The sequence below is a fragment of the Cannabis sativa genome, chromosome 6, assembly GCF_029168945.1.
Source record: "Cannabis sativa cultivar Pink pepper isolate KNU-18-1 chromosome 6, ASM2916894v1, whole genome shotgun sequence".
Lineage (NCBI taxonomy): Eukaryota > Viridiplantae > Streptophyta > Magnoliopsida > Rosales > Cannabaceae > Cannabis > Cannabis sativa.
Window position 1 is genome coordinate 71,878,299 of NC_083606.1, and position 72,089 is coordinate 71,950,387.

Consider the following 72,089-nt stretch of genomic DNA (forward strand, 5'->3'; position numbering starts at 1 on the left):
AACAACAAAAACTTATGAAAATCGAAAACACATCAAAACATACCAGTAACAAACTATTTAAAAACTGAAAAGAAACTAACGAAGAATGATTGAAAACACCAAAAACGAAAACAAAACACATAACCTGTAAGCACAAAAAAACACTAAAAATAAAGAAAACAAAACAAAATTAAATAACAACACCCAGACCAGAATCAAATGGAAAAATAAAAAGCAACAATAAATAACTAAAAAATTTAAAAACATGAAACAAAATGCACAAATGAAACCCTAAAATCACACAAAGCAAAATGATCATGAAACGCCAAAAATCTGGGTAAAGCAGAAATGGAAGAAAAGGGGGAAACGAAAATAAAACTAAAAACCAACCTCAGTCCGATCTGCAGAATGTGTAACAGGTTTCTGAAATTTTTCCCGTAAATTTTCGGGAAGCGAGGACTCCTCCAAGTTCAGCTTCGATTTCTTCGAAGAAGTGGGTTTCACACGCTTCGGCATGGGAGCTTCAAAATCAGAATCAAAATCATCAATGATTGGGCGTTTACCCTTGGATTTGTTGGCCAAAGATTTCTTGCCCATTTTTGATTTCTTTTTGAGAACTGGAGAAGGGGATGAAGATGACCGAGTGATTGCCATGGTATAAATAAGATTGAAAAAAAATGAAACAGAGAGGGAAAAACAGTTGCTAAATCGTGGGCTAAGAGGAAGTTGAAAATTCGTGGATGAACCAAAAATAAGAGGGAAAAACGTGATAAATTGTGAGTGGTTAATGGAGGTTACTTGATTTCAAAATGAACTTAGAGAACAGAAATGAAGAATAGAAAATGAAATCAAAACAAAATGAAAAAAGAGAGGGAAGAGAGTATGATTTGATTGATGATGCATGGGGATAGAACACGTGTATGCATGGTATGATGAGTAAGTGGTAAATGTGTAATAAAAATAAGTTTGTAAGTATAAATGTAGTAATAGGCGTGTGAGGGTAATAATGTAATAAAGAGAGTAAAAAGGATTTTTCATGTAAAAATTTCAACAAATTAAGGCAAATAAGAATATGCATGTATTTTCCCTTTTTTTATTAATAATAATAAAAATTTGGTTGGAAATAACAAGTATTAAATGTTAGTTTTTTTTTAATTTTTCTTTTATAAAAGTATAGAGAAATGAAAAAAAAAAAAGTATTATTATTTTTTTTTTTGAAGATTATTATTATTTTATTTTTTTGAAGATTATTATTATTATTTTTTTTTTTGAAGATTATTATTATTATTATTATTATTATTATTATTATTATTATTATTATTTATGCATATAATAATGTACCAGTACCAGTACCAGTATAATAAATCTGTAGTGTGAAGTGTTTAATTTCTTCTTTAAGCTCTAGTTTTCCTTGAACATATAACATAGGACAGCAGAGCCGAAAGTAATTAAGTACCATATACAAGTAACAAATCACAATAAATAAATTAACAATAATTAATCACAACAAACAATTAATAGAATATAAATGTATACATCTGTTTTTTCATTAATTTTATTTCACAAATTATTATTAATAATATATAATATCACTAGACTCGATCCACTTTGTAATGACACCTCGATCCTATAATAACAATTTATTATTGCAACTACCAAATATTTAATAAGTTTTCTTTTTCTGTTTTATATGTTCACATTCAAAATTGATAATAATATATGTATGTAGTAAATTTCATTCAAGAAAGATTACTCATTGGATTTGAAATCATTCGAAATCGAAATTAATACAATGAAACAAAATTTATTACCACTTAACAAAATACAGATAAAATCCATTCTTTATATATAAAATTTATATGTAATGAATCTAATGATCTATATTTTTTTTATAAAATAATAATGATATAAGGACCTATATATGTAGAATCTTATAGAATATTTTAAAATATTTATATATATTGTTGATTGGTTCATCATGAATTTAAAACCTCATAAATGATTGTTCAGCTTGATTCATGTATAATATAGAGATAACTAGAGAACGGAACCGCGCTTCGCGCGGTTTTTAAACTTATATATATATATGATGATTCATGTTATTATAGAAACCGCTAATTAAAATGATATTTATATTTATTCACTAAATATTTATTATAAATTGATAAATATGTAGCAGTGCGTAAAACTATCAAAAAATTATTCACTAAATATAAGATTAATTATATAGTGCAATATTATAATTTGTTAAAAAAAATAATGTAATATAATATTTATAATATAAATTTATTTTATTTTCTGTTTTTATAATATTCTTTATTGATAATATATGTATCAATTTTATATTTTACATTTTATTATATTATTAAGTTATTATTAATAATTAAAATATATATATACTTAAATAATAATTAATTTTAGGTCAAATTTATATAATCAATAATTATTTTCACTTTGTATAATTTATATAATTAAGAACTATTTATATTATTAGATATACTACATTGATGTGATTAAATTGTATAAAAAATTTCTATAGTTAATTTTTCATTTTCTTTGCTATCAAATTTTTGGTTTTATTTAAATTTTACAAATAATTAATAACAATTTTTAGAATAACACTATATAAACTTTTTTTTACTAAATTTGTTTAGTAAGAAAGAAGATACATATACTTTACATAAAATATATAGAGAGGATATGTGAATGTATCATTATAAAAGTGTATAAGTAAAACTTAAAATTTAATAAATTTTTATAAATACTTAAACTTAAATCAATTTTTGTTGGCCCTTCTTCAACAATGAAAAACAAAATAATATATTATTATTATATTATTTAATAAATAATACGAAATAGAAAAATACAATTAACAAATATGTATACATAAATATAATATTATTAATAATAACAACAACAACAACAATAATGGTATCTATTTCTATTTATTCTCTTATAGCATTGAGTTACTTCTATTATAATTAATTTTTTTAACGGTTGGTTCTTTATATTTTTTTTTTTTTGAAAACAATTTTTTTTTTTCAAAAATGAAAAGTCACTAAATTTCTTCAATTAAATAATACTAAAAATTTCTTTGAATTTTATGAATGATATAAACTTATATATATCATCTATTATAATGAACAATTTTTTTAGATATAACTAATTAATGATTTTTTTAGACGTGATGTATTTTGTAAATTTACTCAAAATCAAAATCATGTGTGTATTAGTATATGTATAGATCACATAATATTAATAATCGCTTTTAATGTGTACAAAAATAAATAAATAAATACACTTAAATAAAAAGAAAACCAATAGTCATATAATAGATCCTTAACAAAGGAAAGTGAGATGTCACATCATCAAGCTTAACAACATAATTATAAAATTATTTATTAATTATAAAATTTTGAATCATTTAGTATATATATAATAACTAATTATTTATAATAATGGATAATATATTAATACTATTATTTATATAAATTTAGTTTAAGATATAACTAATTAGAAATTAAATAAAAGTGGAATAAATATATAAAAATTATTATCTAAAATCGAAACAAAATTTACCTACACTATATAAATATATGGATAGATATGTATATATAAGCGAATAATATTAATATATTTACTATTTAAATTTTTGACACATAAAAATATCACTTTTAATAAACGTATTTATATATAAAATAAAAAAAATAATATATTTTTAACACCCAAATCCATATATGAAAAAAAAAAATACTAAAATAGTACTTTCACATCAAATAAAAAATCCACCAATTCAAAATTCCTTACATATTTTTTTTTTACATATATGATAGTACCTTAGAAAAGTAAATAGATGGAGTTTTCTTCTAATTCATCTATTTAATATTACTCAAAATTATTGTTCCTTATCCATTATCTGTAGCCAAATAATTCACACATATAGGACATTTGAATTAAACTAAGAATATTATATAATTTGGTCGATCTTTAAAATAAAATATTTTAAAACAATATCTATAAAAAAAAAACATACATACATATATATATTTATATAAGAAGTGAAATTGATACCGAAGAGAACAAAATAAAGAGTTATGCATGTATGAGATAGTAGACTGACTTGTTTTAGAGAATGACACTTTAGGGCTTCATGTGATCATGAGGAAATTAAACTAAGAATATTATATAATTTGGTCGATCTTTAAAATAAAATATTTTAAAACAATATCTATATAAAAAAAAACATACATACATATATATATTTATATAAGAAGTAAAATTGATACCGAAGAGAACAAAATAAAGAGTTATGCATGTATGAGATAGTAGACTGACTTGTTTTAGAGAATGACACTTTAGGGCTTCATGTGATCATGAGGAAATTCTTAGTGCATTGTTTTCTTAGTGATGCTTTTCTCATTGTTGGTATTTTCTTTTTCTTCTCATTTTATAATTACTCTAAACTATTTACAAAAAATGAAAGGTCTTTTCTTATATGTCTATATTTTGAGAGTGTAATTATAATTAATTAATACATTAATGGGAGTTGCTATCAATTTAATAAAAATGTTTTTATTTGATTATTAATGCTAACAATTTTGTACCGTGTAAAAATTGAAAAGTCTTTATTTTCTACATATAAATATTTATTGCAACCAAAGATCATTATTATAATATATTAAAACTGAAAAAAAATATTAATAAATACGTAACTCTCCATTTTTGTGAGTTAATTAACACTAAAAAATATAGAATAAAAATTTTAAAAAAAGGAGAAAAAAGATAATATTGAAACTAAGAAGTATAACATGCCATGTCATCACTCCTAACAAAAGGATTATATAAATACTAGGAAACTAAACCGCGCTTTGCGCGGTCTTTTACAATAATTGTAATATTTTTTGTGGCTAAATCTTTATAGTAATCCCATTAAATTCAATTTTTTTTGTACTTCAAATCTAATATTTTAAAAAAATAATCATCTAATCCAATCCATTTAAGTGACAAAATAAAATTAAATTAGTAATTTAATTGCTTTGATTTTTTTTAAAAAATAAACTTTTACTTTAGAACATAAGTTTCACTATTACCTTAAACATATACGATATGTCACATGAAAATTAAACATTACTAATTATTTAAATTTAATATATAATACTACATAAAATTATCAATTTTTACAATTATACAACAAAACTATTAAAGTAGCTAATAAAATATAAAAGAAACAATTAAAATATCTCAAAATATTAAACAAAACAACTAATAAGATGTGTGATGGGAAAAACTACTAAATATCCAATTTTGATTAATAAATAACTAATAACCTGTAAAATATACACCTCATTACCTTAAAACTAAAAATTTACAAAGCTTGTTAACGAAAAGAGCAAATATATATGTATTGGTCGTAAAATAATATAGAAACATAATTGAAGTTATGTAGTAAAATAATATATAGAAATATAATTGAAGTTACATACATTAATAAACTTTTATATTATATAGATGTAGTATTCAACAATCTCTCCCTCAAAAAAAAAAAAGTATTCAACAATCTCTTTTACATTAAAACTATTTATTAACATTGTTGTATCCTTCTTTTCTCCATTCAATTTATTTATTTAATTTATATTTTATTTTAATTATTAATTACTAATAAATAATTTTTATGTTAATTATTTCATTTTCTTAACTGAAAGTTTTCAATAAATAATGAGTAGACCAAGCGGCCAAGTGAGAGACTCTACGTCGTAATTACCTTTTTTTTTTTTCATATAGATAATAATAAGTTGATTAAAATAAAAAACAATCAAAATAATATACTGCAAAACTTTAAAAAGTTGATGTGTAATAATGTTCTTCTAGTCTCTTTTATCTTTCTTTTTAATTTTTTTATTCATTTTTTATAGGTGATGTGTGAATTACCAATTCATTTCTCTTGCTTTGAAAAAAAATATATAATAAAAAATATAAATTTAAAATTTTCATTATTGGCAAAACTATTTTTGAACATTGATAACACAATTTTTTTTATACATTAGGTTTTAGTAATCTATATGTGGTTAGTGCATAATGATTAATAATTTTTATATTCTTATAAAATATTATTATAATTAAATATACAAACATGTATATTTCGATTGTAGTGAGTTACATAATATATATAAATTAAATTAAAATACATAATAATTAAGTAATATTAATAAGAGATACTCTTGAAGACAAAGAAGATATTTTAATTGTTGGATTGGAATATTTCTCCTTGAGTGAAAAGAAAAATAACATATAATTAATTAAAATATGAAATAAAATTAATATATATAAATGAATATTTATATAAAATTCTTAAAGAATGGCAAAATAAATTATGTATACTTAATTTTTTTTGATTGACGTACGACCCTTCTAATTTCATTGACATTGTCGAATTACTATGGCCGATTTTTGTTCATACTCTATGGGTTAGTTTTGAAGTGAATAACTCACTTTCATTTTGCACTCGAAGGCTAAATTTTATCTAATTAGAGGAAAACTTTGTACATCGATAACAAATTATGTAAAATTATATGAAATTAGCATATTTTAGTGTCGAGGAAATTTAAATCATGAGCTATTTGGAATTTTAAAATTATTAATAGTTTCCAAAAAAATTGAGGAATCATATAAGAATGTAAAAGAAGAAAAAGAATAAGAATAAGAAGAAGGAGAAGAAGAAAGCTTACAATAGTCTTTGGATCTAATTGCAACCAAAATAAAAAATAAAAAAATTGTAAGACATTTTATACCTTTTTAAAGTTTTATAGGAGGCCAACTCTTTAGAAACTCCAAGAGCAAATGTGTCTTACTTTCAACTTTGTTGTTTGTTGGAATAGATAGAAAATCTATTTTCATATGCTATTTTGATTGAGAGAAATGATAGTATTAGGAAATATTTATAGAAAATATACTCTACCAAATGTTACACAAATAATATTTATAGAAACCCCTTAAACTTTTCAAATACCGTAACTTATTAATTAATTGTTTAAAAATTACAACTTTATGAGTGTATGTTTTAATGATTGGAAAAACGTTTTCATGTACACAAAACAAAAAGACAAAAAGATAGTTTAATGATTTTAACATTGTAATTTTCATTATATAAGATATTTAAAAATTTATAGAATGTACATCAACAACTTATTTTAATGGTGAGGGATGAAAAATAAAAGTTGCAGCAAAGCAATATTATTATTATTGTTGTTATTATTAAATAAAAATAATTAAAAACAAATAAATGTAAAATGTAAAAAGTTTAAGAAAGCAATGAATGAGATTGAAAAAGTCATAGAAGCATTTATTTTCCTTTCTTGATGCTTTCTTTTGACTGTTACAAATTTGTTTCATTTAATATAATAATAATAAAATAAAACTATTATTATTAGATTATTATAAGTTAATGTTTGTATTGAATATAAAAAAATATTAACAAAAGTTTAAAAATTAAGAAAAATGAGAAATCAAAGAATAGAGAAAGAAGATTATTGGTGCTGCCACATCACCATCCCTAACAACAGGATTATATATATATATAGATTGTTAAATGGTATTATTGGTGCCTAGTTAGTATTTTTTTTTTTAGTGTCATACTATTATTGGTGTAATTAAATAGCAGGTCTTATATAACTTAAGAAAATAAATTTTAGGGAATATCGCTAACCAATCATAGGGTGACACCTATAGAAAGGTTTTGGACACTACTACTGACTAATAGCAATATTCTAAATATATATATATATATATATCATTTATTTATGAGTATTGCTATTGGACACCAGTAGTTTCCAGCACCTTTTGCCCCACGATTGGTTGACAATATTGCTAAAAACTATTTTCTTAAATTATATGGGGACCAGATACTTAATTACACCAATAGCGATATGATTCCAAAAAATGTACTTGACACATAGACACTATTAATACTTTTTAGCCATTATCTTTATGTATATATATGAGTTTTGTAAATATTAATTGGATGGTTGATGAAGTGGATCAGATAGATGATTCCCCTGATTTCATGCCATACTAGTTTGTTGGGAACTTCCCTCACCACACCTTTATATCTATATGTGTATAGATGTAACCAATAATTATACCTACATAATATATATAATTTTAGAAAAATAATTTACGTGTTTGTTTTTTATACCTATATTTGAATTTTAAGGAAAAATATGAAATATATATTAAAATTACAATGTAAATCATTAGGTAAATAATTAGAATTATAACTATATTTAGGTGTAAAACAAAAAGAATGTACCAATAATGTTATGTCTAGAGTGATACCAAAAACATTAATTCCCAAATTATATAGTATCATGGACATTTCAAAGTTGACAAAAATGATCTTAATTCAGAATAATTTTTTTTGTTGGTCATTATGTATATATATATGTATATCTAAGTATGTTTTTAGTTTTTGTTCATTTGATCTTGAGATAATATTGGTTATATATTATTACTTAATTAGTATTAAAAATTGTTTATCTAAATTTTTGGAAACCGATTAAAAAACTAAAGAAAATAGATTAGATGTAAGGGTTGAGACGAGAATTTTTACGCGGTTCGAGTATTAACAAATTCTAGTCCACGAATCAACATTATTTAGCTTGAAAAGCCTTCAAATATTACATAAGTGTTCTTGTCTATTTTATGAACCCTAACTCTTAGCCTTTGCTCTCCAAGGATGAATCTCAAACCCTTTAGAGGGTTATGGTTATATTTATAGGCTAAAGTCGAGTATGATTATACCCGGACTAGGGTTAGCATATAAGCATGGCCCACAAATAAGGTAAATGTAAATAATATATATTGACATTGGGTTGATTTGATGAGGCCGAGCCCGTGAAGCAACAGTCGTCCATATATGAGACCACATGATAGTGACAGGTGACATGTGTGCACCGCCTTGGTGTACATAAACATCAGTAGAGTAGCGGTTGGACAAATGGCATGTCTCCTTGGGTGGTCTACACATTCTCATGTATGACACAAAGGATATATAAGGTCTTGAAATTGTGAGATTTGGTGTCATGAGAGGAGCGCCACGCCAGTCTTAGCTTCAAGTCGCCTCTTGAACTGTCCATCCAAAAGTACCCTTTGAGGACATTCAGATACATCCCGTATAGTCTTCCTTCTTATGGATTCGCTAAAAAAATTTCTTTTCATTTGCTAAAATTTCAATAAAACTGTTGAGAATTATATGGTTTCATCTCAAAATCAATTGGCAATGAGCGGAGTAGCTCATGTTCTTATATATGGCTCAATTCTCTACCATTTATTCTATGTGGGACAATGTCCACAACATTCCCCCTCAAGATGATGGCTACTTTTTGCTCATCAATCTTTAACTGTATCAGAGTGGACATGGTCACTATCTGTATAGGTACGGATCGGATATGATCGCTTGCCCGCAAGGGATATGGCTCTGATACCATGTTGAGAATCATGAGGTTCCATCTCAAAACCAATTGGCAATGAGTGGAGTAACCCATGTTCTTATATATGGCACAATTCTCTACCATTTATTCTATGTGGGACAATGTCCACAACATTGGTGAACATTGTCCCACATAGATTAAATGTAAAAGTATTGAGCTATATATAAGAACATGGACTACTCCACTCATTGCCAATTGGTTTTGAGATGGAACTCCATGATTCTCAACATCAATAAAATTAATAATAAGTGTTGGGTGTATAATTAAAAATTCACATTGGTTAGAAATGAGAAAGATCTTGGGTATATAAAGATAAATACTATCTCTATTGGAATGAGACCTTTTGGAAATATGTCCAAAAATAAATTTGTGAGGATTTAGGTCTAAAGTAGACAATATCATACCAATGTGGAGATAGATGATATTCGACAGTCCTAACAATATTCTTTTAGCATTTTACCTTATAAATACTGATGCCAGCCCTCACGAGGAACTTCTCGAACTTTGTAGCCCTATAACATTGGTTAAGCCACGTGGCTCAAGATCGATCACTACTTTCAAGGTATAATATTTTTTTTTATCTTTCTTATATTAAATTTTTGTATTTTGTAACTAATTCTTTTTTATATATTTACGTTGCAATTAGGCACTACTATTATGAGGTACTACTTTAAGAATGTTTAGCGATATTTCTTACAAATGTCAATAATTAATTATACTAAGAGCGATATAACACAAATGTTGTTTGGTTTATCATTATTTCTCCTAAAAAAATAAGCTAGGTAGTTTCCATCCATGATGTACACCGTGTTTGGTTAAAATATAAATTATTTTAAAGTGACCCAATAATAAATGGGTATACCTTCCAACTACTTTTGTTGTCCCACTAAATTGATTATATCACAACCAAATATCCCAACTCACTATTCAATACCACCGAATTGATTATAACCAATTTCACATATTCCATCATCATCTTATAAATTCATCAACATTAAAGATATATATGCTTTATTTCATTACTATACTATAGATCATTAATATTTATTTATTTTCAATAAATAAATTGACAACTAATCATCATGATATAATGAATTAATCATATTTTCACACATATAATATTATTTATACATATCACTCTCAATTCTATCTCATCAACCAAAAAAATCTATATAAACAACTTCTACCCTCTACAACAAGTAAACCTAGCTATATATATACTATTTTTTTTTCTCTTTCAATTATTCTTTCTTTCTCATACTCATTATATTATAAAAATGAGTCCAAATTATTACAACTACATATTTTTATATGTAGTGGTAGTAGTTTTGTGTTTGGTAGGGTTCGGAAGCTCGGATTTCGAGCAAGACAAGGCGGAATGTGGTGACAAATTGGTAGGGTTAGCAACCTGTCTCCCGTTCGTTGGTGGTGAATCGAAAAACCCGACACCGGATTGTTGTGTAGGGTTCAAGGATGTAATAAATAAGTACTCAAAATGCATGTGTGTTCTCATAAGGAATAAGGATAACCCTAACCTTGGGCTCAAGATCAATACCACTCTTGCCTTGAGACTCCCTTCGGATTGTCATGCACCCTTTAATGTCTCTAAATGTATTGGTAAGTAATAGTATAGTAATATATGTGATCTATTATTGTTAATATGATAAATTTATTTATTTATTTATTATATCAATTGTAAAGAAAAAAAAATTGTTAAAACAAAATTGAACGTATATATACACTAAAAAAACTACTTTTTATAATATATATATATATAATATCCTTTTAGTATGTAATATAATTTTTTTATAATTAAATGTAATTTTTTTTTTTATAAAATCACATTAAACATAATATTTATTACTAATTAAATATTACTTTATTAATCCTAAAAAAGAGTTATTTATTACTAAAAAGTAGTATTTGTATAGATACAGTTGTAATAGTGTGAAATAGTTAATTATTATTAAAAAAATAATTAAATACAAATTCTCACTAATTTAATTATCGTATAACTAATTATTTGTCATATATAATATACATAGATAAACGATGTTAATTTGGTATACGTACAACGTTTTTATTTATTTATTTTAATTTTAAATAATTACTTCATATTTTTGCTTTTCCTGTGATCAGTTCTTATTTTAGATCCATATTTTAATACTTTATATGAAAATAATAATGTGATATAAGGGCATATGCACCAAACAATTAAATGTTAGTAGTCAATTTCAAGTTTAATTAGGTGTAACATTATGTGGGTGAGTCATTGAAAATCCATATTAATTGTATTCATTGATTTGGGTAGCCTAGCTGTGTTTATCACACTGTTCCCATCCAAGATTTTTTATTATGTGAGAATTGTGCTTCTCATTTTACTTTTATTTATGGGTACTATTATTCGGTATCACTGATATTTAATATTTTTTATAAGTGGCGCTCAAGAATTAGTTAGTTATATTCTTTAGAAGCTATTTTCTTAAATTATATAAAATCTGATACTTAATTACACCAATAACAATATGACAACGAAAATAATATTAGAGACTTTATTTATATGTACCATATATTAAAAAAAAGGTGATAATATTTTGTGCAAGAATTTTTTAATTTTTAATCATATTTTATTAATTATTTTTTTTCTTAAAAGAAAATAAAAATTGATACTTATATAATTTTCTTTTAAATAACAATAATTTTATTATAATTCTTGATTTTTTTTTTCAAAAAAACTGTAACTTTATCCGGAAAAATGTTGATTACATTACATTAGGCCGATCAATTGGGGGTAAGTTAAAAAATATCATTTTTTTAATCAATTAATCTAATTTACCTCTAATTTTGTATTTAATTGAAATATACCTCTTTTTATATGTATTGTACCTAAAATACCCTGACATAAGAGAGTTACATAGAGAGTATCTTGAAGTGACAGGGGCAAAATTGGTATAATATTTAAAAAAACAGGTAAAAATAATAGACTTTAAAAAAGAGGATAAAAATAAAAAAGGACAATATAAAAAGGGTATAGAGTGTAATTTTCTCGATTATAATTGGGTGGGCCTTAAAAGAAATAAATTATTGGGCCATTTATTTATAAAATATATAGTATTTTTGAAATCTACTAAAATATTTGTATAATTTTAAATGAAAAATATTTTTTTGGCTCCTGGACTCGGTGGGCTCTAGATGCGGGCCTAATCCGCTTTAGCCAAGCCCAACCCATAATTGCAACATTAATTGGTCGAAATATTACCATTTCATACCATCTCTTTATCAAGCTCCTAATGCTATTTTAGCCACATGTGCTTTTTGATTAGCACTTCATATTACATTTTGTATAAAAACATTAGGAAATAAGAATAAAGATCTTCTAATTCCATCAATAACATAATGTTCAAAAGTTTTCTAATTGTATAATTATAAAAAAAAAAAAAATGTGATAATTAGTTTTCTTAATTGCTATTTGTTAATGTTATAAAAAAGTAAGTTTAAAGAGAGATTTAAGATCAAAGTAAATTTAGTTAAGTTCCAACAATATAAGAATGATTATAGTAAATCTAATAAGGGAAGAAATTAATTAAGCTCACAACAAATGACAAATCACTAAAAAAAGAAACTACCTATTTAGTAATAATTTTTTAAGTATAATATAAAAATTTTGTGAATAAATGTAATTTAGTCACAATAAAAAATAATTTATAACTAAAATATAGTATTTAAATACAAGTTGTAACTAATTTAATTTCAATCACAAAAAATATTCTTACTAAAAATATATTTAGTCATAATAAATTATAATTTTTTTGACTAATACGTTTAGCCACGAACATTTACGTGATAACATAGAAATAGTGATTTTTATTTTTAATTACGTTTTGTGATTAAAAGTAAATTTTTTTTTGCAGTGAATTAATAATTAAAAACATGTATTACTAGTTTATATTAATTATAATATGGAGTCTATACATAACAATTTTGTCCTACATATATATATTATATAATTTGGTATTAATTAAATTGAATATATATATATATATATATATATAATTGAAATTGCAGATCTTCTTCATTTGAAATCTGACTCGAAAGAGGCTAAAGAGTTTCAAGGATATGCAAAGATGCTTAGTGATCATACCAACAAGACAACATCTTCTACTCCAACCACCACTGGTACCATTTTATTTTATTATATTATATTATATATATATAAGAAAATAAATTATATTTATATATATGGCTAGTATATATTACAAAATTAATTGAGATAATATTTATTTTTAAATAGTTATGAAGATAATTTTATCAGTTAGATTTTTATTATTTGATACTAGTTAAATTTTATTAATTTATGACAATCCAATACTTAAAATTAATAAATTATTACATGAAGTTAATTATATACCATAGTACTAAAGACATATAATAATTAAAATTCCATTTATATAAATGTAATTATAGAGAGTGATTTTTTAAAACCACACTCCCATTATTATTATTATTATAAATCAAAATTTTTTGTTTTATTTTATTTTAGCTAAGAGATTTATGGCCTAAAAGAGTTTTTCTATTATTAGGGTTAAAGCTTCAATTATATATTTATTATGCCTAATTAAGGCATTAATTAATCATTTATAAAATTATGTAGTTCAACTATATGACTTTTTATTTCTTCTCATTTTTTTTCTATAGATTTAAATTGACACAAATATATCTTCAATAAATTTCTCCAAAACATTTAATATATATGTTTTTCAATATTTTTAATTGTGTAAAATAAATTAAGTAATTAATAATTTATGTTTAATTAAAGGGAGTGGAGGAAAAAGTGCTACAATGGAAGACAAGAGCAGAAGTGAGAGAATTAAGAGTTGGCAAGGGATACAAATGGTGTTGGTCACTTTCTTATGGTTACTACTTCCTATTCTATTCTTTTCTACCATGTAATATTAATAATCATCATATCTATTTTGTAATAATATCATTTACTTTTCTCTTTGTTTTAGTTATAATTTATATTTCAAATTAATAAATAAGTTTGATATGTATACATTTTTTTTTTCAATAATTTGATGTTTTCCCAATTCTTTCTTTTTATTATTCATCAAAATATTTTCATGTAAATATATATTTGCTAAGAAAGGAAATTAACCAAATTATTAGGGTGAAATAATTTTTGTGGATAGAAAGGAATTTATTACCTAAAAGCAATGAGCATTCTTATTACTTGATCGATCTTAATTGTGAAACCGAATACTTATAAATTTTAAGTCTTTCATTATTTATTTATCTAACCTCTTTTACTATGGGGTTTCGCCACGTGGGGTTTCGCTCCTAATGTGGATGTGAGAACTTTAGATGAGAAAAAAATTATAGGAAAATTCTATAATGCACCCCCTTAAAATGGGTATATTGATACACCCCTATCTATTTTAGCATCCGAAATAATTTTTTAGTCAAATTTTTTCTCATAGTCATGTACGTTATAGTTATTTAAGATATCGTGCAAAATTTTAAGAAATTTGGAAAAGTTTAACACGCCGAAAACTGCGTTCAAACAGTGCGTTGTACGCGTGATTATTTTATTTTATACGGGTGTAAAATAGACTGTTTGAACATTATTTTCTATATTGTAAATTATTCCGAATTTCTCAAAATTTTGTAGGATATCTTAAATAGATATAACTTACATGAATATGAAAAAAAATTAGACTAAAAAATTTTTCTGGATACCGAAACAAGTTAAGGGTGTATCAGTACATCCCTTTTATAGGGGTGCATTGTAGAATCACCCAAAATTATATTATGGTGTCAAGTATAATTATGAGGTAATGTCTTGTAATTATTTAATGGTTTTTCATAATTTTTATTAAAATAAAATAAGTGAGATCTGATATTGAATTGCACAATGAGTATTAGGTACCATAAGTGCCCTTTTAACTTTTTTCTTACAATTATTTTACTTTAATAAAGATTATAAAAACCGCTAATTACTATAAAAAGTCACTTCATAGCGGTGATTGACATCTTAGTACCCCATAACAATGCTCTAACTGTAATGAAGTGTTTGGTATAGGTTTAAATTTGTGGAATGAGAATGTCAAACTTAATCCAAGAAAATTAAATTTTAATGATCGAAAGAGGCTAAGGAGTTTGCAGATCTCATATTCTCATCCAATACTTTCATATTCTTTGAAACTCTACTTCTCTTAACTTAAACTCACATAACAAACCTCCTCTAAAGATTGTTAGTATGAAAAAGTGATGAATATAGATCCCATTGTTTGATTGGTCATTAATTATTAAAATTGGTAATAAATTATTACATATATACAAACGAACATCACATATATATGACCATTCCATACCATATATACCGCCATAATTACTATGTACAATATTGCCACCACAAAAGTAATATTACATATATGCATGGGAAGCTTGGTTTCTCTATTTATATATAAATATATATATATATATAGTGGTCCATATACATATATATATAACTTATTATAAGAGTGTCAATATAATAATCAAAACCCATATATACTATTACTCTTAACAAAAAATTTTCATTACTTCTTTCTGGTCACAATCTTTTTTGTCTAGCTATAACTCACCACAGTCCACACCACCATGCTCTCATCTTATATAATAATAGAAACTTATTATAGAAAAAGTTTGAAGAATATCCTTTTTTTTTTTTTTATTCATTAACTAAATTTATTTTTTATAATATTTAATTCAAATATATTTCTTTTATAAGTATTGTACGCAAATTATTCTTACACCCTCACATAATTAAGACATGATTTTAAGCATAATAGATTTGTGTTCTTTGGAGATAGATGTGTAGGTTTGTGGAGAAGAATAGAGACTATCGTGAAGTAATAAAGGTAAAATTAGTAAAAAGAAATAAATATAATAGATTTTGAATGAGGTAAAAATTAAAGAAATCAATATAAAAGAGGCATGTAGTATAATTTTTTCTAATAAAATAAGGAAGGAGAGATTAAAAAAATATTTTTAGCCCTTTTTTTCTTTTTACTTTTACTGCATTAATGTATTAAAAATATAATAGTTAAATAAAAAAAATATGTGGTGTAATATAAAATATGGTGGTAAAATAAATAAAATAAAATTTTAGTGATATATTTTAAATAACAAAGTAGAAAAGCTCATATGCATACTCTAGGGTGTCCAATAACATCTCCAATTAAAAAATATAGAAATTTATATATTTTTTGAGTTTTTATGCAAAAAAAAATATATATATATAACTTTTTTCAAAAATGTAATATTATAGAAAATTCAAAAAACGAAAAAAAAAAAGTTAAAAGAAAAATATAAAGAAAAAAAAACGCATAATGTAACTAATTACTCTAAACTGTTTTTCCCATTCTTTGTACTTTTTAAAAAAAAAAAAAAATATCATAAAATAATTTTTTATTTTTTGAAAAATGTCATATTTTTTGTTAACTTTTGAAAAATCATTAAAATGAAAATCCCCCTTTAAAAAAATTAGACCATCAACAAGACATTTTTGACATATTATAGCACACTGCACACATATTACTTAGATTACTTAGTCCAATAATTTTTTTAATAAATTCAATTAAAGTTTTACATTGGACAACTAGGAGTTTCACAAAAATATTGAATTTTAGGTATTAAGTTTATAATTTTACTGTCACACAAAATTACAAAAATACTATTTTTTTTTTATAAAATAATCGTAAAACAATAATGGAACAACTAAAAAATAACCGTAAAACAATCGTAAAAACTTAACACGGTACACAGTATAAAATTTATACGGTATTTTTGAAAAAAAATTCTACCCTACAATAATAAAAAGAGTTAAAAATTATAATTTTGAATATGTAGTATAAAAACCCCTATTAATTAACCAACTAATCGCATCCCAATTTGTATTATTATTAGATCTCTCAACACACATGATAACATTGAAACTCTGTATTTTCAACACTAATTAATAAATAACTATATTATCTTATTTTATATATTCTCAAATAATCACTCATTCAAGGACAAAAATCCCTTCACATGTCTAGCTAGGTAGCATAATATAATAATGTCATGACCCTCCACTACATCTCTTTCCTTTTTCTAAAGTCACTTTTTTCTTCTCTTATTACTATAAAAAAGAGCCTAAAAATTAGCACTAGAGATAGATCTCTCATCACACTCTCATTTTTGTTTCACTATTTCTTCCTTTCTTTCTTTCTTTCTCTCATCTAAAAAAACATGGGTTCATCAAGTTCAAATAATAACACATTGAATTTGGTACTAATTTTAGTACTAATATTAATGTTGAATAACAATAATAATATTGGATTTGTGTTATCATCATCATCTTCTTCATCAAGTAGTACTAGTCTAGATGGGGATAGAGCTGAGTGTGCAGACAAGTTGGTTGGGCTTGCCACGTGTCTTCCTTACGTTGGCGGCGAGGCGAAGAATCCGACTTTGGAGTGTTGTAGTGGGCTGAAGACGGTGGTGGAGAAGAGCAAGAAGTGTCTTTGTGTTCTTCTTAAAGATAGAAATGATCCTAATCTTGGCATCAACCTAAACTCAACTCTTGCTTTGCAACTCCCCAATGCTTGTCATGTCCCTACTAATATTTCTAAGTGTGTTGGTAAGTGTATATGCCCTTTTTCTTTACTTATTTAACCCTACAAAATATCTAATCTAACTGATTTTTATTTGGGGTTCAAGGGCAAAATAGTCTTTTTGTATTTAGTTCATTTTACACCATATTGTTTTGATAATTAGTTGGTGAAATATATCTAGTGTTTGCCAAAAGTATTTCTAAGGGCAAAATAGTCATTTTATGGTGTTAACATATGTTTCCTATTTGCCAATTAATGTGTTAGCATAATGTATGAGATTTTTTTATTTAGGGTTCAAGGGGAAAATATATTGTATTTTAGTTTTAGTTTTGATAATTTTTTATAGTACAAATATATTAATTATGATAATTAATTAATTAATGTAATTATTGTTGTATGTAGAACTTTTGCATTTGGCACCCAATTCTTCTGATGCAAAGATGTTTGATGGGTATGCTAATAGCCATGGTTCTGGCTCTTTGGCTCCAATTTCAAGTGGTAACATATTTTGCTTCTAATTAATTAATAATAATTAATTAAGTCACATAATATTTCAAGTGAAAATCCCAATTTATATATTATAATAATTTTTTAAAAAATTAATATGAGGATCATAAATTAAAATAAGAAAGTGACATTATTTTTTCAAAAAATAGTTATATGAGATATCCCTTATGTTTCTTTTATTTGTATACATTTGTATTGATAATGTTATATTGTTTGTTTGTTTACTTAGAAAATTCTACAAGTCATGGAAGCACAATTGCAAATGACAAAAGTGATAGTGGAAAAGGAAAAGGATGGAAAGGAATGGACATAATTTTGGGAACTTTCCTATTTTTCTGTCCACATTTAGTTATTTACATTTGATAAATAAATATATATTATTTATATCTCATTTACAATTTTATTTTATTTTTGGGTATTTTGTATTTCTATTTAATTGTTTTGTTCTTCCTCTTGTTTGGTGATCATTTTGTAAAAGATATATTTTTGTAGCATTTACTTGAATAAACCTAACCTATTTGGGCAAAATAATGTGTTAAAGTAATTAATCAAAAGTATATTTGTACTATAATTGTATTCTTATCATTATTATTAATCATTCTTGTGATGAAAGAAATTAAAAAAAAAAAAATCAAAATATATCTCTATATCCTTATTTGTTCACGTGATTACTATATGCTAATGCTATATATGTCCGTGAGTCTAATTATTATATCATTTACATAACATAATATAAAAGGAGTAATGATATATATACACACTTACACACAATTATTACATATAATGACATGTATTAAATAATAAATTTCAACTCTTTATAGATTTTGCAGCAAAAAAAACTCTTTATAGATTTAAGTAGGGATCACAATACTTTTAATTGTGCAGTTAATATTAAGAAAAAATTACATAATAGACTAAAAATTTATAAAAATATATTAACACGATTTTTTTTTATTCGTTAAACTTTTTTATTTACAAAAAGGTAAATACCATTTTGGATCATGTGTTTTGCAAAAGTTACTAATTAGACTTTCTGTTTTGTTAAATGACAAAATGGACACTATATTTTCTAAAATAGTACAAATAAGACCCTGAACTAATTTTTTGTCAAAATAAAATTTAATAATAATCCGATCTAAAAGTGTTATGAAAATTTTTTTTACATTTTCAGTATATGTTCATGTTAGGAATTGTTTTCGGAGAGTCTGCCCACGTTTTGTGCTCTGAGGCAGTTTTATGTCCCCTTTGGGGTTAACCGTTTTATTCAAGCTTTTTTTCCAGATTTGTGCAATTTCTTTCCTCTTTTCTTGCAGTTAATTTCCTCTTCTTCTTTCTTTTACGAACTGGTTTATCCACCATTATATTTGGCTAGCAGTATCTTCCTCTTTCTGGGTTATATTTTTCTTATGGATCCTCTAATACACAAAATGAAAGCTAAGATTAATCTCACTGAAGATGAAGAGGCTGTATTTGAATTCCATGACACAGAAGCTTTTTCACCACAGGCTAGTGTTGATACTGTCTTGTATGCACGAATTCTTACTAAGAAGAAGGTCTGGCTTTCCACTCTGCAGAATCAAATGGCCGAACATTGGGATGGGAGATTTCCTGTTAAAATTTCAGAAGCTTCGGACATGTTCATGCTCACTTTCGGTTGTGAAGGAGACAAGGTACGAGTCCTGGATCGTGAACCTTATCATTTTCAGAACCATCATATTGTTCTTTACACACCAGAGATTGGGAAAAACTTTCAGTCGGATGATCTTAAATTTACTCCCTTTTGGGTGCAAGTTTATCGTCTACCATTTCTAAGCAAGACCAAGTCTTTAGCAATTGCCCTTGGCAACATTATTGGACAATATGAAGATGTTTTTGAGGATTCTTTAAACGAAGGGTGGGGTCCTTTTCTGCGTATTCGGGTTCTTATGGATGTTTCTAAGCCGCTAAAGAGAGGGAGAATGATCTCTTTAAGCCATGTGAAAGACAAGTTTTGGGTCGACTTTCGCTACGAAAGACTTCCTGAATATTGTATGGAATGTGGGATAATTGGACATCCTTACAACAAATGCTCTGTTTTTCTTGAGAAACTTGATAATGGTGAAGAGCCTGCCCTTGAATACCAGCCCTTCATAAAGGGATCTGCTTTGCCTACCTCTTCCTATGATCGGTATAGAACTGATTTTGCTAAGGGGGATGTTTGGCCGATGTTAACTAGACTTGCTAAGAAAAGTTTATCCTCAGCAATTCCTCAATTGCATCTCCGTGGTTCACCGCAGCCTAAAAGATTATTTGCTGGCGAGTCTTCTCAAATCAATCACTTAGACAATACTACTAATGTTCCACATAACACTATGCCAAATTCTTCAGTGTCCAAGTCAGTTTTATCACAGCCACCTTCGGTTGTTTTTCTACCTTCTACTCATGGTTCTACTGTGTCTCAATCTCCTCAAGGGGGAAATATCAAAATGAAAGGGCCTGCTGCTTCACTTTCACATGAGTCTCCTACTAACTACACTGATCTCACATCCATTTATATGCCCATTTCATCCTCTCCATTGGTTTCAAACTTTTACGCCACATATCCTCCCCCACCTCCAGCCATTACTTCCCATTCTAATCAAACTTTGGCTACTCCTGTCACCAATCATTTTAATTCTATTATCGCACCAGCCATTGTTACCACTGGAAAAGAAAACTCCAACCCAAATGTGCAATTCAAAAGGCAGAGTGAAGGCCTTTCACTAAGGCAAACTCTTAAGAGATGCAGAGGAAATATTCCTAATGATCACAGCTCAACCTTGTCAGTTGACGAAAATGATTGCCACTTTGTTTCCAATGATTACATGGATTCGGCTGGTGACTTTGACAATACAGCGGAGACTGTTTTGCAGTCCCGCGAGCAACCATGAAAATTGTGAGTTGGAATGCTCGTGGTTTGGGGAACCCGAGTGCTGTCCGGAAACTTCGTTTGCTTGTTAAAGAGCAAACCCCCACTGTACTTTTTATTATGGAAACTAAATTACCTTGTAATTCAATTTCTCGTTTTCGTAGTCTTTTACATTTCAGTAATGGTCTAGAAGTCCCTAGAGTTGGTTTAGGTGGTGGTCTAATGTTGTTATGGAAGGATGATGTTGATGTAACTTTGAATAGTTTTAATGCAAATGTTTTTGATTGTTATTTGGCTTTTCACAATGGTCCTAGCTCTCACTTTACTGCTTTCTATGGTGCCCCTAATGTTGCTCAACGTGTACACACTTGGACTCTTCTCAAAAGATTGAAAGATGTTGCCCCATTGCTTCCTTGGGTTGTCATTGGAGATTTTAATGAGATTCTATATAACCACAATAAAAAGGGAGGTAATAGGCGCTGTGAATCTCAGATGGATGATTTCAGAACTGTATTGGATGTGTGTAATCTTAATGAATTGCCTTTTACTGGGGACCCTTTTACTTGGATTAAAGGGAGACTCAAAGTTGATACCATTCATGAGAGATTGGATTGGTGTTTTACTAATGATAGTTGGAACTCATCTTTCCAACCTTTAGTCACATCTCACTTGGATTACTATGCTTCGGACCATAGAGCAATTGCTGTGGATGTGTTGCTTTTGAACTCTACTGCTGCAAAACCAGTAAGAAAAACGCGCTTCAGATTTGAGAAAATGTGGCTTAAGGAGGAGGATGCTGCTGCCATTATCCGATCGAATTGGACACCTGACTGCTCTGGCAGTGTTGATGTTTTCATGAATAATCTCTCCTCTTGCACGGATGCTTTACAACAATGGCACACTAGGAAATTTGGGAAGATGAAGAATGATATCTCTCAGCTGCAGCAAACGGTTACTGCACTAAATAATGCAGCAGACCGATCCAATGATATGGTTTCTCAGCTTAAGAATACTGAAGCAATCTTGGACGATTTGTTGGCACAAGAAGAAGAATATTGGCATCAACGATCGCGTGTGGATTGGCTACAATGTGGCGATCAAAATACTAAATTTTTCCACGCTCATGCAACTTCACGCAAGACCAAAAACACTATTAAAGCGCTCATTAATGATCAAGGCATTACTGTTAATAGCAAGGATGCTTTGACACAAGTGATCTGTTCTTTTTATTCTTCATTATTTGCAACTGATGGTGTCCAACCTGATTCACTCCAGCTTGTTCTAAATGCCATTCCTGAGACAATTACTTCCGAAATGAATCTATCACTCACTGCACCTTTCACACCAGAAGAAGTTGTTGCGGCCCTCAAGTCAATGAGCCCTGATAAAAGTCCTGGGAGCGATGGTATGTCCGCCATGTTCTACCAAAATTATTGGGACATTGTTGGAATCACGGTTACACAAATTATTCTTGGAGTTCTTAATGATGGTAATGATATGACTCAACTAAATAAGTCAATAATCACTTTGATTCCCAAGGTTTCTAACCCATCATCCATGAGTGATTATAGACCTATTAGTTTGTGTAATGTTATTTACAAGCTTATCTCCAAAGTCATTGTTCTCCGCTTCCAAAAAGTATTACCATTTGTCATCTCTGAAACACAATCAGCTTTCCTATCCAACAGACTCATCACTGACAACATTCTTGTTGCTTTTGAGCTTATCCATTGTCTCAGACATGAGACTCAAGGGAGACTAGGATTTTCTGCTCTAAAATTGGATATGAGCAAAGCGTTTGATCGGGTAGAGTGGAAATATCTTGAAGCAGTTATGTTGAAGATGGGCTTTGCTTCTAAATGGGTGTCACTAATCATGAATTGCATTTGCACTAGCTCTTTCTCATTTTCACTAAATGGGGAAGTTGTAGGCCATGTTCAACCATCCCGAGGGTTGAGACAGGGAGATCCACTATCTCCTTACTTGTTCCTTATTTGTTCTGAAGGACTCTCTCGACTTTTGCAGTATGAAGAAGCTGTTGGCAATTTAGAGGGTTTACGGTTAACTAGGCATTATCCATCTGTTTCACATCTCCTTTTCGCTGATGATAGTTTGTTGTTTTGTCGAGCTAATAACCAATCGGCCATTGCAATTCAAAGGACTCTTGACACATATCATCAAGCATCAGGTCAGATGTTAAACAATAATAAATCTGTGATGTCTTTCTCTCCAAACACAGCCGATGACATCAAAAATTTCTTTGCTCATACTTTGGATATGCCTATTACGGAATGTCATGAACGGTACTTGGGCTTGCCTTCTTATTCTGGTAGAGACAAGCAAGAACTATTCAGCCATATCAAAGAAAGAGTTTGGAAGCTTCTTCATTCATGGAATGAAAAAATATTTTCGATCGGGGGAAAAGAAGTGTTACTCAAAGCAGTGGTTCAATCAATTCCTACCTATGCTATGAGTTGCTTCAAACTTACCAAGAAATTTTGCAGCCAATTGGAGAGTATGATGGCCAATTTTTGGTGGGGTACAAATCAAAATGGAACCAAAATCCATTGGAAAAGGTGGAACTCTTTATGTAAATCTAAACATGAAGGAGGTATGGGTTTTAGATCCTTTGTCCATTTCAATCAAGCGCTATTGGCGAAACAAGCATGGAGAATTTTCGAAATGACGAATTCCTTGTTGAGCCGATTACTAAAGCATCGATATTTTTCAACCACATCTTTTTTTGATGCTCACTTGGGACATTCTCCTTCATATACATGGCAAAGTATTTGTTGGGGTAGGGATCTTTTGGTTCAAGGTATGAGATATAAAATTGGTAAGGGAGTTAATATAGCTACTGGAACCGATCCTTGGATTCCTAGTTATACTAATTTCAAACCAGTTAGTTACACAGGCCCTCCTACCTTACCTGTTTCCACTTTCATAACTGATCAAATGGAATGGAACATAGATATGTTGAATGAATTCTTTCAGCCTATTGATGTTGATAAGATATTATCTATCCCCCTAAGTTTTTTTGGTGCTCAAGACAGATTGATTTGGCATCATTCTTCCTCTGGTATTTATAATGTCAAATCCGGATTTCATTTAGCCACTTCATTAGAGGAGCAGCATATCTCTTCCACTTCAGACCCTCACCGAGATTGGTGGAGATATTTTTGGAACCTGAATTTGCCACCAAAAGTTCGCATCTTTGCTTGGAAAGTTTTCCACAACATTCTCCCGGTAGCAGCTGCCCTTTTCAAGAAAAAAAATAATAGATTCTGCAGCTTGTTCACTTTGTACTTCTAATTGGGAGTCTATAGGACATGCTCTTTTTGGTTGTAAGCATGCTACAGGGATTTGGACAGATTCAAAATTTTCTCTAGATTATCACAAAGCTCAGTCAATGTTCAATGGAGATTACTTGTTACATCTATCTTCAATGTACAATCAGGAGGAATTTGAATTGCTCATCTGCATTATGTGGGGCATTTGGTCTGATCGTAATAGAATTTTCCATGGAGGACAACCAAGGCCTCGTTCATCAATTGTGGTTTATGTAACCAATTTTCATCAGGATTTCATCCGTGCCAAGCTAACCAAAGTCCCATCTGCTGCTACAGAGAAGTCTCGACCACATACAGTCACCAACAACACGATGCAGAAAGAAGTTCCATGGACACCACCAGCAATCAATGGGTTTAAAATGAATGTGGATGCTGGTACGAATTTGGAGCAGAAAAAACTGGGTGTTGGGGCTATTATCAGGGACCATGAAGGCAAAGTTGTTGCAGCCCTTTCAAAGATTGTTCAGGGAAGCTTTCGGTCTGATGAAATGGAAGCAAAATCCCTCTTCCATGCTCTCAATTGGGCATCGCAATTACAATATCCTGTCACGCATATAGAAACTGATGCCTTGCGAGTTTCATCAGCAATTCTTTCGAATGCTACTAATTTATCTAGTTTCTCGGATCTTATATTTGATGTTCGTTGTCTTATATCCTCTTTTCCTGGTATTTTGATATCCCATGTTAAAAGAACTGCTAACCAAGCAGCTCATGGGTTAGCCAAATTTGCTTTAGGATTGGATGAAGACATGTGTTGGGTAGGAGAAATTCCCTATCCTATTTTCTCTGTTGTTGTAAATGACTTTAATTTATAATGGCAGTGATTTTCTCAAAAAAAAAAAAATGTTAGGAATTGTTTTCAAGTTTTTCATATTAAAAAAAAATTGTCAAAAATTAAGCTCAAGGTCCTATTTTTACCATTTTAGAAAATACAAGGTCAATTTTGTCATTTAATAAAACAAAGGTCCAATTAATAACTTTTACAAAATACAGGGTTTAAAAGGGTATTTACCCTTTACAAAAATATATTTTCAATAAATTTAATAAATAGTCTTTTTGGTTGTTTTATAGTTTATTTATTGTTGTATTATAGTTGTCATGGGTTTGTTTTTTGATTGTTTTTGTTGTTTCAGTTAATTTATAGTTTATTTATAATTATCGCGAGGTTGATTTCTCGTTGTTTTTTATTTTTTACTGAGCAAAGTGTATTTTTGTAATTTTAAAACTTTACAACCGTATTTTTATAATTAAAAATTTAACCGTCAAATTGTAAATAAAACTGTTGCTCCTAAATTCGCCCAATATACGTGGACCAGTCAAGAGGGGACACGTGGATCAAATTACTTGAGAAGAACTGCTAAGTCTTTGTATGACACCAGGAAGCATTATTCGCATGGGTCCCGGAAGATGTACCCGGAGTACAAGGTACTCCCGGAAGCGAGCATAGCTTAAAGGCACTCCGGGATGTGTCAGGTCTCTCCCGAGAAATCAAGTCGCATTTAATGCTGCATGGGAGGAAGCGTGTTGGGACTGTAACACGCAATAAAGTCTGACGGCACAACCCCCAAACAGCAGCGCTACAGTAATGATCATTTAAGTCTAGCGACGGCTACTCTGCGAAGAGTCACGTCAATCATAAGACAAAAAGGACATTCTCCATAAAAACCCTACAGCACCTAGGGATTTGACCATGCATCACCCATGGTATATTCATCGGAAATGCCCAACTTTATGGATACTTACAGACACATATGTAAGAACAATTCTAGGGATTCCCCCACCAAAACACTATAAATACCCCCTCAAAGCTCATTTAATGGGGTCGGAGAATCTTGGCTGCTTAAGAGCAAGAAGAGAAAAAACTCACCAAGAACATTCTTTGTATTAAAGAGAGAAACATTCTCCCAAGTGTAAAATCTGTATTAAAGATATCCATAAATAGCAGTGGCTCGTGGACTAAGGCTCATTAACGCCCCAACCACGTAAAAAGTCTTCATCTCGCTTTCTTACAGCTCATCATTATATTCATATTTTACTGGTTGCCGAAAACCTCGGTCAACATTTTGGTGCTTTCATTGAGAGCGGAGGAAAGCTGCTTCACAACAAGCATTTAACTTCACAATAATGGTGGAGACAAGAGCTACACGTCACCCTCGCCCTCTAGAAGATGCTCAAGATCCCAATGAAGAGGATGTAGCCTCAAGGGCAGCAGAGGAGTCCGAGGAAGAAGTTCCAGATGAAAACCACGAGGAACACCTCGACGAGTACGCTTACGATGATGGAAGCTACCAAGAGCTGGTGCTCCTCAGACAAAAAGCTATCGATCACGAAGCTGAGATCGAAGCTCAGAAAGTGCAAAATCAAAAGATGCATGAGGTGATGCTAGCCATGCAGAAAGCCATGGAGGCAGCCGGCATTCACGTGCATCCCAAGGCAATGGCCGCTGGACTCGACGGAGAGCCAGCTACGTCTTCGCCTAATTCCCAGCAGCAAAGGCCTAGGGAACCTAGCCCTATAAGGCACCCTGCTGAGGAAAACCGAACAAAAAACCCTACTTCTGCCCCTGGTCGAAAGAAAAAGGCGCAGGATCCGCGTAAGGTCCGCTCAGATTTCCCTAAGGGGAAAGGTCCGCAGAGGGGCAAGCCCCAAAGAGGGAGTCTTGGCCCTCAGGATCGAGGGGACCGGAAAAGCGTTTCCGTGCACCAGGAACCAGGGGGTAGAGGAAGAGGAGGACAGAGATGTCCACCCATTGATCTGAGAAATCAAATCAATGGGAATCAAGGTGACCTCCGGGATCACCTTGATCAAAAAAGATACAGACCCGAAGTCTCCTCGGGTACTGTAAACGAAGGGATTATGGCAGAGCTTGCCATCCTTCGAAAAGATATTGCCCGAGTCTCCCGGAGGCAGAAGGGAGATGACTCCGACTCGGACAGTGAGGACCGGGAGCCCTGTGCCAAGCATATCCTGGAGGCGGAGCTCCCTAAAAACTTCAAAATGCCCGAAATGGCGGCATATACTGGGAACTCCGACCCCAGTGATCATTTGTCACGATTCAACCGAGTCATGACAGTCATGCGGGTCAGCAATGACGCCAAATGCCTATGCTTCCCCCTCACTCTGAGCGGTTCGGCGGAGGAATGGTTCAAGAAACTAGAACCAGGATCGGTGGGATGTTGGAACAAACTCCAAACCAACTTCCGGAGACAATTTGTCGCCGCCAGGAAGGTCAATTTGGAAGTTAGTGCCTTGACTAACATCAAGCAACTACCCACCGAGACCTTGAAAAATTACATCAAGAGGTTCCGAGAGGAAGCCTCAAAGACCAAGAAGGTCGACGACGGACAACAGCTTGCGCTTCTCCAAGCAGGAATCCGTACTGGGACTCCCTTCTGGAACGAATTACAGCAAGAAGGCGCTGCTAGCCTTCAAGACTTCCAGAAGCGAGTCCAAAAATATATTAACCTCGAAGAAGCCCAGATCGTGGCTTACGGAGGCTATTATCCCACCGGGATAGCAGGATACATGCCAGGAGTATCGCCCTCGGGTACTGTCCCGACCGCGACCCCTCCGGTTAGTGGCATACAGTTTTCTGCTACTCCCGGATACAACCAAGGCCAAGCTCTGCCCCCGGCATCTTCCCATTATGGCAATCCGTCCGGGGTGAATGGACGGGCTCCTTCACAGGCTGCCCCAACCGCTAGCCTAACAGGCCCTACCCAAGGGTCTAGAAGCAAGAGGTCTTCCAAGGGCAGCACCCGAACGGGAGAGAAGCGCCAAAAGAAGGGGTACACACCCCAATACACCCAGTACACAGAGCTCACGGACTCCCAGGAACGTGTCTATTTTGCCACAAGGCAGAATACGCATTACCGGAGACCTCAGCCATTGTACAGGGACAGCTCCCGGAGAGATCCGAGTAAAAGGTGCGAATATCACAACGATATTGGCCACAGCACCAACGAGTGTAAAAATCTCAAAGACGAGATTGAGAATCTGATCCGGTTGGGCCACCTCTATGAGTGGATCAAGAATAGGTTACCCCACCTTAACCCGGGGCCGGTGGCAGGGGGCATGCCTTCGGGAACACCAGGGGGTACAGCAGGAGTATTGCCTCCAGCTGCTCCCGCAGGTGACGCCCAGCATATACCCGGACTACCACCCCGGCCTAATGGACGGGTAGCCATGATCTCCGGAGGTCCCCATATCGGAGGAAACACTCGAAAGGAGCGAAAGAGATATGCCGAGGCCGCAAGGCACAGAGAGGTGTGGGAGGTCACTCAACTCCCAGCTCAAAGGCCTCGGCTAATGGACCAGCCCATAACGTTCACGGAAGACGACGCCAAGGCGGTGCGCTTTCCTCATCACGACCCGCTGGTCATAGAGACCCCCATTGCAAATAAAGTGGTGGCCAGGGTCCTGATTGATAATGGAAGTTCCGTGAACTTGCTCTTCAAAGAGGCCTTCACTGCGATAGGGTTGACCGACCGGGACCTCTCTCCTAGCGGATCGCAGCTCACAGGGTTTAACGGGACAACTCTAATCCCGATGGGAAAAGTCAGGCTCCCAGTTACCCTGTGCCCGGATACTCCCCAGAGCACGTTCAAGTATTGCACCTTCGTGGTGGTAGACTGTCCAACAGCCTACAACGCAATCTTGGGCCGACCGGCCCTCGTTGACTTTGGTGCAATAACTTCTATCCGACACCTATGCCTAAAATTTCCTACTCAGGAAGCCGGAGTCGGAACGGTGAGGGGAAATCAAGGAGAGGCCAGGCAATGTTACAATGTTGCCACCCACTTGCCAGTGCTCATGGTCCGGGGGCCCCCTGAAGCAGAGAAGGCTGAAGAAGACGAGTTGGATCCTCGGATAGGATCCGAAAGGGTCGTAGAACCAATGGAGGACGTCGAAGAGATACCAGTGTGCGACGACGACTCCACCAAAGTACTCCGGATAGGGAGAGGCCTAGATCCGGAGGAAAAGGATAAAATAATAAAAACACTGAAGGGCGCCATTGACATTTTTGCATGGCGCCAAGAGGACATGACCGGCATCAGCCCTCATGTCATCACCCATGTCCTCAACGTCAACCCGGACATGCCTCCTATACAGCAAAAGAGACGCCCGCTCGACTCGGCGAAAGCCGAGGCCTTAGAGAATGAGGTGGATAAACTTTTGTCCAATAGCATGATCCGCGACGTATACTATCCGGAATGGCTGGCCAATCCGGTCCTGGTGCCCAAGCCAAACGGGACTTGGCGGGTTTGCATAGATTTCACAGATCTAAACAAAGCCTGCCCAAAGGACTGCTTTCCGCTGCCCAGGATCGACCAGATGGTGGACGCCACCTCCGGATTTAAACTGCTATCTTTCATGGATGCCTACGCTGGGTACAATCAAATAAAGATGCATACGGCAGACCGGGAGTGCACTAGCTTCAGGACCGATAAGGGGGTATACTGTTACCTAGTCATGCCTTTCGGACTGAAAAACGCCGGAGCAACCTATCAAAGAATGGTTAACCGGATGTTTAAAAGCCTCCTGGGACGAAACATGGAAGTATATGTAGATGACATGCTCGTCAAATCCAAAGCATGCAATAGCCATGCAAACGACTTAGAAGAATGTTTCGAAGTCGTCCGGAGATACGGCATGAAGCTCAATCCGAAAAAGTGTACCTTCGGGGTCAAGTCGGGAAAATTCCTGGGCTTCATAGTCAGCCAAAGGGGGATCGAGGCAAACCCGGAGAAAATCCAAGCTCTCTTGGACATGCCATCCCCCAAGAAACATAAGGACGTGCGAAGTTTGACCGGAAAGGTGGCCGCATTGAGCCGCTTTATCTCACGATCCACGGACAAGTGCATACCCTTCTTCAACATACTGAAGAAATGCCAAAAGTTCGAATGGACGGACGAATGCGAAGAGGCATTCAAAAGGTTAAAAGACCATATGGCCAAACCCCCTATCCTATCAAAGCCCGTCCTTGGAGAAGACTTATTCCTTTACTTGGCCGTCTCCGAACATGCGGTCAGTGCTGCATTGGTCCGGGAGGAAGAAAAGATTCAGCACCCCGTGTACTATGTTAGTAAACGCATGATAGGGGCCGAGACAAGGTACCCGGTCATTGAAAAGCTAGTATTCTGCCTCCTGATGGCATCACGGAAGTTGAGACCATACTTCCAAGCCCATCCGATCAGAATTTTGACCAATCATCCACTCCGGCAAGTCCTCCAGAAACCTGAAGCCTCCGGAAGACTCCTCAAATGGGCAATGGAACTGAGTCAGTTTGACTTGCATTACGTGCCCCGGATTTCCGTAAAAGGCCAAGCCTTGGCGGACTTCATCACCGAATGTAATGAAGCCGAGGCAACAGCCAATACTCCGGAGCCACCCATCCCCACTTGGAGAGTATTTGTGGATGGAGCTTCAAACGAAAACGGTTCAGGAGCCGGAGTGGCTATGATATCACCTACTGGGTTGCGACTCCAGGCAGCACTCCGATTCGACTTCACAGCTTCGAATAATGAAGCCGAATATGAGGCCCTGATAGCAGGGCTAAGGTTGGCTAAAGCTGTAGGAGCCAAGAGGGTGGAAGTCTACAGCGATTCTCAGCTGGTCGTAAACCAAGTATCCGGAGAATACCAAACCCGCGGCGAAAGGATGGTCGCGTACGTAACAATAGTCCGAGAACTGCTCCACGAGTTCACAGACTATAAAATAGAAAGAATCCCCCGAGAAAAGAACGCTCACGCGGACTGTCTGGCTAAGTTAGCCTCGGACAGTGAGATCGAAGAGCTGGGGGTAGTACCAGTGGAACGTTTGGCAGAGCCAAGCATCAAAATAAAAGAGACCACGCAAACGGTTGGGCAAGAACCCAGCTGGATGGTCCCCATCATAAAATACATAACCACAGGTGAGTTGCCCCAAGAGAGGGCACTGTCTCGAAAGATTCAGTATCAGGCTCATCGTTATGTAATGATGGATCAAATTCTCTACCGAAGAGGACTCAGCATGCCTTATTTAAGGTGTGTATCGGACCCTGAAGCCAGACAAATCATGCTGGAGGTCCACGAAGGGTTCTGTGGAGATCATACGGGAGGACCCAGCCTCTCAAAGAAAATATTGAGGCAGGGATACTTCTGGCCAACAATGAAAAAAGATTGTATAGACTATGTCCAAAAGTGTGACTCGTGCCAAAGGTACGCGAACATACCGAGAGCTCCTCCAAATGAGATCACGCTGATGACAAGCCCCTGGCCCTTCGCGGTCTGGGGCATAGATCTCATCGGGTCTCTACCTACGGGAAAAGGAGGAGTAAAGTATGCAATAGTAGCAGTAGACTACTTCACTAAGTGGACAGAGGCTGAGCCTATGAAGACAATAACCGCTAAAAAGGCGTTGGACTTTGTTATCAAAAACATAGTGTGTCGATACGGCTTACCTCACAAAATAGTTGTTGCTATATTTTTAAACACTACGCAAGTATACGCAATCAAGTAGTAAATCTCACACAGGTGAGGTCGATCCCACAGGGAATTGGATTAAGTACCACTAAATTATACTTATGATTCTATTCGGTAAATCAAAAGTAATTACAGTTTAAAAACAGTAAAATTTGAAAGAAATTCAGAAAACTTAATAACACAGTTTAAAGTTGAGCAAGATGAGACAATAGGGAGGAGAATCCTGTTGTTGTTTACCCAAATTGTTAATGATTAATTACTATCCTATTCTTGGGGTGAATGACAGATTATAAAATAACCTAGCTCCTTTCAGATCTTCTAGATTCTAAATCACATGTTATCTAATTAATTCCTTAATTAAACTAACATGAAATCAGCAATAAGCAATAATCTACTCGTCACATAAGTCATGTAAATACTTTCGTTTCACATAGAACATCGATTATCTTAATTTTAGCATTCTCAATTCTCACTTTTCAGATTTTGAATTGAGATCATAGAGCATGCACAAGGTGATCAATCTTAAACATGAAATTAAACACAAATTAAGATAATTTCACACACACAAGAATTGAGGAATGGTAATTAAACATTAACTAGGAAAACATTAAACAACAATCATCATCCTCCCTAAATGGGAAATTTAGTTCAGAAACAAATCCATAACCATTCCTATAGCAATATTCAACATAAATAAATTAAAGAGGAATAAAGAAAAGAACTGTTTGAGGATGAATTCTGGATCTTCACTTGAATCTCTATGCTCTTCCTGCCGCTCTCAGCTGTGTTTTAGGGTTCCCAATCGCTCTCCCTGACTTCCAATCGCAGTTTTCTATTTATACTTGAAATTTAGGGTTCGATGGACGAAAATACCCCCGGTCCGTACGGGATCTCGCCGCGGCCATGCTTCCTCTCGCCGCGGCGAGAATGTGCCAAATTTAGGCACTTTCTGTAAGTTGAATCTCGCCGCGGCGAGCCTCTTCATCGCCGCGGCCAGATATGCAAAAACTCAAAATTTAAGTTTTTCTTCGGCTCAGCACATCTTTTAATGAATTTCTGCACCCGAGACCTCTTTTACTCCAAAGAACCTGAAAACATAGAAAACAAGCGTAATTCCGTCCCAACACAGCTAAAAATGCACATAAATTGGATCCAAAACATAGGCTAAAAATAGCCTAACAAACTCCCCCAAACTGACTCTTTACTCGTCCCCGAGTAAACTAAGACTAAACTAAAAAAACTAAAAATGATAGCTGAACTTTCCAACAATTAAATTGTTACCACCACCTGCACAACTTCAATCCCTCAATAACCAGAATTTCAACTTGCCAACTCTAAGAACTAAGTTGAATGTGCAGTTTACAAGTAAGTAATTCATACAAACATAAAGCATCGCAATTCCCATCAATATCACAACTGTTCTAACTTTCCAACATCCCACTAACACATGATCAATAAGTTTGAATGACATACCTCTCTCCACTAATGTTGACAAATTTCTACCTGGAATCAATAGGTCTTTTTCGGTTAAAATCACATGGCTTAGGTACATGGGTAGATGAGAAGTCATTTAGGCTATACTATACCATAAGCACTATTAACCAAGCAAGCCTAGACATTTATTTTGCTTTCTTTCCATATATCCCAAAAACAGAAATAAGAGATTGCAATTTTTTTCTTGTGTGTGCACCTCATAATTTTCTTAACTTTTTTTTCAAGAAGACACATTTTTTTTCTTTTTTTTTCATAGGCACAACACACAATATTCTTATTATTTTTTTTTCAATCTCTCATTCCTACACTTTATATTTTTTTTTTTCACTTACAGCACTTATTCCCCCCAAACTTGCTTCAAGGCTCATGGCATAATAAAATATGTTCAGGGTGAAAAGAGTTTAGAATAACGAATTCAGCTCCGTGAAGTGGTGAAAAATTTTTAAAACAGGCTAAGGCTCAACTTTGGGTATACTATGGATAAAACTTTTCTAGGTAGGCTTGAAAGGCTCAATCGTTCCAAAGAAAACTTGCCTAAATCATTTTCCAAACAAAAATCATCAAGGATTTCGCTTCAAGAGAGTATGTCAAACAAATTCTATTCCATGTTCAACCAGTCATTCCACAATCCAAATAGAACACAAGTGATATGTGAGAATAGCAAATGTTTTAAACCTACATGAATCACTTCCTAGCACACATCCAATTTAATTCAAACAGTTGCAAGTCAAGCACACAGTTATGTTTCAATCCATTGCACAAGTGAATAACAACAATTCAATCCATTTTTCAATTTAGCTATCACGCAAGACTAAAAAAAACTAACACAAACTAAACTAAAACAAATAAACGCGAAAAAATAAATTAAGTTCCCCCCCCAAACTAAAATGCACATTGTCCCCAATGTGTGAAAATAAACTAGGGTGAGAGAAACTTACCTGAGCCCCTTAAAAGGGGTTTGGCGGCGGTGGCTGGTCATAAGGGTTGAAACGGGGTGGCATGGGAAAATAGTTTGGATCATCCACACCGATGTTCATCCTCGTGACAAGGGTGTTCAATTGAGCCACCTGCTGCTCATCGAAGATACTCCTCTGGGCCATGTAATTTTGCATATGAATGTTCTGCTGAATCAGATAATTCAGCTGATTGTGAGTGTACTGCATGGCAGGGTCAAGAGGCCCGACAAGACGTGGTGGTTCGATGTCCTCACGTTCCTCTTCTTCTCTTGCCGGAGGACCTCCTTGAACTGGCGGTTGACCATGAGGATGAGGAGGTTTGAAGCGCAGAACAGTCGCCAAAGTAATAGGGCGCTGGGGCGGTACCTTTGTATCATATGAGTACTGTGGTACTCCATGTTTCTCACAGAGGTCAGTGATTATTCCAGCCAACCCCAGTCCTCCACCGGAAGATCCCTCAACCATAATGTCAAAGGTCGTTCGAACAATATCCCCCACATTCAAATTATACCCTTTCATAATACCGTAAACCCATTTAAGTCTGTCCATTTGAGCATCAGAAAAATGCTTGTTGGGGAGCATCCTTGCACTAACAAAGTAAAGCCAAGCCTTGGCCACTGGGTTGAGTTCACATCGGTACAATTGGTATGGTACTCCACTAAGCTCATGGAACCTAAGGCCAGGATACCCTAGAGTCTCAGCCATATCCACATAATTCGTACTTCTCTCATAGAATTGTTGTTTCAATTGTTGTTCTTCATAAGTGAAAGTTTGGAGATCATAAAGGGCATGAATAGCGTCTGCGGTAGCAGGCACTCTAACCCCCCTAACTCTAACTTTGCCCTCTTCTCTTTCAGGCCAGTTGGCTAAAAATTCCAAAGCTAGAGTTTGATTACCACGCTCAGTGACATCGACGAACTTAGTCCACTGCCTCTGTAGGATTTGATCCCTAATAGATGCAAAAGCAGGGGGAATATTGGCAGTTTGGCTTAGGTTGACTATGTCTATCCCTCTATCTTCAATGAACGCCCTATCTTTCAATTTTAAAAACCTCTCTTGAGCCTCCATGTTGGCAAACCTAACTCTATCAAGGTTAGGGCGTCCCCTAGATGGGTTGGATGATGAAGCTCCCTCTTCATTAACCCTTGACCTCTTTGGACCCATAACTCCCAAATTTTTTCTAACTTTCAAGATTTTTCAAAATTTTGACAGCACTTCCCCTTAAAAATTGACTTCCCGGGATTAAAATCCCTTGCAATTTAACCCAATTCTATTCACACAATCAATTTCAACAATGTATATAGCAAAAATCCCAAATATCCACCAAATAATTCAAAACTATCCAACAAATTCACAAATTTTTCAATAAAAATTGGAATGGAAGTCTTAGAATCAATACCTCAATGAAAATCACTCTTTAGTCAACCTCCATTGATGAGAACCTTGAAGCTTTAGGGAAGAAGAAGATGAATAGTGATTTTTCTGAAATTTGGGTGAGGTTTAGGGATTTTGGAATGGATTTTTAGAGGAAAAGAGTGTTAGATGAGAGAAATAAGAGATTATGATGATTTGGGATGAAAGTTTATGGGTGATTTTGAGGAAAATTGGTTTGAATGGGATTAGATGAAGAAATTAGGGTGAAAAGAGGTGGTTTTCGGCTGGGAGAAGAAAGTGTTTGAATGAGGTGTGATTTTGAAATGTTAGGGTTTTTAGGATTTAAAAAGGCAATCTGACCATTCTCGCCGCGGCGACCATGTAGCCTCGCCGCGGCGAGATTCCGTGAATTTATGGGTCGTTCTGTAAGTGTTATCTCGCCGCGGCGGTATATACCCTCGCCGCGGCTAGAATTCGCCAAAAAACAGGACTTTCTGTAAGTCCATTCTGGCCGCGGCCAGACATCTCATGGCCGCGGCCACTGACCCAAAAAATTTTTTTTTTTTTTTTTTTTTTTTTTTTTTTTAGTAACGAAACAGAATGAACATCAAGAAAAATAATAGTAAACTTAAAAAGAGTTCAACTAAATCAAAAGAACATTTGGGTTGCCTCCCAATTAGCGCTAACTTTATCGTCGCTCAGCTAGACGTTGATCGAGATCTTTAAAGTGGCGCCAGAATCATGGCGGACTTGGTTTGATCAAATTGACCCCCCAAGTAGAGCTTTAATCGTTGTCCATTCACTTTGAAAGTATTAGGACTTTCACCTTTTAGTTCCACTGCTCCGTAGGGAAACACTTTGATCACCGTAAATGGCCCTGACCACCTTGATTTTAATTTACCAGGAAACAACTTTAGTCTTGAGTTAAAGAGTAGAACTTGTTGACCAGGTTGAAACTCCTTTCTGACTAGATTTCTGTCATGCCATCTCTTAGTTCTTTCCTTGTAAATCTTGGCGTTTTCATAAGCTTCATTTCGAAATTCTTCCAACTCATCCAACTGTAGTAGTCTTTTCTGCCCAGCAGCCTTTAAATCCATGTTCAAAGTTTTCATCGCCCAATACGCCTTGTGTTCTAGCTCCACCGGTAGATGACAAGCCTTTCCAAACACCAACCGATATGGTGACATCCCGATTGGTGTCTTGAACGCTGTTCTATAAGCCCACAATGCGTCATCCAACTTTCTTGACCAATCTTTCCTTGATCTCTGCACCGTTTTCTCCAGAATCATCTTTATTTCTCGGTTAGAAATCTCAGCTTGGCCATTACTTTGCGGATGATAAGGTAGAGCTGTTCTATGACGAACACCATATCTCGAGAGGAGTGCTTCGAACTGTTTGTTGCAAAAGTGACTCCCTTCATCGCTTATGATTGCTCGGGGAGTTCCAAACCGAGTGAATATGTTCTTTTGAAGGAACCGAAGGACTGTTTTACCATCATTAGCTGGTGTGGCTGCAGCTTCCACCCATTTTGACACATAATCCACAGCTAATAGGATGTATAGATTGCTAAACGATGAAGGAAAAGGACCCATAAAATCTATCCCCCATACATCAAACAATTCAACTTCCAAGATTCCTGTCAAAGGCATTTCGTTTCTCCTTGAGATGTTTCCTGTACGCTGACAACGATCACATGCCTTCACAAAAGTACTAGCGTCCTTGAAAAGTGTTGGCCAAAAGAATCCACTTTGCAACACCTTGGCAGCTGTTCTAGTTCCACTGAAGTGTCCCCCACATGGTAAAGCATGACAGTGATTAAGAATAGAATACATCTCCTCTTCAGGCACACACCTTCTTATTATCTGATCTGCACAGTGCTTGTAGAGGATTGGCTCTTCCCAATAGTAATGTTTCACCTCAGAAAAGAACTTCTTTAGTTGTTGTCGAGATAGCTCAGGAGGAGTGATATTGGCAGCCAAGAAGTTAACATAATCAGCATACCATGGTACCATCAGACTTTCCCTCACACTAAAGAGTTGTTCATCGGGAAATTGTTCATTTATTTGTACCTCTTTTGTATTCTGACTTTCTTCCAGCTCTAGTCTTGACAAGTGATCTGCCACCAAGTTCTCAGTACCCTTCTTGTCTTTTATATCTAGATCAAATTCTTGCAAAAGAAGAACCCATCGAATCAGTCGTGGTTTGGCATCCTTCTTAGTCATCAAGTATTTGATTGCTGAATGATCTGTATACACTATCACTTTATTACCAATTAAATAGGGTTGAAATTTGTCACATGCAAACACTATGGCCAGCATCTCTTTTTCTGTAGTAGCGTAGTTTAGTTGGGCATCATTCAAGGTTTTGCTTGCATAATAAATGGTTCTGAATACCTTGTCAACCCGTTGTCCCAAGACTGCTCCAATAGCATAATCACTTGCATCGCACATGATTTCAAAAGGTAATTCCCAGTTTGGTGTAGTCACAATCGGTGCTGAGATTAACTTCTCCTTGAGAATTTGGAATGCTTCAAGACAATCTTTCCCAAATTCAAAAGGAACTCCACTAGCAAGAAGATTAGATAGCGGTTTGGCCACTTTGGAGAAATCTTTGATAAATCTTCTATAAAACCCCGCATGACCCAAAAAGCTTCGGACTCCCTTCACTGAAATTGGAGGAGGCAAGTTCTCAATTGTAGATACTTTGGCTCTGTCAACCTCAATACCTTCTTTTGAGATTTTATGTCCCAGCACTATTCCTTCTGTAACCATGAAATGGCACTTTTCCCAGTTCAGCACCAAATTAGAGTCTTCACATCTTGCTAAAACCAACTCCAAGTTACTCAGACATTGGTCAAACGATGAGCCAAACACTGAAAAATCATCCATGAACACCTCGATGCACTTTTCTATTAAATCTGAAAATATAGCCATCATACACCTGCGAAATGTTCTTGGAGCATTACATAGCCCAAATGGCATTCGTCGAAAAGCAAAAGTACCATATGGACATGTGAATGTTGTTTTCTCTTGATCCTCGGTGCTATAGCTATTTGGTGATACCACGAGTATCCATCAAGGAAACAATAGTACTCTTGTCCTGCCAACTTGTCTAACATCTGATCAATGAATGGGAGTGGAAAGTGATCTTTTCTTGTGGCCTTGTTGAGTTTTCGGTAGTCAATGCAAATTCTCCATCCCGTGACAGTTCTAGTTGGGATGAGTTCATTCTTCTCATTCTTCACCACCGTCATCCCTCCTTTCTTTGGAACAACTTGGACTGGGCTCACCCATTTACTGTCTGAAATAGGATACGCTACCCCTGCATCTAACCACTTCAAGACTTCTTTTCTGACAACCTCCTTCATTGGTGGATTTAATCTACGTTGTGCATCAATGGTTGGCTTCACTCCTTCCTCCATTAAGATTCTATGCATTACAGTTGAAGGGCTGATCCCTTTAATATCTGCTAAAGTCCATCCAATGGCTTTTGAATGCTTCCTTAAAACCCGTAATAGCTTATCTGTCTCTACAGAAGATAGGGAAGAAGCCACAATAACAGGAAGTGTCTTATTCTCTCCCAAATATTCATACCTGAGATGCTCTGGTAGGACTTTTAACTCTAGTTGAGGAGGCTTTTCAGTAGATGGGGTAGGCTTTGTTGGTATGACTCCTAACTCTTCATAATATTTTCTATTCAGCGGTCCATAAGAATCGAGCCACATAGCATATTCATAAGCTTCCTTACCATCTTGTTCTACCACCTCTTCTTGTACCAAAGTCAGATTAAGAGGATCTTCAGCATGTGTCTTTGTCTCCACCAACTGGTCCACCACATCAATTGCAAAACAGTTGTCACTAGCTGTAGGATAGGTCATTGCTTTGAGCACATTAAATACAACTTCATCTCCTTGTACCCTTAGCTTTAACTCTCCTTTCTGAACATCAATTAGTGCTTTCCCTGTTGCCAAGAAAGGTCTCCCCAGGATGATAGGAACATTACTGTCTTCTTCCATATCCAGAACAATGAAATCAGCTGGGAAGATGAACTTGTCCACCTTTACTAACACATCCTCAATGACTCCTCTAGGGTGAGCTAGCGATCGATACGCAATTGAAGAGTTACAGTAGTTGGCTTTGCTTCACCTAGCTGCAATCTTTTGAACACTGACAAGGGCATTAAGTTAATACTGGCTCCCAAATCACATAGTGCATTTATCCCTTCAATTTTACCAATAGTACAAGGAATAGTGAAACTCCCTGGATCTCTGAGTTTTGGAGGGAGTTTCTTCTGTAGAATAGCGCTACACTCTTCAGTTAGAGCCACTGTCTCATAGTCTTCCATCTTCCTCTTCTTTGACAAAATTTCCTTCATAAACTTCACATAACTTGGCATCTGCTCTAGAGCTTCAGCAAAAGGAATGTTAATGTGAAGTCTTTTGAAGACTTCTAGAAACTTGGTGAACTGCTTGTCTAAGCTTGACTTTCTCAGCCTCTGAGGATAGGGTATCTTTACATGATGATCAATACTAATCGGTGGAGACTGTTGTGGTGGTGCTGGGCTATCAGTAGCCTTCTCTGCTGTCGGTGTTGGTGTTGGCACTGGTTGAGCATTTATTTCTACATCTACCTCAACTGGTTGTGGTAACTCAGGCCCATTATACTTCTTACCGCTCCTCAGGGTAATTGCCTTGCAGTTTTCTTTAGGATTAACTTCAGTGGTGCTAGGCAAATTTCCTTGAGGGCGGGTTGCTACCTGAGTTGCTAGCTGGCCCATCTGAGTTTGCAGGTCTTTAATTGAAGATCTAGTTTCAGTCATGAATTGGAGCAGTAAATCTGTCTGCAAACTAGAACTTCCACCAGAGGATTCTTGCCGATTAAACCGTTGGTTACGATTTATTTGTTGATAGAACCCACTATTTCTTCGGTTGTTATTCTGGTTGAACCCATAATTGTTGTTGTTGTTGTTTTGTGAAAAATTCCCAATGGCCTTAGCTTCATCCATTGGCAAATCATCCACATCTGCTTGGCACTCCGAAAAGTGATGACTTCCTCCACATAACTCACAAACAATTTGGGCTTGCTTAGCTTGCCCTGCAATGATTTTAGTCAATGCCTCAACCTGAGCTGTTAACTTTGTGATGGCATCGACTTCTAACACACCAGCTACTTTCTTGGATTGACTCCTTTCAGTTGGCCACTGCTGGTTGTTTAGAGCCATCTCCTCCAATAGATCATATGCCTCATTAGCACTCTTTCTCATAAAAGCTCCGCCAGCTGCTGCATCTATTAGAGTTCTAGTATTACCAACCAACCCGTTGTAGAAGTTGTGAACCAGCATCCACTTCTCTATACCATGATGGGGACACCTCCTGATCAGATCTTTAAACCTCTCCCAAGCCTCATGGAGAGATTCATTATCTTGTTGGCAGAAATTATTAATTTCTCCTCTTAGCTTTGCAGACTTCGCTGGAGGAAAGAACTTTGACAAGAATTTTGTTGCCAGATCATTCCATGTAGCAATAGAATTCGGTGGCAAAGAATTCAACCAACTCTTGGCTCGTTCTCTGAGCGAGAATGGAAACAACCTCAATCTAATGGCATCGTCGCTAACTCCATTAACTTTAAAAGTTTCACAAAGTTCCATGAAGTTAGAGAGATGCAAATTAGGATCTTCAGAAGGGAGACCACCAAACTGAACTGAAGACTGCACCATTTGAAGGATGGCAGGTTTGATCTCGAAGTTGTTTGCATCCACTGCCGGTGGCCTAATACATGACTGCACTCCCGTCAGAGTAGGGAGAATGTAATCTCTCAAGCTTCGGCCATTAGCTTGATCTTCCACAGCGCCACCATTATTACCATTATTACGCCCATTGTTCCCAACATTATTGTTCACATTGGCAGCCATGATTTCTGATGTTTCAGCAGTTGCTGAAACTCTTTCTTGCCTCTTGTTCTTTCGATTCTTCCTGCAAGTTTTCTCAATTTCAGGATCAACTGGTAATATGACTGATTGTCCTTGACGGCGCATGCACTTAGGATTCCTGAAATAAATCAAGAAAATATTGCAAGAAAAAGGTTAGAAAAATCAGCAAGAGAAAATATACCAAAGTAGAAGTTAGTATAATTTTATGTAATATTAATCTTTAACAATTCCCCGGCAACGGCGCCAAAAACTTGTTGCTATATTTTTAAACACTACGCAAGTATACGCAATCAAGTAGTAAATCTCACACAGGTGAGGTCGATCCCACAGGGAATTGGATTAAGTACCACTAAATTATACTTATGATTCTATTCGGTAAATCAAAAGTAATTACAGTTTAAAAACAGTAAAATTTGAAAGAAATTCAGAAAACTTAATAACACAGTTTAAAGTTGAGCAAGATGAGACAATAGGGAGGAGAATCCTGTTGTTGTTTACCCAAATTGTTAATGATTAATTACTATCCTATTCTTGGGGTGAATGACAGATTATAAAATAACCTAGCTCCTTTCAGATCTTCTAGATTCTAAATCACATGTTATCTAATTAATTCCTTAATTAAACTAACATGAAATCAGCATTAAGCAATAATCTACTCGTCACATAAGTCATGTAAATACTTTCGTTTCACATAGAACATCGATTATCTTAATTTTAGCATTCTCAATTCTCACTTTTCAGATTTTGAATTGAGATCATAGAGCATGCACAAGGTGATCAATCTTAAACATGAAATTAAACACAAATTAAGATAATTTCACACACACAAGAATTGAGGAATGGTAATTAAACATTAACTAGGAAAACATTAAACAACAATCATCATCCTCCCTAAATGGGAAATTTAGTTCAGAAACAAATCCATAACCATTCCTATAGCAATATTCAACATAAATAAATTAAAGAGGAATAAAGAAAAGAACTGTTTGAGGATGAATTCTGGATCTTCACTTGAATCTCTATGCTCTTCCTGCCGCTCTCAGCTGTGTTTTAGGGTTCCAAATCGCTCTCCCTGACTTCCAATCGCAGTTTTCTATTTATACTTGAAATTTAGGGTTCGATGGACGAAAATACCCCCGGTCCGTACGGGATCTCGCCGCGGCCATGCTTCCTCTCGCCGCGGCGAGAATGTGCCAAATTTAGGCACTTTCTGTAAGTTGAATCTCGCCGCGGCGAGCCTCTTCATCGCCGCGGCCAGATATGCAAAAACTCAAAATTTAAGTTTTTCTTCGGCTCAGCACGTCTTTTAATGAATTTCTGCACCCGAGACCTCTTTTACTCCAAAGAACCTGAAAACATAGAAAACAAGCGTAATTCCGTCCCAACACAGCTAAAAATGCACATAAATTGGATCCAAAACATAGGCTAAAAATAGCCTAACAATAGTCTCAGACAATGGAAAGCAATTTGATTGCGAGGAATTTACTGACTTCTGCAACCAACACGGAGTAGTGAAAAGCTTCTCCGCGGTAGCCCGGCCTCAAACAAACGGCCTGGCGGAGGCAGTCAATAAAATCCTAAAGGTCACCTTGAAAAAGAAGCTGCTGGCTTGTAAAAATAGCGGCACGAAGAATTGCCAAGGGTATTGTGGGCCTACCGGACGACCCCCAGAACCACAACCGGTCACTCGCCGTTCTCAATGGCATACGGTTGTGAAGCAATGGTCCCGGTGGAAACATTATTCCCATCCCACAGGAGAACGACCTACGATCCGGCCACTAATCAGGCCCTGCTCCAAGAAGCTCTGGATCAAGTCGAAGAACTCCGGGATGAGTCCCAAATACGGATGGCCGCTTATCAAAAGAAGGTGACCAAGTATTTTAACTCCAAGGTTAAAAACAGAAAATTCGCTATTGGTGACATGGTCCTAAGAAGGGTCTTCCCAGCCACCCAAGAACCCGGAGTGGGGGTACTTGGACCAAATTGGGAAGGACCATATGAAATCGAGGACGAAATCGGTTCTGGCACTTACAAACTGAAAAGAATGGACGGAACTACTGTCCCAAGAGCCTGGAATGCCGATCACCTCAGAAAATACTACCAGTAGCGAATTAGACTTAGCTTTTGTTCAAAGGGTTTGTACCGTCCAAATGTATGCCTCCTCTATATTAAATAAAACTGAGTGCCTTAAAAACAAAGTTTCTATGCCACTCAGGGGGGTACTAGGGTATACCGCACGGACAAACAAAAACAAGCTAAGCAAAACATCCTGACCCAAAGGGCAGGTCAAGCTAAGTAAAATATCCTGACCCAAAGGGCAGGTCAAGCGAAGTAAAATATCCTGACCCAAAGGGCAGGTCAAAAAACATGCGCAAAAATAAAGAGCGTAAGAAACCCTGAGCCAAAGGACAGGTTGAAATATATAAAGTGTGAAAAAAGATCGCACATATACATAAATAAAAAAAAAATATATATCCTAGCCCGAAGGGTAGGTCATACACATATAAATGGCCCGGGGACAGGCCTTAAATTGTCTCCCCTTCAAATAAAAGCTGCCGCCTGTATGTAAATTGTTCTAAGGCAGCAGCAAGTATGTACAAAGAAAAAAAAAGAGTTATAAAGAGAACGGGTACAATCTGGGTCAATAATATGGCAGCTCAGTCAGCCCGCGGCGGAAGACGAGGTCCGATCCGTGCCTCAAGCTCAGCATCAAGTCTCTTCTTCTTTTCCCGAAATTTGGCAATCATGTCCTCGGGTTTGGGATAAAAAGAAAGCTTGATACTCTGATCATTGGTGGCCCAAGCCATGTAGACACCATCATCAAAGCGCTTTGGGCACCGGGCGCAGGAGACGGGAGAAAGGAGCTCGGCCCTCTTGGCCTTCCTGATAGACTGATCTTTGTAGTCCCGAAGCTCCTTCAACTCCGCAGCTAGAGCGGCCTTGGATTCGATATCCGACTGGTGAGTCTCCTCTAGAGACCTCACCTTGGCGGCCATTTCATCCAAAGCCTCCCTGGCCTCCCGAAGGTCTCGCCTAGCCTTCTCGGCAGCCTCGGTTTGAGCCCTTAGCTCCTCCTGATGGTGGGCCTCCATCCTGCCTCTCCGCTGGGCCTCGGCCTGGATCATGTCCTCCGCCTGAGCCTCCCTCCGGATGGCCTCCTCCTCCCTGGCCTTGGCCTTCTCTTCCTTGGCCTTGGCCGCTGCCTCCTGGCGCTCGGCAGCCTCCTGGTAGATCTGCCTCTCCGCTGTAAGGTCTTGGAGGACCTTCTTGACGTCGTTCATGTCCCCAAAATCGGACAGAGCGAAGCCATGGCTTATAATGTTCTTGGAGAGGCGACCAGCCTCAGCTGCAAGCTGAACCATAACGGGGTATAAGGAAAAATTTCTCAAAGGAAGAAAGCAAAATACAAACACCAAAAAAGGAAACACAAGAAATTGCAAAGTACTTACCACTGTGAGGGAATGGCTGAGGTCCTGGACCTGGAAGATGGAGTTCAGAGAAGCGCAAGTGGCAAACCGCTTGGGCGCACAGCGCGTAAGCTGAGAAGCGAACTCGCCGGTCATTTCCGCGGCAAAGGGAGCCAAAGTGGGCCCTAGAAGGGGACGGAACCAATCTGCTAAAGGATCCAGGTTGAGGTTCCACGGATCATGATAGTCCGGATGGTTAATGCTCGCCTCAACCTCCGCTCGCAGAATCCTCCTAAGGGCCTCCACATCGGCATATCCCCGGGAGTACTCGTCCATAGCGTAGTTGTGTTTGGCTATGCGAAGCTCCTGCCTTGCCTCATCCCCCGGAATCGGGGTAAGCTCAATGCGAGGAGGAGCAGGATTTTCCTCCATCGGAGAAACCCCGCCGTCTAGGCCATGAGCGGGAGTGTCGGCCCTCCGAGGCCTCTTCGGCTCATCCTGGGCAATCATCTTGCCCTTACGCTTGCGGATCAGAGCCACTTCAGGCTCCTCCTCGTCCTCCTCTGCTACCACTGGAAGGGCTTGAGGCTCTCCAGCACCCTCGGCGGCTTCCTCCGAGAAGTCCCACCCTTTCCCCTGGCCTTCTCCCGGAAGCACCTCCTCGTCATCCACTAAGTCAATGGTTTCGGGAGGGACGCCGGAAGAAACCTTCAAGGAAGGGGCCGGGGGAGAAGGGGTGAAAGCCGGAGGAGCCACCGGAGTATGGACCCCGGCAAGTTGTTCCAGGATGGCATCCATGGAGGCACCTGTTCCAATAAAATAAGCAAGTGTTAGAGGTTCGTGAGAAACTGCTTACAAAAAGGTGCAGCAAATAAACTACTCCTACCCGGACTCCCTAATTCGGCCCTAGCAAAGTCCCGAACTTTAATGCTGGCAGCATCATCTCCAAGATAACTGTCCGAGGGCCGAAACCAGCTGGACGCTATGTAAGCCGACGGACCTAAGGGAATAGGTTCCGGAGGGCCGAGGCCCATCCGGGACCGACCTAGGTAATCTCCTAAGTTTGTAAAATAAAATTCCTTCAAATGATCCCCCCACCGGGTCGACGGCATCTTAAACCTACGGAGACGCTCGTCGAACCCTATGGGCCTACGACTGGTATATTCATCAACGGAAGGGACATACTGAATTATCAAAGGAGACTTACCACCAGCACCAGAAGTGCTAGCACCGGGAGCACCCGAATTCGGTTCGGGGACTGAAGGCTGAGGCCGGGAAGTCTGGTTCTCAGAAGAACCTTCAAGACGAAGGGGTCCCCCGGCGGAAGGACCTCCAATCTCTTCTTGAAGAATCTTGTCAAAAAATTTTGCCTCGGACTTCCCGCCGATGGCTTGGCTCCTCCGCACCACCGGGCTCCCCACGCGAAGCCCTCTCCCAGAGGCAGCCTGGGCACTAGAATACGCCTTCTCCTGGGCCTTCCGGTAGAGATAATCTTGGTACTTCTTCTCTGCCGTAGCAATAAGTTCATCCCGGAAGGCCTTCTCCGCAACCGGCGCCCTCACGTTAGGGCAGATAACCTTGGAGAGGTTGGAGTCATCCACGGATTGGTGAGAAAGGATAAGTTTAGCCTTTCTGCAATTCTCCGTGGTGACCAGGCCCCCGACGTCAAGATCGGCATGGTCGTAGGAGGCGAAGGCTTGGGCCCTTCGAAGGAAAGCCTGAGTGGTGAGGGTCCGCTGGTAAGGTGGGATCCGCACCCACTCCGTGAGAAGCTCCGGATGGTCAACGGCCCTAAAACCGGAGGAGAAGAAAAATCGGTGGCGGTACTCCTTAACATGAGTCTGCCTATTATACGGAACCATCCCTTCGTTAGCAGGGTGGATCCGGAACCCATAAAAACCGTCCTTAAGTTTGTCCCCTTTCTTGGGGACGGATACAAGTTCATAAAAATATAAAATCTCCGCCGGGCTGGGAGACCCCCAGCCGCGCGCGGCGTAAAAAATAAACAAGCCTGAGAGCAGGCGGTAAGCTTGAGGAATAAGTTGGTATGGCGCAAGGCCGACAAATACAAGAAAATTAACAAAATAATCCTGGAGCGGGAGCATTGCACCGGCCATCAGATGGGTCTGACTCCAAGCCCCGAAGCCATCATAGTTGAGGTTGGGTGTCTCCGAGTCACGGGGAGGCCGGTGGAAGGTCCCTGAGGTAGAGGGTTTGATTCCAGCTACATTGATGATGTTCTCCAGCTGGTGAGGGCAGGTCAGGGTCGATCGGAGCTCGGCCGCCTCCCAACCAGTGGCGCGGGATTTGTACCCTTCCTGGGCGACAGGTCCCAGAGAAACCTCCTCCAGGGTGGCAATATTCTTCCCTTTCTTCTTTGAAGACTTCGAGCCAGAAGCAGACATGTTATGCTCTGAGAAAAACAAAAAGAAAAAACCCAGCAGTTAGGCCCCATACCAAACCCTAAATCAGAAAAAAAGGGAGTGGGGGTCCCCTAACCGCTGGAAAGAGGCCCCCTCCGGACACGTGTCACCTGGGAAACTCAAAAGAGAATCCCTGAACAAGTGTCGGGTGCAGTAAAATCGCAGTAAAAGTGGTTTTGCAAAAAGGAAAAGAAAAGAGAAAAGTTTTCCTATGCCCTAAGCGATTGCTAAACAAAGGATATATGGTCTTCTTCAAACAAAACTGTACGCCTACGACAGAGGCATGACAATGGCGACTCTACAGCTAATACAGTAAAACGTAAAGCAGAACTCGAAGAGCTCAAACACTCACACTCCAGAAATCTCTAAGTGCAAACCCAGAAAACAAACAAAATAAATGTAAGCATGTTATTATCTAAAGATGTAAAAAACTTACAGTTGATTGTTGAACTGGGGGTACTGGGTATGATTGAGCGAGAGTTGAGAAGCACTGGCAAAACCGAACACTGGAAAATTACAAGAAGTGTTTAAGTGTTAGGGCAGTTTTGCTACTTCGAGGAATTTTCTCTCTGAGAAATTCAAGCAAAAATGGTAAGGAATGGAAAGTAACCGAAATGAAGGAAAGGTGGTGGCTTTTATAGGCAAAAATGCATGAGGAACAGGCGTCTTCACCTACCAATCGTACGGCAGGGGAAACGCACGATTCGAATTCCCAAAAGATCAACGGGCTAGATCAATCTACCATTAAGGCGGTGCAAACGTTTGAGTATCCGCCTGACACCATCAATGCGCCGCATCAATCATGGGGCGTGAAACGAATCGACCTCTGCAAAAGTGAATCACTGCATTTAATGCCATTATTAGACACACCTTCACGCGCCCCCAAGTCGTATCATAAGACCGAGGAGGCGGCTGGAAACATTCCTGCGAACAAGCGTATTGTCGCATTAAATAACATCATTTAATGTGCCCCCACGCGCTCGAGGCTCGAGCTGGGGAAATGAGGAGTCAACTGGAGACACTTGAACAAGCCTTGGTTTATTTTTACTAAGTAAACAAGGCTTGGGGGGTAAATGTTGCTCCTAAATTCGCCCAATATACGTGGACCAGTCAAGAGGGGACACGTGGATCAAATTACTTGAGAAGAACTGCTAAGTCTTTGTATGACACCAGGAAGCATTATTCGCATGGGTCCCGGAAGATGTACCCGGAGTACAAGGTACTCCCGGAAGCGAGCATAGCTTAAAGGCACTCCGGGATGTGTCAGGTCTCTCCCGAGAAATCAAGTCGCATTTAATGCTGCATGGGAGGAAGCGTGTTGGGACTGTAACACGCAATAAAGTCTGACGGCACAACCCCCAAACAGCAGCGCTACAGTAATGATCATTTAAGTCTAGCGACGGCTACTCTGCGAAGAGTCACGTCAATCATAAGACAAAAAGGACATTCTCCATAAAAACCCTACAGCACCTAGGGATTTGACCATGCATCACCCATGGTATATTCATCGGAAATGCCCAACTTTATGGATACTTACAGACACATATGTAAGAACAATTCTAGGGATTCCCCCACCAAAACACTATAAATACCCCCTCAAAGCTCATTTAATGGGGTCGGAGAATCTTGGCTGCTTAAGAGCAAGAAGAGAAAAAACTCACCAAGAACATTCTTTGTATTAAAGAGAGAAACATTCTCCCAAGTGTAAAATCTGTATTAAAGATATCCATAAATAGCAGTGGCTCGTGGACTAAGGCTCATTAACGCCCCAACCACGTAAAAAGTCTTCATCTCGCTTTCTTACAGCTCATCATTATATTCATATTTTACTGGTTGCCGAAAACCTCGGTCAACAAAAACATAAAAGAATAGTAATTTTGAAAATTTCCCTAATTATATATCATTGTGTGTAGAAAGTTTATATAATTTAAGTGTGTCTCAATTATTATTCGTATATAAGATAAATACTAAAAGGTATCAGTAGTGTCTACACCTAAAATATCATATCGTTATTGGTGTAATTAAGTATTAAGTTTCACTAGGGATAGAGGCAAAAATTGTTTGTAAGGGGGCCAAAGTGCAAAACAAAAGTATTTTAGTGGGGCCAAAAAATAAATTTTTAATAAAATATAATAATAAAATTACAAAATTATAACTAAAAAAATTAAAAAAAAAAAAAAAAATTTGGGGCCAAAGCCCTCATATTATAACATATATAAAAATTGAGATAATTATTTTGAGTAATATAAATTTTCTTTTGATAAAAACAAAAGATGTGCGTACTATAAAATTTGATCTAACATAATAACGTATCTCATACTAATAGAGTAAGTAAAACACTTATATTTAAAGTAACTCTTGACTATTTTTTCAATGTGGGATATAGGTTGATATCCCAATAATCCTCCTCTCAAACCAAGGACTACATTGTCTCCTTTTAAACAAAGTCATCTTGCACCGCCGCTATTACCAAACCGAAAACATCTCCTGACTTTTAACATTGTTAAGAAGACTTTCAACACAAAGTGTCAAACATATATTTTCATTTTTAACTGCCATAATTATCAATAAAATACACTACCTAACCATCACAACATCAAGTAGATTTTTGATACAAGGCACCTCTCTATGTATTTTCAACACTACTATTGACTAATGACTTGAGTTTAAACATAGGAGCTGGTTCGGAATATTGGATCTTTGACCAGCCAATGGTCTCTTATAACTTATAGCCCATAAAAATCAACTAAAATGGCATAATGGGCTCTTTATATGAGTTTGTACTTTTTGTTGAGATAATGTTTTTGGGCCCAATAAATTTATGAGCTTAATCTGTTGGCCCATTTCTTATTGATATATGAGCAAAACTTTATTTAATTTCATTTTCCGGCAACAAACTTAACCTACATTATTATTAGTTTTTTTTTTTTTTTATTGTATTGCAATAAATCAAACCAATTATAAACTATCAGCACCTTTTAAAAAAGCCTGATAATCTATATAAAACTCACCTTACTTTACATAAGATAATAAAACTAAACTCTGTCTTCTCTACTAACATGTTTAGTCCAAATCAATAAAATTCTACTTTTAACACTATTCAATCTTATTAGCTCTTGAAACCGTAAAATTTCATTTCGAGTTCGCTACAAATAGTAAACTAAAGAAGCCAGGATAGCTGAAAAACAACTCCTTTTGAGTTTACTCATCTTGGACCGAGCTATCTACCTATAAAGTGCAACAAGAATGCTAGAACGAGTGTGACATTCAACCCACTCTTTAGTAGGGGTGTTCACAAATTATCCGATCCAATCCAATCCGCACGATCCAATCCAATCCAATCCGCAAAATGTGGATATCCGCACTTGTGCGGATTGGATTGGATTGAAAAAACTAAAATCCGCACTTATGCGGATTGGATGTTGTTTGACCTCAAAAAGTAACCGATCCAATCCAATCCGCACTTAATTATATATATTTTAAAAAATATAATATATAATATATATTAATTAAAAAAAGACACAAACTTTTAATTTTTTAATCTTTTTTAGTAATATATTGAGTTGGTGCATTTTATTTATTTCATAATAAAAAAACACAAGAAAAATAATTCTTATTCACATAGACATATACATATAAATTTAAATATATATACTAACTTATTTATTTTAGTAATAGATACATATATATTTTAGTATAAATCTAAAGATAAGTACATATATATTGATATATATGTATATTAGTTTGATTTGTATATAAATAGAGATGGAAATAGATTATTATTGGAATTTAAGAAACAATAGTCTTTTTTTAATTTTTTTTCTATGAAATATTAAATAATTTATTAGTAAAAAAATAACCGATCTAAAATAACCGATCCAATCCGCACTATTGCGGATCGGATTGGATTGGATTTAAACTCTTATGCGGATCGGATTGGATCCAAAATATGAAATCCGCACTTAGTGCGGATTGGATGTTGTGTGACCAAAAAAGTGCGGATTGGATCAGATGAACACCCCTACTCTTTAGCAGCCCTTAAATAATTCATACTCATAGTACAATTAAAAAAGAGATAGTTTATGTTTGGAGATTCCAAACCATGAATTTAATCAATCTATCTCGTGTTTTCAGTTTGTTTTGAATAGCCAATCAAGAAATAATAGCATGTTTTGGACTATTAAATCTATGCCATACCTCATTGCTCTATCTAACTCTTTCATTCTTTGGGTGAATCAAACGATATCCATCCTGATTGTTGTAGTGCTCTATCAAACGATGATGTTGCTCCATTAAATCCTGAAATACATCCTTGACAACCACTACTTTCCTCCAGTACCAACTACTCTGCTTAGGTGCAGTAAGCCCACCAATCCTCACTTTTTATGTATACACTATGGACCCATTTGACCCATAGATCATCTTTTTTAGAGGTAATGGTCCAAACATATTTTCCCATGACAGCTGTATATTCCAAGCTACAATATTCCTCAGACCAAGACCATTCACCTTTTTTATTTTACAAATTGATTCCCAAGTTATACTTCCAGCCCTTGAACTGAACGCTTGTCCTTGCCATAGAAATCAACAGCAAATTGTATTTATAGCCTTTAGAATTTTTTTAGGAATCATAAGGATTTGACTCTAATAAATGTGTATCGAAATAAGAATTGATTTAATCAATGTGATTATTCCAACAAAGAATAGATTCCTTATGCTCCATTGTTTTATTCTTCCTACTATTTTATCAATTAGAATCTCACAATCTTTAGCTAAAATTCTAGAAGAGCAAATCGGTACACCAAGGTACTTAAAAGGTAATGTACTTCGTTAAAATCCTGAAATCATCACGACCCTCTGCACATCTTGCTCAGTCATACCTCCACAGTACATTGTAGTTTTCTCCTCATTCGAAAAGAGACCCGAAGATTGAGAAAAGAGCTTCACGCCTTGTAACACAAAATAATGGACTTGAAATCACAATTACAAAAAAGAAGTACATCATCAGCAAAACACAAGTGATTTAGACCCATCTCCACACATCTATCATGAAACTTAAAATCCTTTAGTAGCCAACTCTCTTCATAACTCAAGATAGATATTCCATGCCAAGAAAAAAAAGAAGCAGTGAAATTGAATCTCCCTGTCTCAAACTTCTTTGTACTTTAAAAAAACTATGTATTTCTCCATTAAACATAAAGGAGAAATGAGGTGTTCTAACACAATTCATGATAAGCATTATAAAAGCACTTGAAAACTAGAAAGCCTCAAGCATTTCTTCAAGGAATCCCCATTCTAATGTTACATAAGCTTTTCTCAGGTCAAGTTTAATCATACAACTTGGTTTACAATTTTTCCTTCCATAATGTCTAACCAAGTTTTGACAAATCATAATGTTGTGCGCTATGAATCTTCCATGTACAAATTTGCCTTTATTTTGAGCAACAAGATGAGGAAGAATCAATTTGAGCCAAGCGCAATAGGCCTATAATCACTAATAGTTTTTTTTAGGACATTTACTCTTTAGCATTAGAGTTATCATTGTTGAATTAATTTTCTTTAAAATGTTACCCGAATGAAGGAAGGATATCACAACTTCAGTTAAACTTGCCCTAACAATGTCCCAACAATCCTAATAGAAAAAACTACCATAACTATTTGGCCCTGATGTTTTAATGCCTAGAATAGAAACACTGCCCTCTTCACCAACTTGGTCATTTGTCACCATCAAATCAACCAAATCTTACTATGACTTTACTCACCTTTGTCATGTCAACCATTTTAGAATTGAAATACTATGATAACTTTAAAGAAAAACATCAGTTTCATCACCTGGATTGTCTACCAATGTCCCTCAAGCAGAGATAACAGAATAAATTATGTTTTACAGCTTTCTGTCACGATACTAGCATGAAATGAATATGTGTTTACTTTAGTATCAGATTAAAAAAAAAAAGTGTCTAGTTTGGTTATTTGTTAATTCTTTAGTTTTGAGCATAACATAGGCTTGAGTTGGTAGATGGGGACTTTGCATATTTTTAAGTTTTTCTTTCAATATTGCTTTCAAATTTTGCCCAATAATTAAATTGGTACATAAATACAAAAATAAAGAAAAATATTAGTATTTGTTGTCCATTATAAGTATCCTAACTTACATTATACATACATGAATTGTGGCGTGTATGGTATCCCTTGTTCCTTGTCCCTTGGTATTTTTGTTATACAAATAATGAGAAAGGGAAACATTGTGTTTGGATATGAACTATGGACTATAGAATATGGAGTGAGATAATGAAAATTAGGAAGAAAATTCAAAATAAGCAAGGTGAGTGGGAGCCCATCTCTCTTGAAGTAGGGTGGTGCGGGCCTTAGTAATTATAGTATTCTTTCCTAAGGTTGGGGAGGTTGTGTCCTTATTGGTGGTCAAATTTTCTCCCATGAAAATTAGAGTTTTTTTGTTATTGTGAATTCCTATTTGGCACCATCACGGCGATGTGGCGTTTAATTATTAATTAGTAGTTTTTTTATATTATTTAAGTCCCAATACTAAAAAGTATCAATAGTAATTTAATACTTTTTGTGGTACTTGGTATCTTAATAGCATCTCTAATGATAGCATTTTTTAAAGATGTTAAAAATTTATACATCATCTAAAAATATAATATTTTATTTTATCTATTTTTTACATCTTTTTTCTCACTCTTACTTTTAAAACCATCTTTAATGGGAGATGTAAATATTGTGTTATATTTAGCACAAAAAGTAGTTTTGTAGTAAATTTACACCAAATTTTAGCTTTGTGCTCCAATGCACAATTGCAAAATTTTGATGTAAAATTTAATATCTAATTAATCTTTTATTAAAAAAAATAAAATCTAATAACTTTATAATTAATTTTATTATTATTTTAATATGTAAGAGAATATAAAAATAATATAAATATTTCATAATTTAATCTGATAGTTAAATATACTAATAAAATAATAAAAATGATATAAATGTAAATAAAAAAGTAGTACATTTATTGTGGTTTAAAATTTGTTGTGTGCCAAATTTACATCACTTTTTGGCACACCATTGGATCACACTTTTTGTTAAATGAGCTATATTTTAGCTTTTCACCATTTATTCACACCTCTATTGGAGATACTCTAAAAATACTCCAATGTGTAGTACTCTTCAAAAATACTATAATTATAATCTTATACATTATTATTCAATATATATCTTAATTTTTAGCTACAATAATTTTTTAGTTTTGATTTTTTATTAAAAAAAATAAATAGCATCAATGCTACTGCATAACATTTATGTAAATTTCTAGAATGACATCATTTTTCTCCAATGGTATAATATCTCAAAATTTTGTCATATGATATGTCCAGCTCAGCAAATATCCTTAAAAATTTTATCATTGGAGATGCTCTAATATATCTTTAACATTTCTTTCTTATGTCATCTTAAATTAGTAATAGTGACCAAGTTTGATACTCTTTCTTCATAAAATAAATACTAAATAATTTTATAGTGCACTTCCAATAAATAGTGTATCGATGACCTTTTTTTCATCTTTGCACTTGTTAAGATATTGCACATTAATAGAGAAAATTAAAATGTATTACAACTCTACTATAAAATATAATACAAAAATAATATAAGAAATTGATTAAATAGATGTTACAACACACATATATTGTATATAAAAATAGTAGAAGAGAAGATACACAAAATCTATTATATAGCACTAATATAATAAAAGAAGAATATATATGTATATACTCACTTACAATGCGTAGATTAGTGGGAATGAGCATGACTTGAACAATGTATAATTATCACATTTGTTCAAAAACTTATTTCTCCTATTTCTAAGGCTTTAAGGGAGTTACTCTAAGAAATAAGTTTGAGAATTATCAAGCCTTAAAATTTTCTAGCAAAATATTCTTTTGATTGAAAACTTCATCATAATTTAAACACCTTAGACCTCTTTATACAGTGTTTAAGATATCAATATTTTAACCACTTAAGGTTAGTTCAAGAGGCCATAGGTAGGTGTGTGAGTGTTAGAGGTCCTGGGTTCGAGTCCAGGTAAAACATGATTGTAATATATAAACGCTTAAATAAAAAAAAAAAAAAATAGGATATCACTATTTGAACCTCTAAATCATGCCTCCTGAGCTATCTAACTCTTCATTGAATGAAATTGGTCTAAAATTCTTAAATTCAATAATCTTAATAGTTTAAGAAAAATTTTAACGGCCAAAAAATATAATTTAATATATGTTAAAATCATTTGACAAAAATTGTAATTAACTAAAAAATATATAACTATTTAAATATCGAAATAGTGCAACAATTCATATTTGTTTTTGTTTTTTTGGAGTGCATCGAAATAGCACCTTATAGTATATAGATTTTTTTTGTTTTAAGTTATTGTTGAATTTTATTAGAGAGTTGTTCATATTAGGTGTTATAATAAGAAAAAGAGGAGGTGACACGACGTCGTTGTCGCATTTGGTGTATACCTACATTTTGCAGTTGCGGTTCTCATCTTATCTCTTGTCTTAATGAGCATAAGACAGTCCATAATGGGCCATAAAGCCCATAACCATCACCATCGCCATGGCCCATGGCCTCATTCATTCCCAATAATGCCCTTGCCTTGCCGTGACCTCTATGCTCTCTATTATAGTATACAACTCTTTTTAATTGTCAAGTACTCAAATATTTTATTTATTTTTTAATTTAGGATGATATCATTGCAGATTATATACTCAATATATTATTAGGGATATGATTTTGTTCCGTGATTGTACTTTCATGGAATGCATTCCGTGATGTACGGCAACCGTCAGATGAGGGACTTATTTGATCTGACGGTTGAGATTGATCTAGGGGTAATTAGGGTTAAAAAGTAGAAACGTACCCTGACACTCATTTAATGTACTCCGAGACCCAACTAATATACCACGGAATACATTCCGTAAAAGTACATCACGGGACAAAATCGTATCCCTATATTATTATTCAAATTATTAAAATGTATGTTTCAATCTATTGATGAAGAATATTTGTTTAATCGGTTCTCATATTTCATCATAATATGGTCTAATATGCTTTTCAAATTATAATATTACAATCCTACAAAAGAAAAGGGAAATTTAGATGGTATACTTTTGTTATTTTTTTATAAAAATTACTGTCAGATGGTATTTTTTACATTTTCACTGTGTATTTTTATAAGTTTCATATTGCAATATACATTGTTAAGTTTTCACTGGTATTTTTTAGTTGTTCTACTGCTGTTTTGAGTTGTTCTGTTTTGTGTTTTACTAGTGTTTTATAAAAACACGGTATTTTTAAAAAAAAATTTATGTGACAATATTTTTGTAAAAATTAACTCAAATTCCAGTATTTTTGTAAGTTTCTCAAAAAATAAAAATTGAGCTTTGACTAGGAAAATAAAACGACAAGGAAAACGAAATATCATTTTCTCCACGTCTAATAATATTTATTACATTATTATAATTTTTTTTAAATAAACGTAGATTTTATTAAGGCTAATTAGAAATTTTTTCCCCTGAACTTTGACATGTACTAAATCGTGCCCCCTGAACTTTTTTGGCTGTTAAAAATTCCCCCCGAACTATTAAGATTGTTAAATTTAAGGACTTTTGTCTAATTTTAGTAAAAAATTCTAACATGGATGAAAGTTCAAGGGGCATGATTTACTACATAAAAAAGTTTGAGGGACATGATTTGGTAGATATCAAACTTTGGGGAGCATGGTTTAGTACATAAACAATTACTGAAACAGTAAAATTGAATGAAATTAGACAGAAGTCCTTAAATTTAACAATCTCAATAGTTCGAGGGGAATTTTTAACGGCCAAAAAAGTTCAGGGGGCACGATTTACTACATGTCAAAGTTCAGGGGAAAAAATTACTAATTAGCCTTTTATTAATAAGAAGAATCGTCCTATTACAATAGAAAATAATTGAGTGAAAGTATAATTATTTATTTCTCGTGTAATAATTTATTACTTTATTATAATTTTTTCTTAAATAAAAGTAAACTTTATTAATAAGAAGAATCGTCCCATTAATAATTAATTACAATAGAAAATAATTCAGCGGGAGCATAATTATTTATTCAATTTGTAATAATTTTTCTTAACCTATTATAATTGGTTTTTCATGACTGCAAAAAGATCAAATATAGTACTTTAAGGATATTCAAAATACTAGTGAAAAATATGATTAGATTAAAGGAAAATTTATTTATTTGTACCTTATAAAGTTATAAGTGTATACTTTTATATTAAAAAATAATTAATTTAATTTAATTTTTAAAAATAACTTTTAATATTTTTTTTTTAAAAAAAAATCACTTTATGTTCTTTTAATATTAATAGTTAGTTTTATTTTATATTTATTTTCATAATTTTTTTTTTTAAAAATTATGTATGATTTATTTTAATAAAATTTCATCTAATTTTTTATCTTAATATATGAAATATATTTTATTTTTATTTTATAGATATATTCTTTTAAAAAATATGAGAAGGAAGAAAAAAATTAATACAAATTAAAGATATATATTTTATACAAAATAAAAATTATTTAGGGGAATTATCCTATATATTATTTTTTTAATTTTTTTTTAAATTTACGGTTTGAGTTTCTAAAGTAGTTACAGCACTAGTTGTAATAGGATTTCTGTACGATTTTTTGTTATAATTTAGGTTGCAGCACTAATTGCAATAGGGTTTCTATGTAGAATTTCGTAAAAATACACAAAAAAAAACTGTTTTGAAGTGTAAAAATAAAAAAAATTTAATTATTTAAATAAAGTGCATTTATAACTTTATGGACTATAAATAAGTTTTTTTAATTAAATGTAACTTTTTTTAAATTACTGTTTTGCACTCATATATAGGCAACTATTATTTTTTATTTATACATGTATATAACACTCCCATGTATTATTTAGAAAGAACCTAAAAAAATAAACAATGTAATACCAAATAACGTTTGGACTTTATATCCTCATTATTGAGTGAAATAATTTGCATACCAAATAACCCATAAATAATTATTTTCAGAAAAAAAGGAGACTGTTCTAACTATAGATACATATTGAAACTTTTCTCCATGGTAAATTATCCAATAAGTAATTCCTGATGCGAGAGGTGTATCAATGCAATGTGTCACGGGCTCACCTTTTCAGGCAGCGGAACACCCGTGCGACACCTTGACTTTTCTAAGCCAAGGTCAGCCTTCCAACCATCCGAGTAACAATGGGCTCATTTTTCGCGCGACCGTGTGCCTCGTGCACACTTCCGTCTCTTGAACAACTCCCGCCGAGTCATGCTCGCAAGCATCCATGAGTGCATCCATGCATCGAGGCTCTCTAGCCAAGATACTCACACTGTCCATAGGTTCCCACATTGGTAAGACAAATCCCAACACCGATGCTCACCTTGTCACTCGTGACCAAGGTAAACTGTGTGGCAAGATGCCAACACCAAATCAACGTGCCAATGCTTCTATCATGCCCCATTCGATACTGTCCGAATAGTCTCCCTCGTCGCCCAAGGACTCCCATACGTCCATGGACCAATCCTCAAGGCGCCATGCCTCCACGCATCTTGGCAGGCCCTTGAGACAAGCCACCAAACTAGTTGCATACATTAGACCTCTGTCCCTTTCCAACATGGTGCATCCGTCCCATGCGCGTATGCAAACTAGCTCACGAATGACTACCCGTGTCATCTCATGTTAAGACTCGTGGCCTAGGCGCACCACGACGTCTCTTTGAGGATCTAGGCCACGTCCCGTGCAAGCGGCATACCGGCAAGCCAAGGGAAACGTACCATTGAACCTCTGGTAGCTTTCTTCGACGCACTACCGGGTCGGCCCAATAGTGTCCATGAGTACTCCAACTCTTGGAGACATATGAGTCCCCTCGTGGTCCTCATATGCCCGCCCTACCAGTCCCCACTGACTAGTAGTAGCTCACTTAGCACCAAGGTGCAAGGAGTGGTGGAGAGCTGACACTAGAGTACCCCCCTTAAAGAGCATTCTGAGCTTTTAGCCTTCTACCAGGAACATAGATGATTTTTACTCTGTAGACATATGGGAAGCACCATATACCAAATCACCTAGTTTCGCCAAACCGATCGCACCATTCTATTTGTAGACCCAAATAAATGGCGAATACCAAGTCCCGTTCCATTCCGGACAATATTGAAGATATTTACGAAAATGTCACTGCATACAAACTAAGCATCAGCATGCCACCTGCATGCAACACAACATGCGCCACCACTTGGCCAACTTGTGAGCATCACTTAGCTTGTAACGTGCCATCACAGACTCCACGTAACACAATGCAATGCACTCCTTTCTAAAAATAATTTTCTTAACAAGCAATGCATTGCTATAGGGCACCAAAATTCTTAGCACTTCTACGACATGACGTTATATAATTGGCTAACGATTCTCTATAATCTTTATTAAATTAAAAAGTATTGTTACTGTGCACCACTGCCCAATACTTTTTATAGGTGACACTTTATAATTAGTTAGTGATATTCTATAATACTATTTTGTTAGGAGAGTTTTCGGTACCTGTGGTACTTTTTTAATATTTTTCTAAATTAAAATAAGTGAAATCTGATATTGAATTACATGAATACCGATAATACACATCATAATCCAACGGTCAAACTTTCCCATCCCCACATTTTGATCCAACGGTCCAAAATCTTCCAACTAATCTATATATAAAAAGTACCATATTTCAAGGATTAAGACCCAAATCCCCTATTTTCTGCAACAACCAAAAAAAACTCAAAGCTTTCTCTCTCTAAAACCTCCCCAAAACCATGGCTTCCAATCCAAAACCCCACCAAGCTCTGATCTTTCTTCTCCTTCAACTCTTTTTCTTCTTAGTCTCTACAACCACCGGTACCTCATCTTCTTCTTCACCTCCGGCACCGACGGTCTTCGACATCCTCCCCCAATTCGGGCTTCCGAGTGGGCTCTTACCTGACTCAGTAATCAACTACACGCTCTCCGAAGACGGTCGATTCGTCGTCGTTTTGAACAACCCATGCTACATCGAGTTCGATTACTTGGTCTATTACGATAAAACCATCAAGGGTAAGCTAAGCTATGGATCGATTACCGAGCTTGAAGGGATTCAGGTCAGAAGATTCTTCTTGTGGCTTAGTGTGGATGAGATCAGAGTCGATTTACCTCCTTCGGATAGTATTTACTTCCAGGTTGGATTTATTAACAAGAAGCTTGATTTGGATCAGTTTAAGATAGTTCGTTCTTGCTATTTTGCTGCTACTGCCTCTGGTTGTGGTGGTGGTGGTGGTCTCCGTTCGTGGAAGCAATTTCTTGAGGTATTGTTATATAAATATGTGTGTATATATATTGATTGATTATTGAGATGTTATGAATTAGGAACACTTTGAAGAAAATCATCAATTTCATGATCAAACTCTTGAAATAGAAACTGTTCTGTTCATATTTTTAGAGTAGTTTTTAAAGAATTGATTTTTATAGTTTTCTTAATTTGGGTTTTTTTGTGTGGAGTTTTTAAAGGTCAAAGCTGTTTTAGTTGTTTATTGTTTTATCATGAAAGAGTTTAAGGGGACTGAGTTATATTCTAGTGGATATTCTAAGATGGGATTTGGTGAATGGATTAGAAGAGTTGAATAAATAGGCTACTGTTGACTTTTTGACTTTTATGTTTTGTTTGTCATCAGTGATATGTTACATAATATGATCTATCCTAATTAGGATTTTTGCCCTTAAAATTGAACATGTACTAAATTACTGAATTTTTCTAACTATTAAAAAATTCCTACTGAACTATTGAAATCCTTGAATTTAAGGATTTTTATCAAATTTTATTCAATTTTACTAATTCGGTGATTGTTGAAGTACTAAATTATTATCTATCAAATTATACTCTTCAAACTTTAACATGTACCAAATCATGTCTCTTGAACTTTTATCCATGTCAGACTTTCTTTACTAAAATTGGACAAAATTTTTTAAATCTAACAATTATAATAGATCAGGGGATTTTTAATGACTTTAAAAGTTCAGGGTATGGTTTGTTACATATTAAAGTTCGGAAAACAAAAATCCTAATTAGCTTATAATCTAAGAATTTAGCTCGTTGGATTGTTATAAACTCATTTGGAGATCTTATTGAATCGATCTGTTCAGCTCAAATTTGTGTCTTGAAACTCAAAATTAGGATAAATTTTTTGCTGTTCTTTCACTAGTTCTATAATGTCAATGTGAAGATATCTCAATGAAATGTACTTTTGGATTATAAATGCCTATAAATACATAAGGGATCTTTCTATATTGTTCTAGGAACATATTATGATTGAATTTTGTTTGACTGAACATCTACTCTCATTCTTCAGCTGTTGAGTTTGAGCATTTAAGCAAGTTCTCAATGCCTTGGCCTGCTTAATGACACAAAATTTTCTCTTATTCAAAACACATTGAAACTTTTCGATCCCTTAATGAATTATATATACTTTAACTTGTGCAGCTGTTGAGTTTGAGCATCTAAATATGTTCTCAATGCCTCGGCCTGTTTTAATGGCATAAAAAAATTCTGATTCGAAACACATTGAAACTTTTCGATCCCTTAATGAGCTCTATACTTGAAAGTTATCACTGGTTAGAAGACTTTAAATTGTGTCATTTTCTGATCTATTGCTTTCTGTGTTGTAAACTATTGCGATTTGCAGATTCCAGCCCCGAAGGAAGAGCTCGAGATGCTTATTACCGAGTAGGCATTAATAAGCCATATCCATATGCAAGTAAAGGGCTTTAAAAATCCCTTGTTTGGTTAGGTATATTTCATCCAAGAAAAAGAAAAGAATGTAATTGTGTAACATGCTTAATTTTCTATACATGTTACATAAAGCTGTATTTTAAAAGCTGTTATTAGTTATTAATACTACTGTATTTTACTAGTGAACTCTCCCAATTGTATAAAGTAAATCAGGTTAATGTACAACTTGGATTTAAGTTTCAATTAGTTGAAAAAAGACATAGACTTGTACTGTTTAGTTGGATAGTAAAGCATTCAGAGTATAATTAGTTAATGGTGAAAGAAAACCCATTGTACCAAAACATGAAAGTAGACTTGAATGATTATTATTAGTCCATCATTCTAACAAAGAAATGAAAAGATAAATAGTGTACATTCTAAAATCTTTTACAGTGCAGGGTTTAAAACTCACCACTTGGAAAGAAACTGGCCAACTTTCTTGATCTTTAAGATCATCTCCCTAAATGTTGTTTTATATTTGACACAAAAAGTGATTTTATCATACATTTGACAGCATTGTGCTCCCGTTTATAATTGAAGAACTTCCTTCCATTCTGAAAGAAAAAAGAAAGAAATAGTATTTTTATATAGTTTTCTTGTTATAGCAACGTGAAAATAATGGAAAAAAAAATAATATTTTATATTTTTGTAAAAAAAATTGTAAAAATATAAAAATAAATTAAAATTGTACGTTTATAAAAAATGTAAATTTTTTTGTTATTTTTGAGTATTTATGTAATAATCCCAATTTATTAATTATTTCATAAATACACAAAACAATAAAAAAAATACAAAAATACAGTTTCACGAAATTTTAAATATTTTTATGATTTTTTTAATTTTATTTACAGAAAATACGGTCTTCTTATATTATACTCTTGTTAATTTGTTGTTAATTTTTTGTAATGTGTATATTATTTTTTGTTGTTGTTTTGATGTTATTTTCATGTAATTTTTTTGTTGTTTTCGTGTTGTTTTTATGAAAAAATAAAATATATATAAAAAAAAATTCTTAAACAAAAAAATATAATTTTTTTACAAAAAAAAAAAAAATAGTGTTTGTAATTATTTTTTTTTTTTAAAAAAAAAAATACTGAAGGTAGGCTATATTATTACTTTTTTTTTTAAGTATTATTATTATTATTATTTTTTTTTATTTTACGAATGATAAATTATTGCCAACCACATTCGCTAAGGACAATATTATTTATGAATTAATAACTTCAAATACCTACCACAATAATAATGACAAAATACTTTTCAATTTTCATACGACAAATGCTATTAATTTTGTGTGTCTGATAAATAATTAAATTTAAATTATAAATAAATATTTAATTTTTTATATTAATAATACTTAAGTTATATTTTTGAAACTTCTATAAGTACCTACCCATTAAATGTCAAGTTATTATTCACGTCTCATTTTCTTATTGGTAGATTCAAATTAATTTTTAAATTAAAAATAAAAGTTAAATAACTTGGACCAATGAAAAATTGTCACGTGTCAATTTACTTGACACTTAACAATAAAATACTTACATAAGTTCTAAAATTATAACTTAAGTATTATTAATTACCGCCAAAAATTAAACTTAAATATTTATTTGTAACCGGGGTGTTAAACTTAAGTATTTATGATACAAATTACTCATTTTGTTTTCACATAACATAAGATTTTTGCCCTTTAAATTTGCCGTTAAGTATTCTTCCAAACTATTGAGGTTATTAGATTCAAGGAACTCTGTCAAATTTCATTTTATTTTACTAACATGATAATTTTCCAAGTGCTAAATAGTGCTCTCTTAATTTTGAAATCTATCAAATCGTACCTCTAAACTTTGACATATACCAAATTGTAATATTCCATCTTTAAGCCTCCATTGTGTACTCGCACGTTTCTTGAAAAACTTCACAGGAGGTCACCCATCTTGAAATTATCCCAAATCAAGCACGCTTAATTGTGGAATTTTTCCGTGATGAGCTACCAAAAAACAAGATGCACCTTATTGATATTGGCAGTACCAATCAATCAATTGAAGCTCTCTTCAGCTGTCTAGTCCCAAACCTACACAGTCTCAGAATCATCACACTTAACCTTCTCTAAGCAATGTGAGATTGGATATCTTACTTGGTATTTTTCTTGTTACAAGTCTCCATTGAGCCTTTACATCCACAGAATGATCTCTTATCAACGAATAAGACCAACACGACTGTTTTCAGCATACTTTGTCCTCACTCGCACGCTTTCGAGAAAACTTTCGAGGAGGTCACCTATCCTGAAATTACCCCAAGAAATACACCTTGTTAATATATGTAGTACCAATCAATCTACTTAAGTCCTCTTCAACTGTATAATCTCATACCCAAGGACGGAGGCACTTAAGCCATTGTGTAGGCTTAAGCCCTCACTCAATTTTATAATATATAAAAAAAATTTATGTTATATATATGCATTTAAATTTTTGTTTATTATAAATGTGTATTAAGCCCTCACTCAATTTGTTCCTACCCAATTTTAAAAGTAGTACTACTAAAATTTAACACCAAATTCAAAAAACAAAAAAAAAAACAATCAACACTTTTTTTTTTCTAAGCACCTATGTAACACTCTATTTAACATGCTTTTTTATTTCATTTAATTTTTATTCAAGCCCTTGAAAAAAAAAATATTTAAGACCTCACTGAACCGAATTTCTAACTCCGTCACTGCTCATACCTATTACCTACACAGTCTTAAAATCATCACACTTGACCTTCCCCAAGTAATGTAAAATTTCACAGCTTACCTAATATTTTTTCTTACGGATCACAAAATTACTGACTGCCACACAAATAATGACTCTTTAAAATTTCATTCACACCAAGCTTCTATTATTTGTTACATGTCGTTTGTGGAGAGCAAAAATGTTAGCTTTAAAAAAAGTTTAATAAACAATGAATTTTCAAAAATCATAAAATTAGGTGAACAAAATAGGTGTAAGCAAATTGGAATTTTTCACATTTTAAATATTAAACAAATATAACATAACGTGTCCATAAATATAACAACAACAATTCATTCTTCTTCAAAGTCAATCTCTTTCTTTACCCAAACTCAAAACACCATCAATGGCCTCCACCCTTACTCAAATCTCTCTCTTCTTCCTACTTTCAACCCTTTTCTCACAACCCCATTTCTCATCATCCCTCAGACTCCTCAGACTAAACTCCGACGACCCTCAATTCACTCCCACCCAATCAATCTCAGACGTCCACGACCTTCTCCCCAAATTCGGTCTCCCAAAGGGTCTTCTTCCCAACAATGTCAAATCTTACTCTCTTTCAGAAGACGGTAGCTTCAAGGTCGAGCTCCAAAGCCCTTGCTATGTCTACTTCGATCGACTTGTGTATTACGATAGGAAGATTACTGGGAAATTGAGTTATGGGTCTGTCTCTGATGTGACAGGAATTCAAGCCAAGAAGCTCTTTTTTTGGGTTTCTGTTACTAAGATTCATACTGATAAGGGTTCTGATAGTATTAGTTTTTATGTTGGGGCTTTGTCTGAGGATCTTCCTGCTTCGAAATTTGAAGAAATTCCTGGATGTAGGAGTAATGGTTGTAAATTGACTAATCCACAATCCATTTGAGCCTTTCAGGTATATTCATTCACTTATTATTTTATGATTATTTGAAGATTGTTTGTCTAGAAAGTTTTGTAATTTGATTGTAATGATGGGATTGTTTTGTTTGGCATGTTCATATTTTTGTGTTTGATATTGATGGTGGATTGGTGGGTTTATTTTGATTTTCTCTAACTTGATTTCTTTTGATGATGATTTCAAGATTATTTTTCTACAAAGTTTGGTAATTTTACTGTAATGATGGGATTGTTCTGTTTAGTTTGTTCATATTTTGATGTACATACACAGATATAGTATCTATATATTGACACATTCTGTGTTTGATATTGATTGTGGCCTTATTTGGTTTCAAAATTGCTTTCCTTTGATGATTTCAAGATTATTTGTCTACCAAGTTTAGTAATTTGACAGTAATGATGGGATTTTTTTTGGGCATCTTGATAGGCCATTAGAGATAGTAGATCATCAAAGATTGTATGAGTATATTAATGACCGACAATGAATTGAATTTCTTATTAGAATTAAGGCTAATTATGATTTTTGTCCCTTGAATTTTTAAGGTGTCACATTATTAAGATAGTTAGTCAATTCATTATCTGTCATTATTATACTCATACAATCTTTGATGATCTACTATCTCTAATGGCCTATCAAGATGGAACTTTCATCAATGTTAGACTTTTTTACTAAAATTGGACAAAAGTCCTTAAATCCAACAATCTCAATAGTTTATGGACATTTTTAACGACCTTTAAAGTTCAGGAGGCATGATTTGGTACATGTCAAAGTTTAGGAGGTAAAAATCCTAATTAACCTAGAATTAATGATATAAACACTAAACAGTTTTACTAAGTTGAAAGCAAGATTATGTTGTTAAAATTAACTAATGATCTTTACAGAACTCTCTATCTTAGTACCTTATTTTAAGTTGAATGTTTTGTTTCTTCTGCAGGGAATAGTTGTTCAGTTCAATCAATGGTGTTGGCAAACTGAAGTGTATAAGTACATATTTATATACTTTTGTTAGTCTTAGTTTGGTACTAAATGAGCTCTGTTATGCTAAGTTCACAATGTGCATTATGTTTCAATTTGAAACTGTGATTCCATTTGTGTCTATAAATTATATGTTATGTGTTCTTTATAATAAGCAACTATTAAGGCATTATTAGTTTAAGATCAAAAGTTATAGTTTTTGTTGAATTGACTTGAGAATTGGATAAGATTTTCTTAATGTTCATAGGAAAATATTCTCATTATTAGAGACAAACAAAATTGTTGAAAAGCAGAAACACCCAATAAATAGTCTAACCAAATTGGTAGATCAAAGAAGAAGAAGATTGTAACCAAAATGAACAATGTAAATTGACACAATTATTGGATTTTTAACTTTCAGGCATGATCAGAACCAAATCAAAAAGTTGGAGAATAATAAAGGTTCTTAATTGTTTTTTTTTTTTCAAAATCACAAATGAATTTAATTGTCAAAATCAATTCTAATACTGAATTTAGATTTACTAGGACCTTTTTTTAATGAAAAAATTACCCTAACAGGTACAGGGCATGCATAGGATTAAAATTCTAAAATGATTTAGGACAATATTAATTCAATACAATATTAAAATTTATTTAAACACATAATTATATATAAAAAATTAAGGAGTTTTTTTTTAATATTATACCTAAAATTAGTAATTTTTTCCTCCGAATTTTGACATGTACTAAATTAATCCCTGAACTTTTAAGGTCGTTAAAAATTCCCCTAAATTATGCCTATTGAAGGTTTTATTGGATTTTAATATTACCAAATTGTTGTGGATCATTACAAAAAACTACTACTTTTAGTGACAACTTATTAGTCACGACATAATTTCTTTGTGACTAAAGGTGACTTTTAGTCACAACAAAATGTTACTTGTGACTAAAACATAATATTTAGTTACAAGTTGTCACTAATTTAGTTTGTCACAACAAGTATTGTGACTGAAAATATGTTTAGTCACAACAAATTGTAATTTTTGTGACTAATACTTTTATCTACGGACCTTTTAGTCACAACATATGAATCATGATTTATAATTAGTAACAAATCTTTTACTTTTATTCACAAATTTTGTTGTGACTAAAAGTAAGATTTTTTGTAGTGGATATATGCATAACAAAGTTTTAAAAACACCATAAAATCAATCTTTTAAGTAATTTGTAAAAGTCTTAGGAGCTGTAGATTCTAACAGAGGTATCAGAATTGGTTTTTCGCAAGATTAAGATACAAATTGATTTAAGTGACAAGCAAGACTGGAATACTCAAGACGAGGTTAATACTCAAGTACTAGGAAGATTGGATCAAGAAGATGGCTTTGATCTATGTAATTTGGTGGATGTGCCACTAAATGATCAACCAGAACCCTAATTCTGATTTGAATTTTGAAAGATTCAATATGAGTAGTATTAAAACTGACATTGATAAATTTGATGGTTTAGGTGACTACAGAATATGGAGGAAGAAGATCAGGTCATTGTTAGCACAACATAAACTATTAAGGATGCTACAGGAACCCATTGAATGGCCTGAGAATACAACTATGATTCAACAGGAAGAATACGTAGAAATTGTAAGTGGAATCCTCATTTTCAATCTAAGTGATGTAATCATTAGATTGGTGGATAAAGAGACTCCATCAAGAATTTGGAGAAAATTGGAAGAGCGATTCCAGTAGAAGTCTCTAACTAATAAGATTTTTCTCAATGAGAGAATCTTTGAATTCAAGATGAATAGATCGAACAATCTTGAACAGAACCTTGATGAATTACTAAGGATGCATATTGAGTTGGCCAATTATGGAGAGAATGAATCGTTAAGTGATAAAAGCTAAGCAATCATCATCTTAAATTCTTTATTAGATTCTTACGGAGAAATTAAAAAAACTATTATGTATGTGTTTACTGATGTTTTCAGAAAACGAATTATTTAATATTGGAACTAAAGAAAATGTGATTAAACATATCAAATATGAAGAGAACACTCATAATTTTTATGTGGTTGAAGTGTTAATGAGTCTTAGTCTATGAGTCTGTATTATTATGAGATAGGCTAAAAAAGTCTAACGGATTACAATGAATATGAGCACCCTATTCTCTTCTCAATCTTGTGAGTTAAGAAATTCTTACCCTTTGCATGAAGGATTCAATGTGTATTTATAGAGTAATATAAGTCATACTTAGTTACCATTTCCCTCTAATGGGGAGTGTACAAATAATACATCACTCCGGGCTTATCAAGTGAAGTCCAACCCATGAGGCAATGACTGTATGCTTTAGCATGTTGATCAAGGTCATAGCTATTTATATTGTGTCCCTTGATTGTGGATAATTAATATGATATCAATTATTTGATCTTCAATTATATAGTTTCCTATTTTAACTTGATATTTATTCTATGTCCGAGATTTGAGGAAAGTGATTTCCTTAGTCTGCACGTAACAGTAAACGGGAAACTAAAACTGGCTTCTAGATACACACTAAAGAGTTCTTCCGAATATGAAGAGCTAGGATCCTTCTGAATACGAACTAGCCTTGGCGGAAGCTCGCTTGAGCAAGAAGCGTGATTGCTTTCTCAGAAGGCTAGGTGTGTGTTGGGCTTTGATAGTTCATGTCATTTGGGCCCACTGATAGGCCTTGACTTCTATTTGGAATCTATGTATCCCTTGTTGGAAACACATATAAGATCACATATCTCACAATAACTCGACCTGAAATCAATTATGTTGTCAACAAGCTTAGCAAATACATTCAAACTCCAAGACAACCACACTTAGATGTTGCCTATCATATCCTACAGCATTTGAAAGGCTCCCCTGGCCAAGGTCTTGTTTTCTATGCTGAAGCTCCATCACCTCTGACATTACAAGCATTTGCTGATGCGAACTGGGGTGCCTATCCTAACACTAGGAAATCCATCTCTGGATATTGTGTTTTCCTCGATTGATCCCTCATTTCCTGGAAGTTTACAAAATAGCAAATTATCTCTCGTTCCTCTGCTAAAGCAGAGTACCGAGCCTTGGCCAATACTACATGCGAAATCATATGGCTCATCTCCATCATTAAAGACTTCAAAATTGATATTTCTCTACCTATCACTATGATTTGTGACAACAGAGTTGCACTGCACATATTTAAAAATACAGTCTTCCATGCACAAAGCACATGGAAATAGATATAGATTGTTACATTGTTCGAGAAGAAATTGCAAACGACACCTTCAAAATGAATCATGTGACTTCAAAGACCAACCTTGCTGATAATTTCACTAAACCCCTCTTCCCTGCACATTTCAAAGACATTATATCCAAAATAGGTATAAAAAACTTTTACACTCCATCTTAAATGGGCCTATTAGGATAAGTAGTCCTACAGTTAGTTTATGGTTATATAACCTTCGGTTAGATTAATTGTAATGATAGTCTCTAACTAACTAAGGCCTCTTATATCTTGTACTATTCACATATTGATAGAGATAATAAAACAAAGATTAAAGTTAAGATTTCTCCAACTAATAAGAAGCAAATTTGAACATAATTCTTTCTCTTTTTCTAAACCTTATAACTTTCGAATAGAGTGAGAATAGATTTAAAGCAGTTGTGAAGAGCAACAATTCACAACAACAAGATCAAGGGAACTACAAGAAAGGAAGTGATTAGTAGACGACAACTCGATCGCGAGGAGAAGAATATTGATGATTTAGCGGAAGCTTTCATCAAGAACTTCTACAATAGCCTAAACATGGAGCGCAAAGAATTGTTGAAACGCCTCCACAAAAGGAAAAGTCATCGAGGTGTTTAGCAAAAATGATGGACTATTATCGCTTTCTACTTAATTTTGTGTTTATTTTATTTTGTCTCAAATGTAAGAAAAGTTATAATTGAACGTAATGAAAAGTCCATGAATACAACTCACTTTGACTCCTATATTAATATGAGTGATAACAAACTTAATGCTGAAAATTATGCAATTGCAATGATTTCACTGATATGATAATAAATAAGCATGGAACATAAATATGAAATTTACATATCTCAATTTTAGAAGTGGTTAATTACCTTTTTTCAATTTCAGAAAATTAGTAACATGTTAGTAATTGCATCCTAACATTTTGAGTTAGGACTTCGGAGTGAGAGTGAGGAATGGACTTTTGATTTACATTTTGGCTTTTAGTTTACTTATAATTTTTGACTGTTTGTTTGTGTGGATTGTTGGTACCTGTAAGGTTTTTTGGTTTGTTATTGGGTACTTATAACGCGATACATTAGTATTAAACACTTTCAAATACATGCATAATATCAATGCTCTTTTTAGATTGGTGTTATTCTCATTCAATTAATTAGTGTTGTGATGTCTCCTTTAGAGGGCAAAACAACAACAACAAACAATAATAACAACAACAACAAACAACAATAACAACAAAAACAATAATAATAACAACAACAATAATAATAACTAATTATGCAATCATCTAGACTTTATATTCTTAGATATAAAAAAATTATTTTATTTTACTTTTTGAGAAAAATAAAAGCATTAATATTTAAATAACCAACATTAAACATATGATTTAAATTTTAATTTAAATATTCATTGGTGTGTATTATAGCTGTACCCAAAAAAAAAATTGATAATATTATATAAAACTAAAATATGAAGCAACAAA

At 34.2% G+C, this 72,089-nt stretch overlaps 6 protein-coding genes and 1 non-coding gene across 7 annotated transcripts in view; 6 read left to right on the plus strand and 1 right to left on the minus strand.

The window, feature by feature from the left end:
• LOC133039412 (uncharacterized) overlaps positions 1-406 on the minus strand; it is a 4,111-nt gene extending 3,705 nt beyond the window's left edge. Inside the window, exon 1 of the mRNA XM_061118304.1 lies at positions 1-406. This exon is cut by the window's left edge and continues 1,189 nt beyond it. The gene's annotated coding sequence lies outside the window, so the exon portion shown is untranslated.
• Positions 407-10,477: 10,071 nt separating this feature from the next.
• Positions 10,478-14,551, plus strand: LOC115695895 (non-specific lipid transfer protein GPI-anchored 6). Its single transcript, XM_030622996.2, has 3 exons — positions 10,478-11,081; positions 13,530-13,640; positions 14,281-14,551. Exons 1-3 carry the CDS (start codon positions 10,742-10,744, stop codon positions 14,412-14,414), a joined length of 585 nt encoding a protein of 194 aa, XP_030478856.2. The 5' UTR covers positions 10,478-10,741; the 3' UTR covers positions 14,415-14,551.
• A 2,998-nt stretch (positions 14,552-17,549) lies between these two features.
• LOC115695894 (non-specific lipid transfer protein GPI-anchored 6) lies at positions 17,550-19,135 on the plus strand. Its single transcript, XM_030622995.2, has 3 exons — positions 17,550-18,126; positions 18,503-18,598; positions 18,837-19,135. Exons 1-3 carry the CDS (start codon positions 17,736-17,738, stop codon positions 18,968-18,970), a joined length of 621 nt encoding a protein of 206 aa, XP_030478855.2. The 5' UTR covers positions 17,550-17,735; the 3' UTR covers positions 18,971-19,135.
• Positions 19,136-24,820: 5,685 nt separating this feature from the next.
• LOC133038930 (uncharacterized) lies at positions 24,821-25,678 on the plus strand. Its single transcript, XM_061117587.1, has one exon. It carries the CDS (start codon positions 24,904-24,906, stop codon positions 25,657-25,659), a length of 756 nt encoding a protein of 251 aa, XP_060973570.1. The 5' UTR covers positions 24,821-24,903; the 3' UTR covers positions 25,660-25,678.
• A 15,803-nt stretch (positions 25,679-41,481) lies between these two features.
• On the plus strand, positions 41,482-41,588 carry LOC133039539 (small nucleolar RNA R71). Its single transcript, XR_009688678.1, has one exon. It is a non-coding gene; the product is annotated as a small nucleolar RNA R71 (small nucleolar RNA).
• A 19,048-nt stretch (positions 41,589-60,636) lies between these two features.
• LOC115695899 (uncharacterized) lies at positions 60,637-62,911 on the plus strand. The gene is made up of 2 exons (XM_030623000.2): positions 60,637-61,304; positions 62,679-62,911. The coding sequence occupies exons 1-2, from the start codon at positions 60,780-60,782 to the stop codon at positions 62,721-62,723; spliced, it is 570 nt and encodes a 189-aa protein (XP_030478860.2). The 5' UTR covers positions 60,637-60,779; the 3' UTR covers positions 62,724-62,911.
• Positions 62,912-65,801: 2,890 nt separating this feature from the next.
• LOC115695903 (uncharacterized) lies at positions 65,802-67,588 on the plus strand. The gene is made up of 2 exons (XM_030623003.2): positions 65,802-66,403; positions 67,341-67,588. Exon 1 carries the CDS (start codon positions 65,876-65,878, stop codon positions 66,392-66,394), a length of 519 nt encoding a protein of 172 aa, XP_030478863.1. The 5' UTR covers positions 65,802-65,875; the 3' UTR covers positions 66,395-66,403; positions 67,341-67,588.
• The last annotated feature ends 4,501 nt before the right edge of the window (positions 67,589-72,089 follow it).

Coding starts and splice junctions, on each gene's coding strand:
- LOC115695895 (XM_030622996.2), top strand. CDS start 10,742: ATGAGTCCAAATTATTACAACTACATATTTTTATATGTAGTGGTAGTA. Junction 11,082..13,529: donor TAATGTCTCTAAATGTATTG/GTAAGTAATAGT, acceptor TTGAAATTGCAG/ATCTTCTTCATTTGAAATCT. Junction 13,641..14,280: donor TTCTACTCCAACCACCACTG/GTACCATTTTAT, acceptor GTTTAATTAAAG/GGAGTGGAGGAAAAAGTGCT.
- LOC115695894 (XM_030622995.2), top strand. CDS start 17,736: ATGGGTTCATCAAGTTCAAATAATAACACATTGAATTTGGTACTAATT. Junction 18,127..18,502: donor TAATATTTCTAAGTGTGTTG/GTAAGTGTATAT, acceptor TGTTGTATGTAG/AACTTTTGCATTTGGCACCC. Junction 18,599..18,836: donor TTTGGCTCCAATTTCAAGTG/GTAACATATTTT, acceptor TTGTTTACTTAG/AAAATTCTACAAGTCATGGA.
- LOC133038930 (XM_061117587.1), top strand. CDS start 24,904: ATGTTCAATGGAGATTACTTGTTACATCTATCTTCAATGTACAATCAG.
- LOC115695899 (XM_030623000.2), top strand. CDS start 60,780: ATGGCTTCCAATCCAAAACCCCACCAAGCTCTGATCTTTCTTCTCCTT. Junction 61,305..62,678: donor CGTGGAAGCAATTTCTTGAG/GTATTGTTATAT, acceptor TGCGATTTGCAG/ATTCCAGCCCCGAAGGAAGA.
- LOC115695903 (XM_030623003.2), top strand. CDS start 65,876: ATGGCCTCCACCCTTACTCAAATCTCTCTCTTCTTCCTACTTTCAACC.